Raw genomic sequence first — 72089 nt, forward strand, 5'->3', positions numbered from 1 at the left:
TAAACATTGTGTAAGTTTAAGGTGTACACCCTGCCTATTTGATACATGTATATATTGTGAAATGATGACCACAATAGGGTTAACACCTCTGTCACCTCACCTAACTACCATTTGTGTGTGTGTATGTGTGGTGAGAACATTTAAAATTTATTCTCTTAGTAACTTCCTTTTTTTTTTTTTTTTTTAAAGATTTTATTTATTTATTTGCCAGAAAGTGAGAGCACAAACAGAGGAAATGACAGCAGAGGGAGAGAAAGAAGCAGGCTCCCGTTGAGCAGAGAGCCCGATATGGGACTCGATCCCAGGACCCTGAGACCATGACCTGAGCTGAAAGCAGAGGCTCAACCCTCTGAGCCACCCAGGCACCCATGTATATGATACAGTGTTGTTAACTGTTGTCATCATGCTCTATATCAGAGCCCCAGAATTTATTCATCTTTCAGCTGGAAGTTTGTACCTTTTGATGAACATTTCCCTGTTTCCCCATCCTCAGCCTGGTAGCCACTATTCTGCTGTTTCTGAGAGTTTGGCTTTTTTAGATTCCACATATAAGTATTACCATACAGTATTTGTCTTTTACTGTCTGTCTTATTTCACTTAGTGTAATGCCCTCAAGGATCATCTGGGTTTTCGTAATAGTGATTGCCTTCTTTCTCAAGGCTGAGTGATAGCCTAGTGTATATGTATGTATGTATGTGAATACCATTACAATGACATTCATGTTACATATGTTACATATAAACATGCATGTTTCACACACATATTCTTATTATACACATACCCACATTATATGTATCTCACATCTTCTTTATCTTTTCCTCCATAGATGGATACTTAGGTTGTTTCCATATCTTAGCTATTGTGAATAATACTGCAGTGAACATGGGACTACAGATATCTCTTTGAGATCTTGATTTCATTTCATTTCATTTAGATATATACCAAGAAGTGGGATTACTGGATCATCTGGCAGCTCTATTTTTATTTTTTTGAGGACTCTGTATTATTACAGTGGCTCTACCAATTTCTATGAGTAGTGCCCAAGGATTCCCTTTTTTCCAAATCTTCGCCAACCCTTGTTAGCTCTTGTTCTTTTGACAGGTGTGAAGTGATAGGTCACTGTGGCTTCAGTTTGCATTTCCCTGGTAATTGGTGGTACTGAGCATCTTTTCGTGTACTAATTAGCCATTTGTATGTCTTTGGAAAATGTCTGTTCAGGTTCTCAGTCTAATTGGATTGCCTTTTTTTTTTTTTTGCTATTTATTAATGAGTTCCTTATATATTTGGTTGTTAACCCCTTATCAAATAGGTGGTTTGTAAATGTTTTCTCCCATTCGATCGGTTGTCTTTTCATTTTGTTGATTATTCCTTTGCCTCTACCTACAGGATTTATAGTTTGATGTAGTTCTACTTATTTATTTTGCTTTTGTTGCTGTGCTTTTGGTGTCATATCCAAAAAAATCATTTCTAAGATCAGTGTCAGGGAGACTTTACCCTATGTTTTCTTCCAGGAGTTTTATGGTTGCAGGTCTTACGTTTAAGTCTTTAAGCCATTTTGAATTAAATGGTTTCCATTTGCATGGAATAACTTTTTCCATTCCTTCACTCTGAACCTCTGTGTGTCCTTAAACCTGAGATGAGTCTCTTATAAGCAGCATATGATTAATTTTTTTTCTGTTCTTTGTCTTTTGATTGGAGACTTTATTTACACTTAGAGTAATTTTTGATAGGTAAGTATTTACTGATGCCATCTTACTGGTTTTTGGCTTTATTATGGTTCCCTTGTTCCTTTCTTCCTCTCTTGCTGTTTTCCTTTGCAAATTCATGATTTTCCAGAGTGGTATGCCTTGGTTCTTTATCTTTCATGTATACTGAGAGATTTTTGCTTTGTGGTTACTGGGAAGATTACATAAAATATCTTATAGATATAACAGTCTCTTTTACAGTGATAACAATGTACATTCAATAGCACACAAAAACTCTACTCCCTTTCTCCCCATCTTATATGATTTTGATGTCATAATTTGCCTCTTTTTATATTGTATATTCATTAACAAATTATTATAGCTGTAGTTATTTTTAATACTTTTGTCTTTAACCTTTTTAAAAAAAAACTAGAGTTAAGTGGTTAATATAACACCATTTCAGAGTATTATGAATTTGATTATATACTTACTTTTACCAGTGTGTTGTATATTTTTACATGTTTTCATGTTACTGATAGAGTCCTTTCATTTCAACTTCATTTCAACTTCAAGGACTCCTTTAGCATTTCTTATAAGGCAGATCCAGTGGTGATGAACTCCCTCAGCTTTTGTTTTTCTGGGGAAATTTTGATCTCTTCTTCATTTTTGAGGAAAAACTTAATGGGACAAAGTCAATTGGCGTTGTTTTCTTTCAGCACTCTGAATATATGATCCTATTTGCTCCTGGTCTGTAAGTTTTCTCTGGATAAATCTGCTGATAGACTTATGGGGATTCCCTTATAAATGATAAACTTCTTTCTTTTTGCTATTTTTTTGTTCTGTGTTTGTCTTTGATTTTTGCCAATTTTATTATAATGTGTTTTGGGGAATATCTTTAGAATTGAATTTATTTGGGAATCTATGAGCTTCATAAACTTGAATGGGCAAATCTCTCCCCATATTTGGGATGTTCTCAGGCATTGTTTTTTTAAATAAGCTTTCTGCCTCTTTCTCCCTTTTCTTTTCTGCTACTCCATAATTTGCAAGTTGCTTCCCTTGATGGTATCCCACAATTCACATTGGCTTTCTTCACTCTTTTCATTCATTAAAAAAATCTTTTTCCTCTGGATAGATGATTTCAAAGTTCCTGTCTTTATTTCATGGATTTTTTTCTTCTGCTTGGTGTGTTCTATTGATGCTCTCTATTGTATTTTTCGTTTGCTTTGTTGTTTTCTCCCACTCCAGAATTTCTTTTAGGTTTTGTTTTTATGATATCTATCTCTTTGTTAAACTTCTCATTTTGTTCATGTAGTGTTTTCCTGTTTTTTTTTTTTTTAAGGGGATTATCTTTCTGCATTTTATTGTAGCTCATTGAGCTTCCTTAAAATAGCTATTTTGAATTATCTGGTAAATTGCAGGTCTCCATGTCTTTGGGGTCAGTTATTGGAAAATAAAGTTACTAATAACTTTGGTACTGTTCTGTTTGATTTTTTCATGTTCCTCGAAATCTTATGTTGCTGTCTTCACATTTGAAGTAGCAATTACTTCCTCTAGTCTCTGTTGACCTTGGAGAAGAAATACCTTCTTTCTGTCTTGCTAGGGATTCTGAGGTTTTTTTTCAGACCTCCTATGGATTTGCCTGTTCCGCACTTCTTGCTCCCTCTAGTGGTAGAATTCTTAAGCTTGTACGCGTTGTCTTGATTTTGTGGGTTGAGCTGTGCCACCCTGCAGGAGAGGTGATGTGGGTAAAGGTAAAACTGTTCCTCTTACCCTCTCCAATGTGTCCTGACTGAAATGTGTTTGCTCCACTTATATGCTGGAACTTCTCCACTAGGTCCCTGGACTTCCACATAACAAATAACTTGGCAGGCTTTAATAATTTTGTTAAATTTTAGGATATTTAATTTTCTTGATTCTGGTAATTGGAAATGTAATAGGTATTTTATATATTTCTTTGAATATTGCTAAACAAACAAAAATTCATAGTAACAAACAACACAAAAGAAGCAAATTACTACACAAACTGACTTTCCTCAGTTGAAGTTAATACTTACTTTGATGTATGCAAATATTTTTTCAAATTATGTTGGATTTTGTTTTCTATTGTTCTTAATATTTGCATTTGAGAATCAGTGACATTTAGACTGTAAAAATTTGTTGATTTCCATTTGCATACAGGAAAATGTGCATACGCACATACGAATGTCACTTTGCTTCCCATGGTAGCAGGGCCTTGGGGAAGAACCACATTTGAGAGGAGCAGTTGTGCCACCCAAATACTTATCTCAAATAGAAACCACCTAACCCAGGTCTCTTTAAGATAAGTGTGCTTTGTCCCCAATACAAACAAAATGGAAATTAGTGGCTTACCTTGGTGAGCATTTATTATTTCAAATACTAACAAATATCTACAAGATAAGCAAGGCAGGCAAAGGGTATCAGAATTCTCATCCAAACTTTCTGATTTCTAGTCCCATAATTTTATATAACATAGCATTACTCTCCAAGGATTTCCACACAGGATGTCTAGAACTAATTGTCATGAGCATAGGCTTCTACTGTTATGTTTTTGCTTCAGTTCTTGAGAGCAGTTTATGGTTCAAGATGATTGCTTAGTATCAGTCAGCACAATTGTATTTCAGTCTGAAAGAAAGAGGGATGGAGAAGAAGGACCAAAGTATATATACCAGAGGTCTTTGAAGTTAGCTGCTTAGACTTTGCCACATGATGTTTGTTCTTCCAACTTACTGGCCAGAACAGTTCAAGAGCCATCTCATTTTGAAAGGGAAGTTTTGAATTTAAGATTTTGTTTGAGTGACTGTGTGCCAGTTCAGAATTAGGAGACCTATTACTATGGAAGAAGGAAGAATAGATTTTAGAGGACAACTGGAAGTTTTTAAAGTCAGGCAGTTTCTGGACCCCATTGTTTCTTATAGATGCTCAAATAAATGAGTGTTCAACTAAGATTGCTTACTGCTGCTGCTCTGTATTATATGTATCTTGGGAAACCAATATCAGTTTAATATCACCACATTTCACTGCAGATTTTTGGAATCAATCATATTCTATATTAACAGTAGGAGATTATAGTACTGAGAGAACCATGCGGTGGAATCAAGAAGAATCGTCTGTCCATGATCTTTTCCCATGCTCAGGAAAGCCCAACATCCATCCATTTGGAATGACCAAATTCATTTAAATTCTTTTATGAGAACAAGGTGCTGGAGGAGAGTCTGACAACAGAGAGAACTTGTATATTCTCAGTGATCTAAGTTTCCCTGGGATTAATTTTTTTTTAATCCAAAGAAAATCAGGCATAGATGTTTGCTTCAAATGAAAAACAGAAACTCTTGTCAATAAACCTAAAGTTTATTTAGCCAGGGAGCACTTACATAGTTATAGAAGATATACATTGTGTAGGATGTGGGGAGGGAACCTCTGATACAACATTTTAAAAGCAGTTTGGAGTCATAAGTCCACTGGAAACTCATTTATTTACATTAGTGAAAATAATCTGTGAGATGCTTCATTTCCTCATATAATGGAGATGTAGGTCTTAGCCACTAGACCAATGCTATTAAATAATAAATTTTCAAAATACTAAACAGTGTCTCTTGAGTTAAAACTAGAAAAGGAATGAGGATTTAGAAGATTTTCTTGGTGAAACATATTGTCAGGAATATTGTAAGAGATAGCTCAACTTGTAATTTGGGTACAAAATCCTTTTACTGATAAATAAGAAATGACAAGAGAAGAATTACAGCACTGACTACTCAAACTTTTCCATAAATAAAATGATGTTTTAGTTTTAAAATTTTAATATATGTTTCTTCACATATTTTTACAAGTCATATGAAGTCAAAGAAGCAAATACTCTGAGATATCATGCAAAAGATTTTAATTACCACAAAGAATGGTCTTATTAGGATTTTTTATTTTTAGCCACTCAAGTAATTTTTCTCCGATTGAGAAAAGAAATATTAAACTACATAATAACTGAAATAAAATGGTATATAAAACTTTTGTGTCTTTTATAATCTAAATAATGAATGAACACAGAAGATAGTCAACAGTTGAGATTATCTATTTTACCTCCTTCATTTATTTATTTATTAAATATATTTTTTTAAAGATTTTATTCATTTATTTGACAGAGAGAGATCACAAGTAGGCAGAGAGGCAGGCAGAGAGAGGAGGAAGCAGGCTCCCTGCCGAGCAGAGAGCCCGATGCAGGACTCCATCCCAGGACCCTGAGATCATGACTGGAGCCGAAGGCAGCGGCCCAACCCACTGAGCCACCCAGGTGCCCTACCTCCTCCATTTAAAGACCCACTGGAATTAGAACTATTTATGTAAATTTTAAGGTTAAAATTTCTCTTGGTCTTTTCTCAGTTGAGTAAGTGTGTGAATGAGTGAATAATTGCCATATGGTAAGTTTAATGGAATGAATTTACATTCCCATTTTCTGAGCCAGTTTTGAATATTAAATATTTAGGTATAGATATTATGTTTTATAATAAGAGGCAATATAATCTCATAAGTACCGTTTTGCCTTTTACTTTCTTGACTCTTGTCACCTTTCCCCCCATACCTGTAAAGCAATTTTGTTAGTTTATATTGGTTTCCTCTAGAAAATTTTGCACAGGAAACTTTTACCTACATCATAACTATCAGAAATATTCACCACATTGTAGATTTGATGGCATTCTTTCTTTTTAGGACCTCCTATAGGATTAATGAAGAATGTCCCAGATTATCTGTATACCTGTATACCTGTATATCAGGATCATGGAGGATCTTCAAAAACTTTGTTCAGTGTTATGAGAAGTCAGTTTATAGGAAGTCAATGAACTCTTTACTTGTCCCTTACGTTCTAGAATGTAGATACTGCTGTAGTCATATGATGAGGTATTGAAAAGTCATGGTGCTGGAGGCAGGATAGGGGAGATACTTTGTAACTCTCTCTTAAAACAATAGGACTATAAGCAATATAAAATTTGAAGTTACTCTGATTGTCCTTGCTCAACATGACTTTTTCTCTTACACTTGTACTACATTTCCAGACTTTATTTCCCATCCATTATGAGGGCAGGGCTCACATCTGACCAGACTGTCTTGGCTGTGTCAGTAACTACCAAGAAATGTTTTGGCAGGTAGTTTCCTTGGATTATGACAGGATAAATTAAACTATTTTGAATTTAATGTATGTCATGTTGAAGAGAACAATTAAGAGATTAATTGTTTGAAGCACTGAGATTCATCTCTATATGAACCACTTTATTTCCTGTTAGGACATCCTTTTGCTATTGCAAAGATATAAACAATGTCTCCTTCTATTAAAAAGAAATATATATGCAGGCAAAGTATGTCTTTGAATCAAAGATACTATTTCTTATTAACAGACCGCATGAGACACATTAATGCTTGATTATTAATGCTAATAGAGAAATGTAGAGAGTATATAAAAAACAGAAGATGCATTTTGGAATACAGTTTATTTTATTATATAAGTACATGAAATGATGAAGCCATATGGAAAATCTGATTCTGGAGAAACTTAAGGCTCTCATTTCTTTTCTGTGACCAACTGTATATCATGTTTTGAAATACTCAAAATATACTTCTTGCTGGGTTTGAACTTCATTTGGAGCAAAGAAAGGAAGTTGAAAGCTTTCACTTAAAGCTATATGTTAAGATGCTATTAAGAGTAAATAAAAGCAAAAAGAAATGACATAGGATTTAAGTGAGCAAGAGAGGAACCTATTCACATAATGTGGAACCTTATATTTCAGGATAATTGAAGATTGACTTTCTGGTAAAAGGCACAAAAAAGGATTAATTGGCTCATTCCAAACTGAAGCCACTTCTTTAGGAAGTATGCTTGAGGATATACTTGGCAATATATTTAACAGCTAGCAAGGTCTCTTTACAGGTTGGCTTTATCAGGGACTCTGGAAGGAGAAAACCAAATTTGCCTTTATCTCGGAGTTCAAAGGCAAATGTGTGTTTGATGCCCAGGTTGTAAGCCCAGTCTAAAGAAGAACCTGATGTCGGGTCTGTAAAACATAAGCAATAAATATTTAATTAGAAACAAATGCTAATGTTTTTCTTGAAATGGAAATTCACTAGTGTAAAATTAGCAGTAAAAAATAATTATGTGTACAGTTAATTGCAGTAATGGATAGCAGTAGTGTTCTACATAGTATTAAGTGTTAGAGTAAAATATAATCATGATTTTGGGATCCATCACACATTTTAAATATGTGCTGGATTTTCAAAATCACATTTTGCTTGGGTCAGTACTATAAACTGATTTTGTTTCCTGGGCACACAGTGTTGCAGATGGAGGTGGTCTGGGCAAGGGCAAGCAGCTGTGGAAACCAACTGAGGAGGGGCCTCTGGTCAGTGAAAACTCAGCATACAAGCTAGATAAAAGTATTCTTTCTAATCCTTCAGGTCTCTTTCTATTCATGTTGCTTGGATAAACAATTTTTATAGTTAAAAAACCAAGAAAGCTTAAATCAGTTATTTTAAGGATGTATTTAATCCCTTAACCGAACTTTTCAATGTCAATATTTATGAGATCTTACTAAGAATGTTATCTGCAAATCTAAACAGACATCTATAAATTATGTACATGTAAGGTTTATACAAGTGCCTATATATACTATAAATGCATTTATGTATATTTTGCTTTGCATAATAATGAAACTACTTTCTTGTACATAGAATCATTTATGTTCTAGCACGGATAAAGAGTTTAACTAATAGTAATGTTTTAGGTTTGAATGATAAAAATTCAAAGCTGTGATGAAGAAAAGAGGGAAGAAATATTTTGGTAGAAAGAAGGTTGGGTCTTAAACTATTCAACAAATATTTATTAAAGCTTTAATATGGGGGTGCCTGGGTGGCTCAGTGGATTAAGCCTCTGCCTTCTGCCAGGTCATGGTCTCAGGGTCCTGGGATCAAGCCCTGTATCAGGCTCTCTGCTCAGCAGGGGGCTGCTTCCCCTGCCCCCCCCACTATCTCCCCCCCCCTCCGGCCTCTCTGCATACTTTTGATCTCTCTGTCAAATAAATAAATAAAATCTTTAAAAAAAAGGTTTAATATGCACAGTGCACTTTACTTGGCACTGTTGGAGGGTGGCTGTGCGGGGTACAAAGATAAAGATGATATTGGTGTCTTTGGGAACTTACTGTTCAGGGGAGATAAGTCAAAGATGCAAATCAATAGAGATAGGGCAGAATATGTAAGTACCATAAGGAAGGTGCAATCTCTTATGGAGATTAAAAAAAAGTATGTATGTCTGATGAGGAGGATGATATTTTATGCTCAATGCCTGTTAAATACCGCCTTCATGATGGAGAGCCTTGGAAGGTATTTTTCTAGATGGAAATGGAAGAAGGGCATTCTGGTCAGTGAGCTACAAAGACAGAAAAGCATGGAGGCCTTTTCAGGGACCATTGGATCCAGCTGGACTGGAACAAATGGCGCAGTGAGAGTTTGTGGGCAAAGTTCAGAAAACCTGATAAATCAGGAAAGGTGTTTTGTTTGGGAGGCAATAACAGTTATTTTAGTGCTGCACTTAGGACAGGTAACTTGGACTGGAAAGAGTAGAGACCAGTGAGGAGGTATTGCGAAAGGAAAACGTGAACTTGTGTAGAGTCGCTACACCAGGAATAGTGCTGAGGGTTTTATGTCAAAAACTCTGGAATGGAAGAGTCACAAAATCTGATAAAAATGAAGGAGATTTCAGTCTGAGATGTCAGAATTAATACAAATAGGAACTCAGGATAGTGATGGGGAAAAGAGAGGATAAAGGAGGAAAGACAAAAGGTTGTTTAGCATCAACCACATTTAAGGAGGAGCTTGCAAAAATGAATTTTGCAGGTATTGGCAGAAATATTATAGGTGAAATTGGCTTGCGCACATTCAGGATCATTATGTTTTCTTGGTGGATTGATCCTTTTATCTTTATTAATGTCTCTCTTTGTTTCTAGAAAATTTCTTTGGTCTGAAATTTATTTAATATTTAAATATTAGATGAATATCATATTAATATGGCCACTTCTCCTTTGATTAACATTTGTATGGCATATCTCTTTTAGGCATTTCAATTTCAACCCGTCTATGTTATGTTTAAAATGAGTTTATCGTACACAGTGTATTGTTCAATTGCACTTTTTTAAATCCACCTGCCAATCTGTCTTTATTTAATATCTTTAGGTAAATTATTGCTATGACTTAAATCTGCCATCTTATTGTTTGATTTTTATTTGTTCCATATGTTTTTCATTCTTTTATTTTTCTTTTATTTACTTTTTCTGGATAAATGAACATTTTAAGGATTCCATTTTGATGTATTTATTTTTATTTTTTAGATTTTATTTATTTATTTGACACATGGAAAGAGAGAGCATAAGCAGGTGGAACTGCAGGGGGAACAGGAGAAGCAGGCTTCCCTACTCAGCAGGGAGCTGGACATGGGGCTCGATCTCTTGACCCTGGGATCATGACCTGAACCGACTGAGCCACCCAGGCGCCCCCATTTTGATGTATTTATAATAAAGTTTTTTAAGTCTATGACTTCATGTAGTTTTTAGTGGTTGCTCCAGGTATTACAATATACATATTTTACAATATACATGATTTACTAACATCTGCTGATATCTCTTTTACCACGTCAAGTGACATATAGAAATCTTACTTGCATTTAGGTTCTTTTTACTTCCTACTTTTTAAACGTAATCATCTTGAGTACTTCTGTACATGCACTAAGGATCACATCAAATGGAATTATATTTTGTGGTTCCACCATCATGAAGACATAGTTGTTCATTCACTCATTCATTCATTAATTCACTCTTGCTTCATTTCTACCACTTTTAAGGCTTTTTCTGTTACATTTCTTTGTTATTTGGGGAGTCTTCTTTAACCATTTTTAAAGGGTAGGTCTTTCGGTGATTAATTCTCTTAGTTTTCCTTTGTCTGAGAAGGTCTTCATTTCCTCTTTGCTTCTGAAGGATATTTTTTGCTGAATATAGAATTAAGGGTTGATAGTTCTTTTCTTTTAGCACTTGAAAAATATTGTCATTTCCTTTTGGTTTTCCATGGTTTCAATGGAAAAATCTATCCTTTGAATTCTTTTTTCCCCTTTAGATTGTTACTCTCTGGTTGCTTTCGAGAGTATTTTCTTTGTCTCTCGTTTTCAAAATTTTAATTATGAGGTACTCAGTGTGAATTTCTTTGAGTTTATTCTATTTTGCACTCACTTAGCTTTTTGGTATGTTGGTGTATGTTTTCAGTCTTTTATTTTTTTTTTCACATATTTTTTCCATTCTCACTCTCCTTCTCCTCTTCTGAGACTTTGATGATATGAATGTTGGCTCTTTTATTACTACATCTCACGTCCCTGAAGTTTTGCTTATCTTTTTTTTTTCCAATTTGTTTTCTCTCTTCAGTTTGCTTGAATTCTTATTCTGCCTTTAAGTTAATTGATTCTTCTCTCCATATACTCATTCTGCTATTGAGTCCTGCCAGTGAGTTTTTAAGAATTTAAGTTACTGTATTTTCTAGTTCTGTGATTTCCATTTGGTTCCTTTTATATCTTGCCTTTTTTCAGTGAGATTTTCTGTGACGTTTCAAGGCTATCTAATTACTTGTTGAAGCATTTTTATGATTGCGACTTCAAAATTCTTATCAGATAATTCTAACATGTAAATAACCTCAGTGTTAGCATCTTTTGGTTGTCTTTTCTCATTCATGCTGTGATCATCTTCATTTTTGCTGTGACAAGTAATTTTTCCTTGTATCCTGGACATTTTGTCCATTTTTAAAAATTTTAAATCTTAACTGAAAGCTATTTTAGCAGTCATCCTTCCTGTTTAGATTTAGCATGAGACCCTCATCTTCTTTTGAGCCTTGTTCCATTGTTCCAATGACAATATGGTGTTTAAAATCTCTGCATGGCAGGGCACCTGGGTGGCTCAGTGGGTTAAAGCTTCTGCCTTCAGCTCATGTCATGATCCCAGTATCCTGGAATAGAGCCCTGTGGGCTCTTTGCTCAGCGGGGAGCCTGCTTCCTCCTCTCTCTCTGCCTACTTGCGATCTCTGTATGTCAAATAAATAAAATCTTAAAAAAAAAAATCTCTGCATGGCTATTTTGGACTGATTGGTTCCCCTAGTGCAGCTGGTTTCCCATTGATTGCTGCAGGTACTACTACATGGGTGGAAGGTGATCCCCCTAGCTTGGCCACCTGGTGCCTCTAGGTGGCGAATGAGGGTTCTACCCTGAAGGGTAGAGAGCCCTTCCCTGATGAGGAAGAAGGAAGAAAGAGGAGGAGGGAACTGAAAAGAGAACCCTGTGTGGTATATGTGTAGTGTACCTGGTTTTGTGTTTTGTGGTTTTTTTGTTTTTGTTTTTGTTTTTTAAATGTCTACTTCTAGAGGTAGTCAGCAGAGAAAGAGTAGAAAAGAACGTGGTAGAGGCAATCCAAGAGAGTTTATTGGTTATTTTCTTAAAGATTTTATTTATTTATTTGACACAGAGACAGATCACAAGTAGGCAGAGAGGCAGGCAGTTGAGGGGGAGGGGAAGCAGGCTCCCTGCTGAGCAGAGAGCCCAGTGTGGGGTTTGATCCCAGGACCCTGAGACCATGACCTGGGCCAAAAGCAGAGGCTTAATCCACTGAGCCACCCAGGCAACCAAGAGAGTTCATTGTTTAAGGAAGGCAAAGGAATGTCAGGAAGAAGGGATATCACCAGGGTCCAGTGTTGTAGGGAGATTGTGGAATGTGTGAGCTAAGTGTATTAGTATTAGTGATCAGGAAGACTGTCATTTTTAGCTAGAATTGGGTTTACGTTCATTAGAAAAAAGCACATAAAAGTAAGAATTTGGTAGCAATAAAGGTTAAGGTATGTAGGAATTATATCTTATATGGTGATTTAGAGTCTACTAGGCATTTTAATAAACTTGGCCAATTTCTAGCTGTACTAGTTCCCCATTTGCAGTTAAGTAAACTATTGCGATTTAAAAGAGTTAAAGAGTATGGCTGTATCACTTTGACAGATTTGCTTTATGTGAAGCTTCTCGTTAAAATTAATAGTGGTTATTGAGAATATATGTAATTTGTGATTCTTCATAATTGTGTGATGTTATTGAGTGTAATACTTTTTTTTAAAGATTTTATTTATTTATTTGACAGAGAGAGACACAGTGAGAGAGCGAACAGAAGCAGAGGGAGTGGGAGAAGGAGAAGCAGGTTTCCTGGGAGCCCATTGCAGGGCTCCATCCCAGGACCCTGAGATCACAACCTGAGCCAAAGGCAGCCGCTTAATGACTGAGCCACCCAGGCGCCCCTACATTTTCTTTCTTGATACCACTTTTTGTATCTTCAAAACCTTAACTTTGCAAACAAAAACTATATAAGGCATAAAATAAATGCAAAACTGAAAGCTTTTTATTTGTAAGAATACATGTTTATAGAACTTTTTTGAACATGATACTTAGCTTTTTGTTTATCTACAGCTAAACCTACTAAAATATTTGTGTGTGTATATATATATATTTATTTAATTTTTTTAAAAAAATTATTTATTTATTTGACAGAGACCACAGGTAGGCAGAGAGGCAGGCAGAGAGAGAGGGGGGGGGAGGCAGGCTCCCTGCTGAGCAGAGAGCCTGATGCATGACTTGATCCCAGGATCCTGAGATCATGACCTGAGCCAAAGGCAGAGGCTTAACTCAGTGAGCCACCCAAGTGCCCCGTATATATTTATAAAATATAATAGCCACTTGCTAAATGCCAGGCACCCTTTTAGTGCTTCACGTGTGTTAACTCATTTAACAAATTCCTATCACAATCTTAGGATTTAAGTACCAGTTGCTCGGTTTTTTTTTGTTTGTTTTTTTTTTAAGATTTTATTTATTTATTTATTTGACCGACAGATCACAAGTAGGCAGAGAGGCAGGCAGAGAGAGAGAAGGAAGCAGGCTCCCTACGGAGCAGAGAGCCCGATGTGGGGCTCGATCCCAGGATCCTGGGATCATGGCCTGAGCCGAAGTCAGAGGCTTTAACCCACTGAGCCACCCAGGTGCCCCCCAGTTGCTTGTTTTACAGAAGAGGAAATTTAGGCCCACAGGGATTGAACAGTTTGCTCAAAAACATTAGCTAGTAAAGGTTGAGTCAGGAATCAAACCCAAGCTGCATGTCTTTAGGGTTTGTGCTATTAACCATTGTACTATACTACCTACTGTATGTCAGTCTATAGTCCTCCCAATAAAAACTCTTCTTTGATTTCTACAAGATAACTTTTTGTTGTTGACATTATTTTCTTAATATATTGTCATTGAAAAAAATTCTGTGCCTTTCAAGGCATGTTAGGTGCAAGGAACTTACTGTAATACAATCAAAACAAGTAAAAATAAAACTGAACCAAACTGGGAATCTGGCTTCAGTCCACAGGAATCTACATAACATAATGCTGGTGGCTTAACATTTGTTTTTCAAAAAAAGTGTTATTGACATGCATTAAACATAATAACCGGCACTTTTATGTCAATACTAAGTGAAATTTCTTTTTGAAGCAAGAGCTAAGCTAGAGGTATGTGGGCATAAATTGAAATATTTTCTTTGCATTTTTATGGCTCCTTAATATAATCTCAGCTTGAATGTCTTAGTAGATAGAGATTGGGTGTTGTGAGCTACAAATGTGAGGTCTTGATTTTTTCTTTTTCAAAATGTGGAAGTGGTACAGAGTGTGGAAAACAGTACGGGGTTGAGATATAGGAACAGATCTAGCAATTTGGTGTGTAGGGAAGGCAACAAGAAAGGCACATTGAAATTAAGTATTTAATTTATGATATGACACAAGGTGGATGATATTAATGATGCAAGCTATCTGTCCCTATCAATTCAGTGAACTGTTCTTTCTAAGTAGGTACTATGTTCTGTTATTTCTAAGATAATAAAGGATTGGATAGGTCACCAATATACAAATGTAAACATTTCACAACCTGTTACATCAGTTTTTGTGTCATCTAAATATTGTTGCTTTGTGGCAAAGTAGTTGGTATACCTTTTGACTTTGGTCTGGAATGCTAATCTTTGTTCCTATTTTTCCCCAAATTGATCAAATCCTTCTTTATCTTATTTTTATAGTCTATGAAAGAGGGATTAAGCTTAGACCACTGGTTCTCAATCCTAGTTTCATCTTTTTTTTTTTTTTTTTCTCTCACAGAGAGAGACAGTGAGAGAGGGAACACAGGCAGGGTAAGTGGGAGAGGGAGAAGCAGGCTTCCTGTGCGGCGCTTGATGTGGGGCTCGATGTGGGGCTTGATCCCAGGACCGCAGGATTATGACCTGATTAAAAGGCAGGTGCTTAATGACTAAGCCACCTGCGTGCCCTCAAACCTAGTTTCATCTTTGAATCACTTTGGGCATTTAAAAAAAAAATGCAGGTGACTGGCCCACACCACAAACTAATGAAATCAGAATTTCTGGGGGTGGGGTCAATCATCCACATATTTTAAAAGCTCAGATGATTCTGATGGTAAGTCAGGATTAAGAACCTTGAATTAGATCATCTCCTAGATTTCCTCCTGGTTTCAAATTTTATGATTTTTATTTATTGGTTATATTTGCTTCTTAGGTTCAAATTGCAAACTTATTTTTTCTGGAGGTGAGAGCTCTCTCCATAATTTGCGTTTAAAAATGTTTCTTAGCCCTTTTCTTTGGTTTCCATCAAATTAAAGAGAGAAAACCACTAGCAAATGCTATCAATGCTTTCCCTGAGTCCTAGGACTTTTTAAAGTGACAACCAGGGTGTTAGAATGACTAAATTTTAATTGTGGGGTGCCCTTATTTTCTGTTCTTACCAAGTTAACACTTTGTTACCCTCTGCTTCTCATGAATGGTTGATTAACTCAATCAGGTACTTTATTAAAGAAGTCACTCCTAAAAAAATTAAACAAGCTGCTCTAGCCCTATATGGAAGAGGCAATTTTTTCTAAATCTGCATTTCTTTAAAAAATCTTTTAATATAACTAAAAAAATTTAAGATCCGGTTACACAGTTGTACAGAATGTAATTCCTCTTCACCTTATCCTCCCATTTTGAAAGTGATATGTGATGACTTGGGGCCATGGTATTTTTGCCTGTCTTTCTCCTAGTTAGAATATAACTCCTTGAGAGCAGTTATTTTATCTTAATTCTTCTAACCTACCTCTCAAAGCTCCAAAGTTCTGGGCTGTGAAAGAGGCATCCCATAAATTCTTGCTCATTAAATTGACTGATACAATGCCATGCATAGCTTTAGTGTGCTCAAAATTTGCATATATATGTAAATGTACATTACATATATTTGTGTGGAAAGTGTAGGAGCAATAATCCTTTGATGTTCTAGTTGCCATTTGCAAAGTGTGCTCCTGTTTGGAACCCTTTGTTCTTTGCTGTCAAGAAAGAACATCTAGCTTGTCTGCTACTGCAATTCTCAATATCCACTAAGTAGGCGGCCATTTTAAACTGATGTTCTAATTTGTCCTATCATTCTTTGCCCACTTTTGGTCCACCTAACATAGCTGAGTATATCATCTTTTTTGAAATCCCATTTTCATCCACTCGTATGTATAATTAATTGCTAGCATGGCTATGTTGCAACAAGAGATTTGAATTGATATTGGTGAATGATTGTGTCACTGTACTTTCTCTTCAGCCTTTTAAAAATGAGTAGTTGATAGGTGATTGCTGATGAATGTTCTCTGGGAATGGGACTTGTCTGGTTTATTGATCATTTTTCTAATTCCACCAAAGGAGCTTCCAATATGATAGCATAGCAATTAGCCATTATTGAGGGTATAGACCTTAATTCCTAGATTATACTTTTAGCTTGGGTTGGGGAAGTATTTTATGAGGTGTGGCCAGGCCAGGTAGAATTACTGCAAAGAGTCCATGGATTCACACATACGTATTTCTTTTCTTCAATTCATGAATTTAAAAAGGGTAATGGAAATAAGTATATGTGTTTGGTGGTGGTGGGTTGCTCATGAAATGTTTAAAGGTTACACCTAGGTGTCTGTGTCAGTTAAGCGTCTGCCTTTGGCTCAAGTCATGATCCCAGAGTCCTGGGATCTAGCCCCAAGTCAGGTTCCCTGCTCAGCCGGGAGTCTGCTTCTCCCCCTGGCCCCACCCGACTCATACTCTCTTTCTCTCTCACACACTTTCTCTCTCTCAAATGAATAAATAAATAAATAAATAAATAAAACCTTTTAGAAATGTTTAAAGGTTAAACAGCAGTCTTCATACTAAAAATATTGGATGTCCTGGCTCTGAAGAGTGATGCAGGCTAAATCGAGTTCAGTCTTGTGGTTTCAATCCACATTCATTCTTTTTGGATCAGTCAGGGTGCTATTTTAATCGAGCAAGTTTATGGGAATTCTGCTATTGTTCCATGCCTTGCACTGTGCTACGTGTTTTGTGATCTGAGAAGAGATCTGAAGTGTAATCCTTGCTTTTGAGGAATTAAGTTCTGTTAGGAAGTTAAGGTTTTGTAAGCAGTTCTTTGGGAATTTTCCATTCTTCAGTTCTAAGAATTGAGACTGCAAAATGATTTGGAGAAAAGGCAATTTTTACTGAAGTGTTTGCAAACTAAGATCAGTGGGATCTTGCTATAAGAGAACAAATGATTTTATTTCCCAAGGCCTGAATTAATGGTCTTCGGTGAAAAATCAAATGAATTTCTTTTCATTTCTTAAAAATAGAAAAACCTGGTTATTTTAGCTAAAGAAACCAAATGAGAAAGTGTTATATGTAGTGGCCAAGATCATGGTTTTTGGTTTTGAAACCTAGGACTAAATCTCAATTTAGCCAGTTGTAAGTACAGCCTACCTCATAGGATGTTCTGATGATTAGTGAGATTGTGAAATCAAGGGTCAAGCACAGTGCCTGACTTGTCAGAAATCTGTCAGAAATTAAAAAAAATGCACAAAGACAAAGAAGTCTAAAAATAGTGAAGAGTAAGAAGTGGTACTTAGACACTAAAACAAAAGCAACAGCACTAGAATCTTTCTTAACCCACCATACACATTTCAGTTTAACACCATAGAAAGGGGCTGATGAGAAGGACAAGAAACTGGTTTTATATGATCAAAGTGGCTGAAACTTGCGGCCCATTTTCCTATCAGCAGCTGGGGAAGACTGTCCAGTTAAACAACAACAACAACGACAAAAATTATAGAGTGTGCTTCAACTAATTCTCATTAGTTCCTGTGAGGATAAATGTTGGTGGGGAACGGGAGGGTGGTTTAATTCTAAACCAAAACTTCATCTTGACTTAACCATTTCTACTGACCTTGTAACCTTGTATAATTTGTTTCAAGAAAAATCTTATCCCCGAAAAGGGCAAAATGTATCCCCTAGTTTCACATGTAATTCAGAATCATCCATTAAAACTGAAGTTTAAATGAACAATTCTAGATGTTCTAATCCTAATTTACAAATGCTAAAATTTCTTTAATATTTATAAAAAGAATTAGTGAAAATAACACAGTAAATAATAGGAAAAACTTACAGATTGTTGATGCTATTGGGCCATAGATGTAGCGGGTTTCATATCGAGTTGCTAGAACATCAGTGCCGATTTTTGCAACTTTGGCCTGGAGAAAAAGGAAGTTAGAGTTGGAATGATAGAAAACTATGTAAACAGTATTAATTTGTTTGGGAATAAAAAAAAAAGTAAATTTTACTGGTTATTTTGGCAACTGAAGATCAAAATAAAATCAACAGTTAAATTAGGAATTTATTTTTGGTAAGATATATTGTTATTGTGAAGAATTCTAAATGTGAAATCAATTATATATAGTAATGTCATATCTCATTTTAGATTTCTATCCTTTCTTTTCTCTCTTCTTTCTCCCTCCCTCATTGCCTCCCTCCCCCCCCCCCCCCCCCCCCCCCCCGCCTTCCCTGCTTTCTTCCTTTTGTCTTTCCTTCTAAAAGTAGAAAGAAGGATTCTTTCTACTTCTTCTCATATACTTTCTGGCTGCAGATACTTGTCTCTTCCAAAGTCAGTTTCTTCTGTTTCTGCTTCCTTTGTTTTTATGGGCGCCACATTGCCAATGGACATTTTCCACACTGAATTTTAGCATGCTGAGGGAGGAAATGTGGTTGACTCTTCTTTAAAGTAGTTGTTAAATTAGAGTTTCTCTTCCAACATGAATGCATTTCATGACCTTTAATATATATTAGTGTTTCATGCTATGAGAATGATTATTGGAATGAATTTTAATGGAATGTAGTCACTAACATATTACTACCCTCAATGAAGATTTTTACTTCGTATGTATAATATATATAACCAAAAGATAAGTTTTTTCTTAATTAATTTAGTTGCTGTTTAAGAACTCTTTACTCAGAATGGTTTGTTGTGTGTATTTGTATTTTTAATCCATAATACCATTTTCCTAAGGGCAGACTGAAATTGCATTGCTGTAGCTTTTCATGAACTAATGACTCATGGGTTCAGAATCTCAACTATATTGGCTAAATAAATGACTCTGGGCCGCATATTGCTTGTATATTTTCTTTGTTGTATATATACAGATGGTTTTAATGACTGGTTCAAATCTCCGCAGCAACTGAAATTAAATGCTGTTGTGCTGAATACAATGGATGGAAATCAAAATGACAATAGCGACTTCTTTTTATTTTTAAAAATATGAGGCAGTATTGGAGCCATAGCTTTTACTGAATGTTGTTCTATTTGTCAGCCCTGCATGGGATCTGGGACACTGAACTTTATCTGCTTTATTTCTTTTCTTTACAGCAAAAAATACCCCTTTTTATGGATATTCATACTACAGCTTCTTGTCATGCACTGGAACCCATATGCAGAGGTTTTATTTGTTTTAAGCCAACATGATCACATTAGTTTTCATACAAAGGGAAAGGATGCATAGTGGATCTTCGTTCCTGAAAGACAGTATGTTCTCAGTGAGGAAACTTCACAAACATTCATAATGTTCTTTCTTTGGGTAGTAACAGAATTAATATTATTTCCAAGTGGACTAGGAGGATAAAAATACAATGGATCTTCTTAAATATGGCATTTTAGGGACAGAAATAGATATCTTTGCTGTTCTATTAGACTTTTGGTGCTTGTGGTTTTAGAATTTGTCCATGGTAAGTGTTTATATAACAATCTGAGTAGTAATGGAATTCTGGTCTGGATGGCCTAGACATTTTTCTCCACTGGCTTAATCTGAGAATCCCATTGAAAGATTTTGTCTCTATCTTTTTATCACATGAAAGATTAATCTAGGAATTATGACTTTTAACTCTAAAGTAAACTTTAAGATAAACTCTATTAGTTTTTTCCTTTGGTATTAAAATGTGAAATTCTTTCAATTCATGCAGTTGTTCATAGAGAAGGGTTGTTTGTGAAAGTCAGTGGCAATGTCTGTCAGTGAGTAACTGTAGGTTTTTTATTTTTTTCTACATACCAGGTCCTTGTGGTTAGCTGGCAGTTTTGATGTATATCCATAGGGAAACAGTAGCATCTGGGAATAGGAGTGGAAGGTGATATAGGCCTTGATTGATTTCAGGTGACTTCGAATGAAATCAGTGACAGCCTTGGTCTCTTTCTCGGACTCTGGTTCTGGGCCTCCATAGGTATTCAAACATGGATTCTTGGTGTTCGGAAAAGCTGCAGTGGACATGGGTGGATGAGATCACAGTCTGCTTCCCCTCAGAAAAGCTCCTGCCTCTTCTGATATGGACACACAAAATGTTTTAGACATTTTTATCTCCCAGGTTTATAGGCTGCCTCAATGTCTCTGGTGTCATAGTCATTGCAGACCAACTTTGTACACACAACTCAGAATGTGACAGACTCAGTCCACTGGAGTATTCTTAGCCTTGTTTATTTTGCCTCTGTTTCCCAAGATTATAAGAATAGTACACTAGAAGCAGCCCAGAGCCTGGAGCCGGATAGAACCCAGTTCCAGTTCAGAACCCAGTTCCACTCCAACTTGTTAGGGACTGGTATGAATTACCTTTTTGGAGTTTTGAGTTTCTTCAACCCATTTCATCAGGCAGCTCTTGCTTAGGGATAGCTGCTATTATCATAATTACTGTGGTAGAATAAAATTAAAAGCTAAGGTGGTATTTTCAACCAAGTTAGGTAAAGGAAAAAATTTACGAATAGGGGTAGTGGTAATTTCTCCTTGAATGTATGTAATGATGAAGTCAGATTTTTGTAACAACTACAGTGTTATTTGATGTAGCAGGCTTCTGCTTATCATTGCATTTCTATTAAACCTTTCAGGTTCTTTGACCCAGCTGTTTCTTTTCACTAAACATCTGAAGAACTATCTGTCTGCTGGTTTTAACCACTGGTATTTCTCAGCTGTTATCAGACCAGAAGAGGAGGGACCTGAGACCTCTCTTCAGATTCTGAATTTTTGTGCATCTGGATTGTGCCCAAGTTTTAGCAAGCTAGATATATTAAGTAAGAGATGGTTTGATAAACACCACCCCCGCACTTCCTCCCATATGACAAAACATTCATAATATTTCTAAAGTAGGGATGATTATCTTTTATTTTTTAGATTATAAAATTAACACTCAGGGGATACATATTTTACTGAAATAAGTCAGTGGTTTAACTGAATTTGCTGTGTGAACACTTTTTTTTTTTTTTTTTAAAGATTTTATGTATTTATTTATTTGACAGATCACAGGTAGGCCAGAGAGGCAGGCGGAGAGAGAGGGAGGAAGCAGGCTCCCTGCCAAGCCGAGAGCCCTATGTGGAGCTCGATCCTGGGATCCTGGGATCATGATCTGAGCCAAGGCAAAGGCTTTAATCCACTGAGCCACCCAGGTGCCCCTGAACACTCTTTTATAGCTATTTTCCTTGAGATCAAGTGTACTACTTACAGTTCCATGAGACATTAAAATTCCTGTTGAGGTCAGTGCCGATGCATTTGGAGTTTTGGTTCTTGGAACGATTTTTTCTCCACATGCGGTTCTGCAGGATTGAATGCTTTAAGTGTTTATACTAGATCAGTTTACATTTTTCAATTTCATTTCATTTCAGAGGATCATTTCAGACCCTCTCTGCAGGTGTCCACAGCATTATTTGAAATCTGCCTAGTTAACCTGAGGCTCCTTTTTATGAAGAAAAATATATTGTTTTCCTGTAATTTGTAATATTTTCAGAAACATTGTTTTTTTAAATTACTGTTCTAAGGCCTTGATAAAATAATTTAATTAACTTCAAGAACTGTTGATTGGTTCTTGGTACTAGAAAGTGATGAATAATGTTCTGAAATTACCTGTAATTTAAATTTCAACTTCATTACATCCTTCACCATTTATAGATTTCGGGTATTAAACAGGCCAAATTGTGACTGTTGGAGCATAATTTTCAGAAAGAACTGAATGTGATAGTATCTGTCTGAATATTCAGTATTAATGTTATTTAGCAACAATAGGGCAGTAAGGGATCTAGTTAAAGGACAGGTAGATAACTGTGTCACTCTTTTATATATTTGTTTATTTTGATACATTTATTCCACATCAGATTCTGTTACAGATAGACTGGAATACAGTGCCTTTTGCTTTGAGATCAGTGTTCACAATGTCTTTAATTGACTTTTATTTTTTAGGTAGAATGTGCTTTTTTCCATATCATATAACATACATTTCTTTTATAATTATTGCTCTTTTTCTTTTTATTCATTACTAGCTTCAGCAGCAGAAATTTCATATTATTTCAAGGACACCTATGTAACCAGGAAATCATGCTTGCCTTAGTCTGAAATTGAGATTCTTTAAAATTACATTTTTCTGAATTAGAATTAACTGGTTATTGAAACCTTAAACTTAATGCATAACAAACTGTGCATTAAAGTCAGTAAATACTATATTGTCCAAATGCAAACAAGAGATTATGGTCTCTTACCTGTGTCCATGACCAAATATATCCATCAACATTGAATACAGGAAGAACATAAAAATTCATTCGGTCCAGGAGTTTGGTCATAATTTTATTTTTTCCATAAGTTTTGGCTGCCTATAAGAATAGGAAAAAATTAAGCTATTGGTGGAAAGTTCACCACCATGTGGAAAGCTGTGGCTATAATAGTAATAACTACCACCGCTTTGGCCATTTGCCCAGTGTTACGTGATTTCAAACATATTTCCTCCAAATAGCATAAAAATAAATGACCCATATAAAAGTTACTTATTCAGACTAGTGAAAATAATTGAACTGACCATTCTTTAAAGGATCATTTAATTGTCAAGACTGTAGCATTCCACGTATAGTATGCAAGATATGTTATATAGGAAGAACAGAGCCAAGTCAAAAATTAGACATACACCTTGATTTAAATAGATTGTACCCCTCACATCCTTTAGGTAAATAAAGATTGAGTTTGTAAGCATAGAAATATGTAAATATTGGAGATTATTTATAAATTAATTATAAATAGGATTAAAGAAAAATGCTTGATTAATAAAAAAAACTCAAGCATTTAGATTGACCAATCAACTCCTTTTCTCCCAACAGACTGATATTTCTGGAATTATCTGTACTTCCTATGGCTGCCTAAAATCTCTCTCATTCTTGGAAAATCTCTTCCAGGTACATTTGTTCCAGAGCCAGGGCATTTCTTGTAGCCCATGTATTTCTTTATAGGTTGAGTAAGGGGAACTCTTGGCCCTCAGCTGGAAGAGCTAAAACAACTGCAGGGATAAATCAGTTCTACTGGCAGATTCATTCCTAGTTAAAGCATCCATGCCCAGAGAGCCATTGTCATGCGTATCACATCAGCATGTTGTTTGCAAAAGCTGGCATGAAAGAGAAATTTAAAAGATGGTAAGAATCAGAATAGAACAGAATGAGAGGAACAACTCATAAGCTGGATTTACCTTTAAAAAGGATGAGTTGTTTTTCCCTTGGAGAGGGAATTAAGTATGAAAATTCCAAGTGTGTGATTGGCCAGTTAAAGATCTGAACAGGAACTCGAGGTCTCTGCTTTGAGCTCACCGAAGAAAGGCTAAGATTATAGGTTGTAATATGAAGGTAGCTTCAGATTGTCTGTACTTCAGTATAGGAGAAACCATATCATAACCTCAAAAAATTCTTTTAGTTTTGTAAACTGTCAGCTGAAATTCAAGAAGTTTGAAGGAAGGTGTCAATTTTATAAAAACCCCAACAATGAGTAAAATCCAGAGCATTTATTTCCTGACAGCACCAAATGTGAACCCTTCCAGTTAAGTGGAATTGCACTCATTTGGAAAGGGGTGTTGCCACACAGTGAACGGCTGGAGATTTGACAATCAAAGGAGAATTGGATGAGTGTTCCGATTCACTTACCTGATAGACAAACCACTGGCAGAATGCTGGGGAGATCCATTCTCGTGCATGAATGCCACAATCCATAAAGATAGCCTTTCTTCTTTCATCCCTTTTCCCAATCTATTTAAAAATAAACTTGAGATATTATTTTGTCACACATTGATCCTTTGTTGTCCAGTAACTCTTATGCTCAAAGCAATTCTTTTCCCTGTCTTCTGTTGAATAACTGCATATGCACATATTGTTCTCAGGGAGGACGATGGCACATATCCTTAAATGTCTATACATAATTCATAATCTATCACATAGTCTATTTTTTCAAAAAATTTTCCTAGTATCAGAATTGCTTTTAGGGTTTTTAAAAAATCGTAGTATATTGTTTTCTTATTTTATTGTTAACATCCTTCGGTCTGAGAAATAGATTATGTGTTGTTTCTGTTTCTGCCATTTCCTTTTATTTTTCTGGTTTCATAAATGGGACATTTAGCTTTGGGTGGAAAAGATTTTATAGTTGTGTTTGCAGTGGGGAGGAGGAACAGTGGCTGGATATTTGAAGAATTATCATTTTGAGGAGAATTTAGATTTGTTTTGTTTGGGTACTTAGAATAAGTGGATGGCAATTCAGGGTAAGGAAGGACTTCTCAGTTATTAAGGGCATGTTTCAGGGAAGAGTGTCTTTGGATGTAGAAAAATCCAGCAGCAGCTGAACAGTAATTGTCAGCTCCATTAGAGAAGGGAATTCCCTGTCAACATAGGGTTGAAATGGCTTAGATACTCTTCCAGGATCCTGTGATTCTGTGATACTTAAAATTCTCTTCTTCATGACATTTAATCACTAGCTTCACTCAATTTTAATGGATGGAAAACTTTTATCTATCAGGGACATCATAAACTCTTCTAATAAAGATATGGGATAAGAGATTTGTCTGAGTTTGTCCATTGTGTCCCACAAATGGTTTATTCAGGGACTTTATTGGTACTACCTAAAACCACCTATCACTTCTATATGTTCTTCAGAAAAATATAAATTTTTTATTGCCTCAGAATTCACTAGTTGGGTCACAAAGTAACTTTTAAGTTAATATTTTCCCAAAATAATAAGAATCAGTAGCTCTTGAATTATTTTTACCTTGAGAACATACAGTGGATTATCTTCAACAGTGGTTCCAATTTTAATACGAGAGACCATTTCAGGATGCTTATGCACCATTTTTTCAGTCCAAGCAATAATCTTGAGAACAAAACCAATTTTGAGGAATTAGAATAAAAAAAAAAACAACTAAAAAAAACTAAATGAGAACAAATGTTAAGGGTTATAGTTTTTTTGTTTTGTTTTGTTTTGTTTTTTGAAGTTTTTTTTTTTTTTTGAAGTATACTGTACCTTATTCCAGTTATTGTATTTTGCATAACTGTGCCTGCCTGGGATATCTTCTTTAACATCAAACTGTTTCTCAATCTCTTCTTGCAGATCATGAATCAAGATTCTGTTTGACAGGGGAATGATAAAATACACATTTATTGGAGGAAAAAAAACCCAGTTATCTCTCATTTACAGAAATTTTCTCTTCCTTCTTCTCTATCTTAGATCAAGTTTGCCCTGTTTCTTCATTATTCTCTAACCATCTCTTTTAGATATGTCATGTGTCTGGCTTCAGAACTTTCCATTTGGGGCTCCTGGGTGGCTCAGTCGTTGAGTGTCTGCCTTTAGCTCAGGTCATGATCCCACGGTCCTGGGATTGAGCCCCTCCCCGCAGAGCAAGGAGCCTGCTTTTCTCTCTCCCACTCCCTCTGCTGTGTTCCCTGTCTCGCTCTGTCTCTCTCTGTCAAATAAATAAATAAAATATATATATATTTTTAAACTTCCCATTTATCTAGAGCTGAGTTGTTCAGTGTGGTAGTCTAACCACACATTGCTATGGAGCATTTAGAATAGGGGTTGTCCAAAAAAGAGGTTGCTGTTATGTCAGATGTATACTACATTATGAAGACTTTTTATAAAAAATTATGTAAAACATCTCACTAATGAGTTTTATATTCATTATGTGTTGAAATAATATTTTGAAGTAATAATATTGGGTTATACTATATTGCTAAAAGTAATTTGCCTATTGCTTTTTAACTTTTTTAATGTGGCTACTAGAATGTTTAAAATTGCACATAGGGCTTGCATTATACTACTGTTGGTCAGCATTGATCTATAGTCATTCTCCAGCATTCTTCAAACATACACACATTCACATACACGCAACACAGGTAATAGTGGATATTCTTAGGTACAAATTTACTGACCATCCCATATCACTTGATGCTTTGAGAGGTGGGAGAAACTTGAATAACTGTCATAGTAAGTACTTACTTACCATGTCCCAGTCATTGCTCTAAACCTTATGTATATTATGTACATTATGTACATTAACTCTTCAATCGTCACATGAAATTATTATCCTCATTTTATAGATGACAAAACTGAGACACAAAGTGTTTAAATAACTTGTCCAAAGTTACAGAGCTAGAAAATAGTTTGATTTGGAGAGAGTGAGATAAGAGACAGGAAGAATTGTTGGAGGCTAATTGGGGACCCAGAACTCTCATACCTCTACCCTCTTCTCTATTTTTATCTCTATTCCTGAGTTATCTTATCTCATTTCATTGAATTCCATGGCTGTAATGGTTGCCAACATTTGTATTTCCAGTTCTGGACTCTCTCCTGAACCTCCCATGCTTCTAGCTCTTCTCCCATGCCTTGTTCATCCAGCTGCCTACCTGACATTTTCACTTGAACATCCATTGTTTCTTATGGGTCAGGTCCTGCTTCACATACATTGTTTTGTTTTTATCTTATTAATATTAGCACCATTTTACAGATGGGGACATTGTTGCTTAGAAAACGTAAATACCCATAATTTGTGTATGTTGGGGTTGGGAGTTTGAATGCAACTTTGCTTGACTTTAAGATTTATGGTTCAGAAATGCCATTGTCATCTCATATGTACTCAAATATTTTTGTATGTTTTGTCTGTTTGGGGATTTTCTGTTGTGCTCCACTGGCCTGTTTTCCTACTGTTACATAAGAACCAAACCATATTTAATTATAGTTTTAATATTGAATTTTAATGTTTAATGTAGTGTCTCTCTCCTTATTCTTGTTTCCAAGTTTTCCTGTTATTAATAATTAATAATTTCCTGTTATTAATAAATATTTGGTCAGAATCATTTTAGAAGTGATTAGAATTATTAGAAAAATATAGGCTTTTCATTAGAACTGTATTAAATTAGGAATAAATTTGAGAAGAACCTTATTTTTTTTGAGAAGATCCTTATTAATTATGGACCATAATAAAACTGTCTTCTTGATTCTTCAGTAAAATTTTGTATATTTTGTTTATTCATATATTTTTATTAGTCTTATGAGTGGCTTTTTTTCTTACTAACCATTTGAACTAGCTATTCATATTATTAAAAAAACATTGCTTTAGTTACACTTATCTGTTAGCCACCTTATTAGTTAAAAATGATCTTTTCACTTCTGAGAATTTTTTAGCTATGGCTTTAGGGTTTTTTTTGTAGGGTTTTGGGGTAGTTATTTCTTCATTTTTATTAATTATTTTTATTAACATATAATTTATTTTTTGCCCCAGGGGTACAGGTCTGTGAATCATCAGGCTTACAACTTCACAGCACTCACCCTAGCACTTACCCTCCCCAATATCCATAACCCAACCACCCTCTCCTGCCTCCCCTCCCTGGCAACCCTCATTTTGTTTTGTAAGATTAAAAGTCTCTTATGGTTTGTCTCCCTCCTGATCACATCTTGTTTTATTTTTTCCTTCACTACCCTCCAAATCTCCCACCCTGCCTCTCAAATTTCTTATATCAGGGAGATCATATGATAATCGTCTTTCTCTGATTAACTTATTTTGCTCAGCACAATGCCCTCTAATTCCATCCACATCGTTGCAAATGGCAAGATTTCATTTCTTTTGATGGCTGCATAGTATTCCATTGTGTATGTATATATATCTATATATCTATATATTACATCTTCTTTATCCATTCATTTGTTGAGGTAGTTATTTCTTTTATAAAAAATAATACTTTCTACTTTTTTTTTATTCCAATAACCATTTTTTTCCCCTTGCTTTATTGCATTGGTTAAACCTCCTGAACAATGGAAAGTAGTAATGGTGAAAGAGGGCATTCTATTTTTTTCCTGCTTTTAACAAGAAAACCAGTCTTTCACCACTACATATAATGTTGATTGCCTTTTGAGATTAATATAGTGGTATTTTTCCATATGATCAAATTATTATTGTCTGTTGGTATCTAGTTGCATTGAATTTTAGTTTTAGATTCCTTAGTATGTTATATGTAATGTTGTAATCATCAGAGATTAATAAACACCCTCACAAAAAGCTTCATTCATCTTATTTTAGATGTAATTATAGAAAGCTTATTTGATCTATAAGGAATACATTGGGCATAGGTAAAATAACTTGTAGAAAGCAGCATGCTATCATTAGGAGATAGCTAATAGCAAAAAGAGGAAAATAAACTATATCAACAGAAGGATTTTGCAAACATAGGTATCACTTGGTGTAAATCCAAATGACCTAGCATATTTTAATAATGTGAATAGCTCTTAAGGATGTCATTCTTTTAAAGCACAGTGTGAAAATTTCTGTTAGTAATGGTAATTCCTCAACCAAATTAAACTGTAGTATTTACTGTACCTTGTTTTTCAGGATAGAGTGATGGCTTATAATAGAAATATTTCATGAAATATTTAAAATCAAGAATTGTTTTAAGTTGTACTTGAATAGTTTCCTTATTTGGATTATCATAGTTCCAAATGATTTCTTATAAAAAAAGGTGTTACTATTGTTTATGAAATGCATATGTATTTTCCTTCTGTTAGCAGTAAGTCCTATGTAGGAAGATACTGTCTATTTTTAAACATGCATTCTAATAAATTAGGACAGTATCATGCACTTTTTCACCTCCATGAGCCCAACCATAAAAGGAAGTAGTGACCTGGTGAAAAGAGGCTCTGTGGTCATTCTTGGATTCCAACCCCATTTTGGCTTAATACTTTATGTGATCTTCGGTGGGTTAACCCTCTCTCTCAGCCTCAGTTTACTCGCTTTTACAATGGAACCAAACATATCAGCCAGGAGTGTGGTGAGGATGAAATGATTTGAAATGTGGGAAGTGATTAGCAAGCCACAGGTACCCAATGAAGCTGAAGTGAAGTTGAGTCACAAAATTGACAACCACTTCACAGACTTAACATGTCTTTAACCAGGCTTTGGTGGTATGTAGTTGTTTGACTCTGATATCTTCAGTTTCTTAACGATAATGAACTGTGACACCGTAGCATCCACTCTACTTGTCGGTTTTTTCTTGCTGATTGACTGATCTGAGTTTGGAGACAGACGATAAATGAGGTATACTTCTAATTAGAGTTTATTTAGCACATGACACCAAGTACTACTCATGAATATTGATTCCTATTAACATTACTGACAAACACATTATTATGCACATTATATCTAATTCACTGTATGCTTGGCTTTTTGACTTATGATGAACCTGGGATTTCTCAGAAGAAAAATTATGACACCAGATTTAGAATCAACTGTGACATGTTGCCCTAAAACTCATGAAGCCTGAGAGGGTTAGAAATTATATTTTGGGTGGTCACTATAGACATAATGAATTCCTTTAATTAATTGTTCTAAGTTCTAAAAAGGGTATGAGGCTTTTGCTCTACCTGCATTTATAGAAGAGGAACCAAGCAAAAGAGAAATTTTATGGTCCCAGAGGTTGATTCATAACATAAAGCAGTATTAATTAGTCACAGGAAGCTCATATCTAAGAATATTTTAGACTTACGTATATCAATTTAGCTCTTGTGGTAACAGCAGCAAAAGAAAATCATGTGAGCTAAAATACGACCTTTCCATAAAGCAGCTGCATGAGGACATCAGAATGGTGCCAGATTGTTGCTGATAAGGACTGGAAATTAAGCCTAAGGCTGGAAATTAAAAACTAGGGCCAGATGTTATTTTCATGAGCCCCTCCACTAAACAGCAGTTAGGCTTAAGCAGATGAAACCAAATTACTTTTTCCCAAATATTATTTTAGCGTTCCAAGATTTGCTTAATTTGTTAAAGAAATTCCTAAATGTAGATGGAAGGATAGATAATTATCATTGAGGATTTAATGATATAAATGACTAATGTTTGTTGAACCTTTCTTATTGCCAGGCATTCAGCACAGCCTGGTATTTATTATTTGATCTTCACATCATCTTTATTATTTGATTTGATCTTTACATCACCACTATGATGTGATGATTTTATTATTTGATCTTCACATTGTCACTATTAATTGGGTACCATTATCACCCCCAAAGGTTAGGGAGAGGTTTCCAAAGTTGACACAACTGTTAAAATACAGATGTTGGGATTTGAACTTAGAGGGGTCTGATTTCAGTATTCCAGCTGTGAGCCATTTACAATGATGCTCCCAATGACAAGGAGTGAAATCTCTGGGAATTGCCCTCAGACCTGTAGTCTTCTTAGACTACTGAGTATTGTGCAAAGTTCTCCCCGTTGACCAGCTTCTCTCCTAGAAGACTGTGTCACAAGTTCAGGAAGTAGATAAGAAGCTCAGAGAAGAGGCAAGATGAGTTCTTTTTTTTGACAATTTCAGGGCTCCTTCTGTTGCTTTTTAAAGAGTAACAAAGAAATGGAGAATGGTAGACCAATGTATGTGACAGCCATAGGCTGTGTGTGTGTGTGTGTGAGAGAGAGAGAGAGAGAGAGAGAGATAGGGAAGCATGTTTTAGGGATGCGAAGTCCTTTTTATGGTGTCTTATAATCTAGAGGTCTGGATTGCCTCCCCTCTTATATGGCCACATTCCAGCAGGATAGGGGCTACTCAAAAAGTGTGAGTTCAGGTTTCCACAAGATCCCATTTGTCCGAAATTACTCCCTAACTGGGTTACCATGTATTCAACTTGGCATTAACTGATATGGATTTCCCAACATTTGAGGCACACCTCTGTGTTGGATAATAAACTTTAAGGCACTAATTTACTCACTAGGAGGGAAAGGGAGCATCTAGTGATAGCCCCTAGTTATCCTCTGTTGTAGAGTGTGTATGTGTGAATGTATGTGTGTGCACTCATATAAATACATGTATAAGTGGTCTTTCCCTCACTTGCATTAGTAAAGGAGAGGAACCAGGCAAAGGATGATTTTATTGTCCCAGCCAATCTTCATGAAACCTCTATTTTAGAGATGAAGAAAATGAGGTGAAGAGAAGTTAAGTAAATTATCGTTGTTTAAATAACTAACATGTAGTTTAGATGGGACTGGACCCAGGCAGCCTCACTGAGAATCCACATTCTTATTTACTGCTTATTTACTTTACTTTACTTTAATTTAATTTTATTTTAATTTTCTTATTTACTTTACTGCTTTCCACCATGACCAACATTTCTTTGCAGTTTGTAGCAGGTATCAACATACATGTTTCATTCTTGGGCAAGTGATATATAAAAATGTAGAACAAAAGGAAAAATGGGACAAGACATTAGGATGATTTATTTGAAATACTTATCTGATAGGACTGTGTATACATTTGGAGTATTAAATTGTGTCTGATCTTTATTAGGTAATTGGATATTAATATGAAGTGTCAGTAAGTCAGTTTGATATAGATTGGTCAGTTTGATATAGATTTCTTTTGCATTTCCCACATAATCTTATGTGCATCTTAATAAGATTTCACTTAATTTTTTAAAAAAGATTTTATTTATTTATTTGACAGAGATCACAAGTAGGCAGAAAGGCAGACAGAAAGAGATGGGGGGATGGGGGAAGCAGGCTCCCTGCTGAGCAGAGAGCCCGATGTAGGGCTTGATTCCAGGACCCTGGGATCTTGATTTGAGTGAAGGCAGAGGTTTTAACCCACTGCTTTATTTGTGTTGTACCATTTATATTAGTAGTTGCTTTCTGAATTACCTTTCATTAATAATTCCTTATTTTCTAATTTTAACTTTTGATCAAAGAAAAGATAATCTAAAATGTGTAAAAGAATTGGTAAAAGCACTGGGGTTTTTAACTACTGAATCTAAATATGGTGTCTGCTCCTATAGAATCACTCCAATAGATCTACTTTTCTTTCTTTCTTTCTTTCTTTCTTTCTTTCTTTCTTTTTCTTTCTTTCTTTCCCCTTCCTTCCTTCCTTCCTTCCTTCCTTCCTTCCTTCTCTCTTTCTTTCTTGATTTTATTTGTTTATTTGACAGAGAGAGTACAAGCAGGGGAAATGGCAGGGAGAGGAAGAAGCAGACTCCCCACAGAGCAAGGGGAGCCCGATGTGGGACTCAATGCCAGGACCCCAGGATCATGACCTGAGTCGAAGGCAGTCACTTAACTAACTGAGCCACCCAGATGCCCCTTAGGTGTGCTTTTTTTAGAAGTCTATTTACAAGTCTGTTCAGGTTTGTTGGTATATAGGTATTATTTGTTTTATTTGGTCTTTTATGATTTTGTAAAATTGTAAATAAAAATGGAGCAAACATGCTATATATATATCTATATTTTTAAAGATTATATTTATTTGACAGAGGGACACAGTGACAGAGGAAACACCAGCAGGGGGAGTGGGAGAGGGAGAAGCAGGCTTCAGGCCCAAGCAGGGAGTCCTATGCAGGGCTCGATCCCAAGACCCTGGGATCATGACCTGAGCCAAAGGCAGACACCCAATGACTGAGCCACCCAGATGCCCCTCAAACATGCTACTTTAAAATTAAATCTGGGGCACCTAGGTGGCTCAGTGGGTTAAGCCTCTGCCTTCAGCTCAGTTCATGATCTCAGGATCCTGGGATTGAGCCCTGCATTGGGCTCTCTGCTCAGAGGGGAGCCTGCTTCCTCTCTCTCTGCCTGCCTCTCTGCCTGCTTATGATCTCTCTCTCTCTCTGTCAAATAAATAAATAAAACAAATGAAATAAGATCTGTCTTGGTAATTTAATTTTCTAAAACTTAAAAAAAATCACACACAGATACTTTAAATAATGGTTTATATGTGCTGTCTAATGAAGGATATCTAAGTAAATTGTTGTGTCAAACCAGCTTCTTAATGTGGTTTTTTTCAGACTGGTGCCTGGGTCCACCAGATGTTTCTGTTCTTAGAACACTTTTCTGTTACTGACTGACACCAAGTAACACATATAATTAATATGCAAATAAAATTATCTATATAATTAGTACTTGGAGAGAAGATTTAAATAGTCCTTATCTGCACAGATCACTTTACATATTTATATTTCTGAGGAAGGTAACTATCTAATTATATGGCTTTCCCACAACTGTGGCTAATTTGGACCAATTTCTGGAAATCATGTCCTAATTAGATAACACTAATTTTTATTGGTAGCTTAACACTTTGGTTCTTGATGTAGGTAGCAAGGAAGTATTTTGGCATAAGACAAAGTGAAAAACACACTGTATTTGTGAGAATCTGGATTTAGACCTCTGCTTGAGTCAGAATTGTTTCAGCCTAAGGGAAACCTAGAGGTCCAAAGAGGAGAGAGAAGTGCTGCCTGCCTAGATATCTTCTGTCACCGCGATCTGTTCTATTGTCCAAACTCATGCCAAGCAACTAGCTTTTTGTCTATATTACTAGTATATTACAGAGAACTTAATACTTTATTTTTCTGTTGCTCTTCAAATCAAATTAAACAAAAGTGACCTGCTAAAATTAATAAATAAATAAGTTAATTAATTAAAATTTATTTTAGCTTGGGCTGGATACCTTTTAAGAATTGGTTGATCACAGGAATTTGGGTCAGGTCTATGCTAATGAAGTAAAATAAAGTGTATAATAATTGAGGCACACATTTAAGAAGACTGGCTATGAAGTGAATCAAGAGACACAGGCACTGGAGAATATACGGGGGGGGAGGAATGATTTCATTTAGATGAAAGAATCAAGACCATCTGAACCTTAGTGTAAGTAGAGAGTCTCTAATATACTACTAGTTTCTGAGATCTTCTAATATACTACTAGACTCTAATATACTACTAGTTTCTGAGGTACGTTTATATAGTGTCTTTCTAATTCTAATTTTAATGGTACAATTTATAAGAACATAGAAAAACACATATTGATATATTAGTTAGAAAGGGTTATTAAATGCTGATAGAAATTAATTCTGAATATGTGCTCCTCAATTATTAATTTCTACATTTGTTTCACTACCCTCTTGAAACAAAGACAGTTGTTAACAAAAATCACAAATAAAGCCTGCTACTTTTTAAGCCATTAAGCCATGAACAAGAATTTTTTTACTTGTCTTATATTTGTCTTTCCTTAATTTCAAAAGAGCTTATATTTATTAAGGATATTGTGGCAATAAGAACACAAGCAAGCTGTGGTAAGCAGCAGTAAATCCTGCTATGCCAAATAACATATTTTTCAGCCAGAATAAGAAGGCTTCTTTAGTTACAGCTCCATGTTGGGTAGCAGAGGCATGAAATAGCAAGTCAAAAAGAAAGAGATAGTGCTTAGTGATTTGAATGGCGAGGGTCTCAGTTAAGGGAATTACTGGGATGACAAGGGCTGGTAGAGTTAAAACCAGACCCCTCAGCCCATCAAACACATTTTGTTTTCTATGTATATGTGAATTTGTGAAATTCATCACTGGGCTCCCTTGTTCAGTGCCCCAGGGCCCAGACTGTGCATGGCCAATGGTTGGTGGGCAATGAATTCTAATTTTCCCTCATTTCTCTATGGGAGCACAATGACTCATTTCTGCATCTTTAGTCACTTAGAATTCACTCCTGTTGGATTTAAATCTTACTCTGTTGCATTGCTTTTGCTTTCTCTGAGGTAGAATTTCTTTCATAAAGAATTATTTATTATATATCTTATATTCCTATATCTCTGACTCAGTTATTTGGGTCTCTTTTTATGTAGCAGGAGAATTAAAATTCTCAAGAATTGGTGCTGGTGGTCACCAGTAGTGCTTGAGCTCTGTGTTGATTACCTTTCAGAGGCAATGAGTGTAGCTAAGCCATTCATGCCTGCACAGATGCACAATGTCCTTAGTAGGAGCTGAATTTTGGAGAGGGCAGACATAGATAATTGCCCTGCTTGCAGATCAAAGCAAAAAAAGATGGAAGTTGAGTGGTCATGTTTGATCTCATCACCTCTGTAAGCAGGCCTCAATAGTATGTTCAGAAGTAACTGTAAATTTTTATCTCACAGAGCTTTCATTTTTTTGTCCCAATTAAAAAAATAGTACTTCCTTCTTAATTTCAAGATACTCCAAACTTTGAGTGTCTAACGCATTTGAATATTTCATAGGACTTACTCATAGTGCATTTTATTTTGATCCAAGGCAGACTGGATGGAGTGGAATTCCTTTTCACTAACTCGGAAGTCTATTGTCATGTTAGCAGCTATGTGGTGGATAGCATCTGGATACCAGAAGTCAAGCTGTAGAGAAGAGTTCCAACGTTAGTCACAGTAATTTGTTCACCCAACACATATTTTTTAAGTAATGCATGTGTCATACACTACAAAAGGAATCTGGACAAAGGTATGGGCCCTTCTCTTAGTAAGCTTAAGAGAGTGTGCAAATACACTATTGAATATCAGGGAGTGGGAGAGATTGTACTGATCATTTGCACTGATTACTTTTTCAGGATATAGATAGTATCTATAAATGCAAAAAAAAAGAGAGTAGTTTTTTCTTAATCTGTTTGCTTCTACCATCTTGGGGTTGAGTGGGGTTGTTTCACAGTTTATTTAACCATAGAATCTGTCTCTAAGTGGGAATATAGATTAAAATATGGCTTCTTCAACCCTGCCCCTGAGTCAGGCCTCAAAACCAGTTGCCCCTGTAAACTCTGGAATTCCTGCAAGTTTTGTGTCCAACAGAAGGCATATTAATCTCCAGCTCTGTTATATCCATATGCCCTTGGGCAATACTAAAACTCCTTGAGTTTCAGTCCTTTTCTGTAAAGGAATAGGGTTAAGAGAACTCCATTTGGAGTCCTCTGTAAAGATTATGAAATGTATGTGAATTCTGGGACCTGCAAACATTTAACAGCTGCTGATTCCCTTTTCTTTTTCTTCCTCTAGCTAAGAATTTCAGAAATTTGGTGAATTGGTCCAAAAGGATAGCATTCAGGTTAAAATAACTTTTCGAAGATTCCAATTCTTGTTGTTCTTCAAAATCCTACTCCATCATGAAATCAACTGAAGTACAATTCCCCAACTTGGGAAGTGTGAAGGAAATGCTCAATTTTTACCCACCATTCCAAGCTTGTAGACATGTCTAAGTCCACCTGAGTATTTTGTAGTTGAATCCCACTCTACCTCTAGGTCAGTCTGTTATACCCTAATATGAGGCTGCTATGAACCAACAAGTATTTATTAGCTTATTTTGATGAGAAACCTGCAGCATAAATTGGACTCATGAGAGATGTAGTATGATTGAAAGGAGTTTGGGTGCTCATGGAGCTTGAACAGTGAGAAAGAGGGTGGAGGAGTGGGAGACCGTAGAGATCTGCAGTTTGGCAGATCATGAAGGATTTCAAATGTCACACCAGTACCAATAGAAAGTGCTTCTATAGTGCTTATTATGACCAGGCATCCTTCTTAGCATCACCAGATTATTAGCTTACTTAGTCTTTATAACAACCTTAAGAAGTAGGTATGATTATTATCCTTACTTTACAGAGGTGGAAATAGATAGAGAGAAGTTAATTAAGTAACTCTCCTAAGGCCACAGAACTTGTGTAGAGCTAGTACTTGAAATTTTGAAGACTGTGCTCTTTTCATACCAGGCTGCCTCTCACTAAAAATCTTCAAATGGAGGAATACAATGATCAAGCTTTAGAGCAGTCAGGCTGGAGTGCAGACGTGGCTTTTTAGGAGGCAGTACTAGAACCTGAACCCTGGATAAGGGGCTATTGAAATAGTCCAGTTAAAAGGTGGGGCAGACAGGGATGCCTGGGTGGCTCAGTTGGTTGGACGACTGCCTTCGGCTCAGGTCATGATCCCGGAGTCCTGGGATCGAGTCCCACATGGGGATCCCAACTCCATGCGGAGTCTGCTTCTCCCTCTGACCTTCTCCTGGCTCATGCTCTCTCTCACTGTCTCTCTCTCAAATAAATAAATAAAATCTTAAAAAAAAAAAAAAGGTGGGGCAGACATAAATTTGTCAGTGACAGGGAGGGAATGAAAAGGAAAGTATGGATTTGAAAAACATTTGGGAAATTAGAAGAGCAGAACTTTTGATTAGTTTGATGTGATGAGGGGGCTGTGACTAGAATAAATCTCAGATTTAGTTCTGGATTTAAGTCTGCCGTGTCATCTTGGTCATTTAATTTACTGTCTTTGAATTTCACTTCTTTTGTTTTAAGTGGGTTTAATTATGCCACTGACCCAAAATCTGTTGGAGAGTTTGAAATCATACATAGAAGGTGACTTGCGCTGTGTGCTTTGTATATGGGAGCCTCTGAATAAATGAGAAAATGGTTATGTTAGCTCACTGGATTTTAAAAGAATGATCAAACTCTTTAAGAGTTTCCTTTTAATATGGGTCTACATTTGGGAACGGTCACATCTTGGTATTATAAACCATTACTTTGATGTTACCAGTTAACCAGTACCTTGATGTTACATAGTTTTAAGAGAAACTATGGCACTGGTGGATATCAGAGTGGGAGAGAGGAGAATGGAGCAAGGGACTAGCAGGGAGGGGGAAAGAGGCCCCCAGAAAGATGTCAAGAATGCCTGCTTCCTTATTTCACAGTTTCACCTAGAAAAAGCTGTTGTTTGCCAAAGCTTTTGGGAGGGAAAAACAGGAGTGGTAATTTGGGGGAAAAAATAAACAAAAACAAGGGAAGCACTATAGTGGTGATTGGCTGAATTATCTAAGTACCTTCTGCCACTTTCCCCTTCTTTGCCTTTGGAAGCTCTGTGTGCATTAAAAATAAAATACAAAAGAGGCAGCTTTTAGAAAACAAGAAGAAAAGATAAAACAACCCTCTAAATGCTTTACCTGGTTGGTTTTGGCCAAGTCCTTTATGATATTTGCTTGTTTTTCATCCTGGGGCTTCACGCGGAGCACCTTCTCCCTTTAAGAATGTAAAAAGATGAAACATGTGAACTGTAAAGAAGCATTCCTTTATCCTCTTCCTGCATAGAGACTGGAATGCAGGGCAGTTAGGTTTACCTGTCAAAGCGGACAGGAGCAATTGCTAGGGTGGTAGCGATCAAACCCAAAGGCAGGATGAACCGCATGGTTCTTCTTTGACCGCCCCAAGATCCTCTACCAGTTTTATGTCTCGGGTCTTATCTGGAGGAGCAGCTGATTTCCTCTGAGGGTTCTGGTGGATGAAATGTTTTTCTAATTGGGGAGGGAGGGATAGGATGGCAACACGAACACCAAATGCCCATTTGGTGGCAGATGCAACGTCACGCTACCCTTTTGGGATTGGGAATTACCCGTATTACAGGTGGAAGGCAAATTCATTTTTTAGGAAATAACTTGTCCAAAATAGCAGAGCTAGTATGTTCACAGAGTTGAGATTTGAGCCCAGTTCTTTGTTCTGACATACAGCTTTTCCGTGATGGAAAACATCACTTCAAATTTGCACTTGGAACCTGAGATGAATTTGGGTATCTGGCTTCAGAACCTTGGTGGGTGGTCCTTAATAACATAAAATATGTTTTTGAAGCTACATTGTAACTTGGTAAGTTATAAAATATTTTGAGTATACTAAAAATACTATAATCTCAAAAATGTTGATGTGTTCACTTTCTGTATTTTGTGCTCTTGCCGTATTTTCTCCGTACCTCTCTGTGAAGAAGTAACGGTTACAGAAAGAGCTAAAGGAATCACATCCCCACTCCTTTCTCCTTCTCCTCCCTCTGTTCTCAGAGATAATCCCTGTATCTAAAGAACTTGAGGACTCCTAGAAGGCACCATTATATGGTTGCTCAAGTGTTTGTTCCTTGGCTGCTTTCTTTAGGGTCTGGATGCAGGGTACAATAAATGCTTTCAGAAAATTGAATTAATGAAAGTCATTTATAGACCATTCTAAATAGTCTCTTGAGGGATCTTTAACTTTGAACATGGGTTATTTGGGAGAAGTCATCACCTCTGCTCAGTAGAATTAAGGTAACCTAACGGAGTGAGTAAACTTAGCTAATTAGATAACTTACTAGACTTTCTTTTTTAAAAGCCACTTCTTCACATTGACAAATGTATATAGCTCGTCCTATAGGAAACTTCTCAGAGTCATGGTTATATAGTTTTATTATCAAAATAATAGTATTGGGGAGATGCCCGTGTTGCATGTACCACAGCAATAGCTTCATTCCCCTCTCTCTAATAGGTGTGGATTAGAACATATCCCCAGGGGGCTCTTCTTGCCCCAACCTTGAAGGTAAGGGAGAGGTGGGTTTTACAAACACCTTCACGTTTTTGACACTGGACAAGCTCATCAACACTAGAAATACCCAAAGCAAATATTTGCTCCATTGCTTCTGAGGATGTATTTGGTAGGGTTAGAGAAGAAAAGGAAGAGGTTGACGTTACAGTGAGAAACACATAACCATAGAGTGGCTCCTTCACCCTGAGCGAGCTGCTTAGTCATCTTTGTTTCCTCATCTGTAAAATGGAGATGCAAATTGGACTCTGTCAAGTGGTGTGAGCAGTAAATGAGATAGCATATGTGAAGGACTTGGTGAATGGTAGGTGCTAAAACATATGCTTGTGCCCTCTAAGCACTTGTTAAGGTTGCTAAGTTCTGTGAACAGACTTATAGTTGACCACTGTCAGCTGGGTTATCAGCATGTATCATGTGGTAGATTAAAGCCGTGGCTACAGTGGTGCCTGGGTGTCTTAGTAGGTTAAATGTCTGCCTTCGACTCACGTCATGATCCCAGAGTCCTGGGATCGAATACAGCATCCCACTCCCTGCATAGTGTGAAGTCTGCTTCTCCCTCTTGGAGAAGTAGTGTAGTTAGATGTAGCTCTTCCCCACTCATGCACCCATTCTTTCTCTATTTGTCTGATGAAGAAATAAATAAAGTGGTGGCTGTTTCCTTTAGGGGTGAAATATCTTTCTGTATTTGTTTTAATGTGGACTACTTCAGGAAAAATTTTTTGTTAGGGCTTTTCTTTTTGGAGTTTTATTTTCTGATTCCTCAAGTAATGAATGCCTACTAGAAATAATTTAGCAGAAACAGAAAATTTGAAAGAAGAAAATAGAAATCACTTTTGATTCTAACATTCTTTTAAGTTTTCTTAAAGCCTTTTTTCTGTACGACTAGTATTAAAACTGGAGAAGGCTTGTATATCTGTTTTTCAGGTCAAGTATGAAGGACACTTCTGTTTTATTTGGGAATCTATGTAAATGTGTGAAGGATTCTAGTATCTCTTAGGATAAGACTCTGATTATAAATAATCTTGGACTTAATATCTGTACGTATTTCAGTTCCCTGTTTCTATAACAGGATATTGGCATGTGATGCTTTTAAGACTTCCCACTATTCCCCAGTTTACTTAGCCTTTGAAGAACAGATACAATAGATAGATTTCAAGAGTATTCTGAAGCTTTTCCTCAGAACAAGTGATTTCTTGGTAGTTATAATTCTGAATAATCTTATATTATTGCATCAAAATTTATAAAAGATCTTGGCATTATGTATAGAATAAGATAATAGCTATTGGACAGCATATTTTAGGATTGACTTTGTAAGGTGGTATGATGTTTCATAGGTCAAATTAAAAGGAAATTTAAAGTTGAATGGCTCACTCAACAGTAATTTTTCATCCTTCTGGATCTCTATACTCCCAGGATATCTAGCCATAGTTTAAAAACTTGTTTTAGGGGCATCTGGGCGGCTCAGCTGGTTGTGTGTCTGCCTTTGACTAAGGTCATGATCTCAGGGTCCTGGGATCAAGCACCACATTGTGTTCCCTGCTCTCTGTGGAGCCTGCTTCTCTTTCCCTCTGCCCCTCCCCTTCTGCTCATGCTGTCTCTCTCTCTCTCACTTTCTCTCTCTCAAATAAATAAAATCTTAAGAAAAATAAGATACTGCTTTATTTTTGAAGCTATATTTTTATGCATATTTTCAAACGTTATCACTATAAAAGAGATATCCTAGAAAATGAAAATTCTCTTGTGATTTTACTAGACTCTTTCAGATACTTCTCCATCTTCAAATCAAATCCAATAAGCTTCTGAAATACCTTTAGATATCTCAGAAAGGGTATGTTGAAAGAAAAAATTGTTGCCTTTAGTTGTGGATATTGGATTCTTAACATGGAAATGAAGCTGCCCTGCAAAATCCTGCAGGAAACTTGTCTTCATTATTTGAAGGAAAGGTAGCATTTCTAGACAGAGTTGTGGGTGTGTAGTTCAGGCAGTGTCAGAGCTGGCTAGAGTGGGGAGAAGTGACTATCTGCTCAAATGAGATGACCTAAGAGGATCATCAAGACCCCATTTGGCCCCCAAATAACCTCATTAGCTGTCATGGTTCCTTCTGTTTTTCCTCTGTGCCTGAAATTTTCTTTGAGCAATTCATATAGGTTAGCTAGCAAAAACAGGTGAATACATGGGATGTTATTCTAAATGTGAAGAATCTACTCCCATATTCCAGACTGGAAAATCAGTCTTGCTATGTTATAGCAACACTGTTTGACATAGGAAAAATTCAGGGAGCCATTTCTGTGCTGTTGGCTAATTACCATTTGGGGAGATAAGGGCTTGGGACTGAGGAAAGGCTCAGAGCCTGTCCTGGGATCTCAATGTGGGGGTAATTTAAAGGAGGGAGTTAAAGGGAGGTGCTCTTACAGTCAGAGGCTCTTGGGTGGGCAGGGCTGGGTAGGAACTCTTTGCAGTCCCTGGTCCACTTGTAGGAGGTCATATGGTATTACTGCACTGGGAAGGACTAAAGCAGACATGTCTTTTTGTTTTAGCTCAGTTTAGCTCAGGCAAGTGGCACTCCTAACCAGCTTGCTGTTGACTTTCAGTCGGCCAGAGATACAGCAAAAGTTTTTCTGGTGTAAGAAATCTTGGATACAAGGGATTTTAAATGAGAATATTTCCATACTTACTTTCCTGGTCCTTACCTTTAAAAAAAATTCCTTGGAATTTTTGAACATTTCTAATCTCTAATTTAAAGTGCTCAATTTAGAGACGTAGTTCTTTATGGTTGACACACACGACTTTTGAACTTTGGATCACACACAACATTTCTTAGAAGTCAGTGTTATCTGCTAGAGGTAGAATATGGGAGTGTCTTGTGGAACTATCTATGGATTGAATGATATACATCCAGCAAGATAACTTCACTCAGGTAATTCTGGTTGAGTTAGCTCTCCAATTCCCAACATGGATATAAATTTAAATAACACAGGAAAAGATAATTTAACTAAATTACATCTGTTTTTTCTGTTGTGATCAGTACTGCTTGAGAATTCATGGGAGTTTCTTTTTTTTTCACCTAAGTGTCTCTGTATCTATTTAAATGTACTAAATTTTGTCAATTTGTTTGACAAAGTGTGGCAGCTGCACTGCTACCATCTAGTGGACAATTAATGCAATTAATCATTCTTTGGCTTGACAGCTTCTGAACTACTGTGGCTTCAAAGGATTCTTCTTTTGTTGTTGTTGTTGTTGTGTTTCATTTCATTTCATTGTTTTAATCACAAAGTATTCTTCTTTTGAATAGGACACAATCATAGATATTTTAACATGTTTTGCTCGATATGGAATCCTGTTTTCCTTGGATCCACATAGAAAACAACGAGTTCGTATTTTAAAGTAAATAGAATAGTAAAGTAGATTTTAAGTTAAGAGATGCTCCTGAACTGCAACTAAATACCTATTATTATATTTTAAAATTTGAACTTTGCATAATACTCTCTGACATTAGCATGTTCAATTCTAATTCTGGGAAACTTCAAGTCATGGAGTAATTTTTACCTCTTTTGTTTAAGACCAAACACCCTCTTGTTTTACCTCCCATCTGCTTCGTATCACTCTCCTTAACAAATCTCCTTGTTAACACCCTTCTGACACCCTCTTGTTTTACTTCAGTCTGCTTTCCACCTTAGCTGGTTGACGTTTTAAAAACTCTGATCATGTCATTTGCAACTGAATGTTTTCCATGGCTTCCCATTATTCTTAGACCAATGTTCCAAACCCTTAAGCTCTAAGCTCTATTTAATAATCCCTCCCTCCCTCCTCAGCCCCAGTACATGCCCTTCTTCCCTCTGGCTTTCTTCCTAAGGTTTCTGCATCTTCACAGGGCTTGGAAGGGGCACTCTCTTCATCCAGATCATTGTGATTCTTTCTTCAGGTTCCAGCATTCTCTGAGAGAGCCTTCTCTTCCACATCAGGGAGGTAGACTGAGTATATGTTCTTTTTACGTAATTTGTCTAGCACTTACTTGCTTAATGTAAATTAAATCACGAATTACTAAATAATTTGTGAAATATCTAATTATTTATTTCATGTCTGTCTTCCCAAATGTTCATTGAAGGCAAGAATGGTCTTTCTTTTTCATTGTTCTGTCTCTAATTGCTTAACAAAGTGTTTGACATGTAGTCGACAGTTCATAAAATAAATGAGCTGAGAAGAGAGCTAAAGCAAGATGGGAAGATGCGGTCTTTCCCCTGAATTTCCCTGTATATATCTTCTTCCTCATAAGCCCCCATTATAACCGTACATCTCTAGACTCTGCCAGTGTTGGCAAATACCCTGAGGACTTTAACTCCTATATAGTTGATCCGCATCATTACCTGTGGATGGCTTGCTTAGTCACTGGTTCACATCATTTTTCCCCCCAAAGAAGTAGACAGTCTGTCAGGTTTCTAATTATAATGAATCCTTTTTATTATGATCAGTATTGAAAGATCCGAGTAGTTTAATAGACTAGAGGCTTAAAAGAAAGATTGGGATCTAGAAAATATGCAGGCAGACAAAAATAAGAATTCAGGATAGGAAAGAGACAAAGAGTGAGCACTTTGAAATAAGGCTGTCAGCATTCTCTGCTAGTACAGATGTCCCAGGACATATCTGGCAAGGTACTTGATGGCCAGCATCGTCTCCTCACAGGTTGGCCGAATCTGGGATTCAGGGAGGGCAAAGCCGTATCTGCCTTTGTCCCGGAGTTCAAAGGTAAAGGAATATTTGATACCTTGGTCATAAGCCCAGTCATCAGAGCCCCCAGCAGCAGGATCTGAAATATGCAAAGAGCAGAAAAAAACAAACAAACCCCCCAAAACTTTAAATCCAGGAAGGAAACTTAAAAAAAAAAAAAAGAAGAAGAAAACCAGCCAGCTTTCTTTTATAGTTAACAACTGTTTCACTGGGCAAAATATTATAGGTAGGCCAATTTTCCGGAAAACTGGATTATAATAGATATGGGGGCTGTTTTAAAAAATCAGTCCAATCTTAACCTCTAAGCCTCATTAGTGGGAATGATGTATTTCATACCCAGGAAGTATGTAATTTATAATAAAATATAAACCTCTCACTGTGCTTGTATGCTGTGGTAAACTATATCATATGTAATTTGTTTACAAAATAGAGATAATTTCTTAGGAAAGAATGTTTGTTTCCTAGGAAAATATGGAGAGCCACATGATGACTGATGATAGGAGAGAGCTCCAAACCCCAAGGAAACACTGCTGACTGATGAAATCAGAGCATCTTGAGGGCAAGGCTGGGACTTTGTTTGTGTTTCCTCAGGGCCTAGCAGATGGTCTGGCCGAGGTTAGGCATTTGTTCAGTTCTTCATTTGGTAGCAGTTACCAAGTCACTGCCTTGTAGATTTTGTATCTCTTCAGTCACTAGGTCATTTGTTTGTTCATTCATTAATTCATTCTTTCATCTATTTGTTCAGCCAACAGCCATACAGCCCTCACTGAGCAGTAGGCCATGGTCTCTCCTCTGGAGATGCCAGAATAAAGGAAAGATGTGACTTAATGCCCTTCAAGGGTTTACAGTATGAGAAAAGAACCCTCACTGAACTACTCTGCATAAAACATATAAGAAGTTCACAGTATATGAATAGATGGGCTACTTCTGTTAGAACCCCCTTTGGAAAACACTGTACCCCGTACGATTCAGAGCAGGTTAAAAAAGGATAAAACTATAGAAAACTGTATTTTACATAAAACTAAACAAAACAGAACTCAGGACTGGAGCCTCTCCAGCTGCATGGAGGGCCCTGTGATGACAGGACTGGGTCTTTTCCCTTGTATTTCTAGTCCTTTCAGATCTGGGGCAAAAAGAAATCATGCAAAGGCAAAGGAAAATATAAGTAGAAATTTAAAATGGGGCCTGCAGGATGTGCCTTCCCAGTGAAATTTAAACTCCGCAGCATCTAAGTGAAATCTGGGGTCTAGCCCCTATCTAACTCTCTTGCCACTTGCTCCAACACACTGAGTGACTGGTCAGAGGGGCTGACATCTACCACTGGAAAGTAGCTTGAGCCTGAATCAGCCCTTGCTTGCGTCTGCAATCTGTTTAGTCAGGAAAACACTCCTTCTTATACTTTCTTCAGCGATTGTCCTTCCAGGTAAAGCGGCTATGTCATTATCCTGGGCAGTCATCCCTGATGCTGTGGGATGGGCTCTGTTGGTGCTGGAGTATGTTCTTTCCTTGTGCATCTTTTGTCATAACATCCAGCACCCTATATTTAGTTTTCCTCTGCCCTTTTTGAAGACTGTACTAGTTCCCCAACGTCCATTTCTCCTTTTCTCTTGCCTTCCCTCCATCCTCCTTTCCTTTCTTTCCTAGCACCTACTGAGGACCTGGAACATAGCAGTGGCTGCTCAATGGTTATTTACCAGGCGCAAGTGTTTTCTTGGTTTGGAGGGGATACTTTTTCTGAACAGAAAACTGATGACATATATAAAAAATTCACTGTGGCAAAAATTCATGTGGCAAAAGCCACATGCTTTACATGATCTGAAAGGAAAGGGTCTGGGAACCATTTGTTGCCTTTTTAGGCATGTGGTCTCTTTGCACAGTTCTGAAGCCAAGACTCACAGATTGTTGTAGCTCCTGGGCCATATGTGTACTTGGTGCCATGTAGGGTGGCAAGTTCTTTTATGGTGGCTTTAGCCAGGGCATTCTGCAAAAGAACCAGCAGCAGTTCGTGAGTAAATAAATAAAAGCACACACTGACAAACAGACAAACAACTGTACATTATTTTTAAGACATTGAAGAGGTATAAGACACAATTTGAGTTAGTTTTACTCCTGCTCAGTGTCCATCCAATTTTTCTCGCTAACCTGATTATATGATCCAAGTAATTCTTGTGAAAATATGTCTTCCCTAATGCCTTCTCCAGGCACTCACTCTGAACTTCCCTCTGAATGTGTGTCATATTGTGGCAATACCATTTACTGGCCTCTGAGTTTTCAGTGACTTTTTCTGTCTTTTATCTCCATGTCTTCAGAGCCCTGGTCAAGGCTTACCACTTGGTGGTTGTCCAGGAACTATTTGTTGGAACTCTGAAGATCATTAGCATATTACCCCCTTATCTGAGCATTAGGTCTTTAAATTCATTGTAAATAATTGTTGCAGTAAAGTATGGGTCCTAGCAGTAACTTCTGTTTTAGTCAGAGGACAGTCTTTTACTTTCTTTCTTTTTTTTTTTTTAAGATTTTATTTATTTATTTGACAGACATCCCAAGCAGGCAGAGAGGCAGGCAGAGAGAGAGGAAGGGAAGCAGCCTCCCTGCTGAGCCAAGAGCCCAGTGCGGGGGGGGGGGGGGGGGGGGGAGGTGGGCGGGGGCTGGATCCCAGAACCCTGGCATTATGACCTGAGCTGAAGGCAGAGGCTTTAACCCACTGAGCCACCCAGGTGCCCCGACTTTCTTTTCTTTTTTATTTACATAGAACTTAGTGTGTCTTTTTTTCCCAGGTATTCTTCCTTAGGCTTGTTAAACATTTTTTTTTTTAAACCTTAGTTTAGGCTAGAGAAATGAGACTATAGCAATCTGTAACTGTCCCAGATATCACATTCATTGATTTAGTAAAATGTCAGTGTTAATAATATTAAGAATTAGTTTATGTGTAAGGATTAGTTTGGCAAATCTATATTGTGTCTGGAGCTTGTAAGAGAAAAGCAGGAGACAAGAAAGTCTTTGTGTTTGTACAAAGAGGTTGTCTACCTAATACAGGTAAACAAAAATCAAACGCATACAAAGTAAACCCCAACAAAACAAAACATAAAATACCTGGAAATGTGGCAAATTATAAAGCCAGGACAGGATAGAATTATATGAGCTGGGGCAAGAGCATTAAAAATTACACATATGAATGATGGGATACTTAATACAGTGTTCACTGCCAACATAGAAATACTTAGGAATTGGCAGTTCCAGGAATTAGGGTGGTTCCATCTTGGAAGATTTTTAGACTGAAGAATTAGACAACATCTACTCTTTTCAAAATGAAGAACATTTGAATTCCAGAATTAAAAAAAAAAAGCAGCAAGTATTAGCTTATGTGTATTTTTTTTTTTTTAAAGAAGTGGCTTCATTTTCTCAAAAGACCCATTGCTTTTCTGCCTCAATGCCCCCCAACTCTTCAAGGGCAAGGGCTCTGTGGCCCCAGCCTCCCTATGCTGTAAACTTCCCAGCATCCACTGACATACTGCATATTTAAATGAAATCACTCAAAAAGTAAGGCCTGACTTGGCTGTCTTGGGAATACAGATTTGAAAATCTGATTGTTTACTACAGGAGAATTAGCCATAATTCATTCTGGTTATGAAACTAGCTATATTTCATATTTTGGCATCATAATTATGTCTTGTACATATGCTTGGAAAGCAGTGAGATTGGTGATGAAATCAAAATACTCCTTGTTTTACAAAGTAGCAGCTTCCCTTAGACCTTGTTATAATATGAAAACCAGTTTAGTAGTGTCCTATGTCAGATTGACAAGGGCATGTCTATAAAATTTCAAAGTTCCACCTCCCTAATTGTTAGTGCTGCACCAACTGAGTGATAAATTAGAAAATTTAAAAAGAGTTATAAAACACAATTCATGATTTTCTGGTCTGGTCTGCTGAAATGGTATAATCTGTTTCTTGCAACTAATTTATTCTCAGAGCTTTGAAACACTAACTTGAAAATTTTAGGGTTTTACTTCCCTTTTTTCCAATCTGGTAAACTAATACATGCTTTCTATTACTGCGTAGGATCTTTACTATTGTGATCTAAATGTATAGTTCCTGTTGTTTAATCTTGTTCTAACCAACACACTAGAGCTAAGTCTTCTCTTTACCCTTTAGTATAGGGCCTATTGCAGATTGAAATGAGAATAATTAACAGTTGCACAGTGCTCAGAATAGATATAAAATCATCATGTAGAAATGTGAAATGTGGTGAGGTGCTAATATTTTTGGTAAGTAAATAGTACATTTTCTATTGTTCTACAATTTCTTTAACTTGCCATTCATCTGAGGACACCTGTAGTTATTTTTCTGTAAGGCAGAACCTCTAATTCTAAAGAACTCTGATTCCTTTGCTAGTTACCATTCTGAGGCTTTTCTTCAGTTCTGGTTTCCCCTCTCCCCATTTAAGTCTTGAATTATTACTTCTAGTTAGAAATACAGTTCTATTAAGTTCCGGGGACCTAAGGTAAAGCGTTATGACTATGATTAGCAGTACTGTACTATATACTTAAAGGTTGCTTTGAGAGTAGAGCTTTAATGTTGTCACCATTACAAAACAACAAAATAGCAACAACAACAAAATGATAGTTATGTGAGGTAAAGGACATGTTACTAATGTGGTGAACATTTCCCTATATCTATGTGCATCAAATCATCACATTGTACCTCTTAAACTCACACAGTGTTATAAGTCAATTATAGCTCAATAAAGCTGAGAAAAAAGTAGTGTGATTCTGTAGGATTAGTTCTAAACATGAAGTTACGAAGACTAGAGAAGACTTAAAATAAGAAGATCATTGAAGTTATCCATTAACTTCAAGTTTCAACTTCAAAAACTTCAAGTCTCTTAATATGTTTATTGATATGATGTAATATATGAGTTATCTGACAAAACTGAAGGGGTCTACTTATGATCTGTTACCTCATTTGACTTACCAATTTATCATTTTAGTCATAACTACTGTTAGGACCACACAAAAATGTTCAGTTTGCCTTTCCTCAAAGTGAGAATTATGTGTTTTCTAAGACTTCCTTAGGCATCTTCTGAAGAAGTTGTTCTGCCTTTGGTGCTGACCGAAATATTTAAGATTGATATCAGTTTAAAAAGGATATTAACATGTTGCTGTCATGGTGCACATTGCAGGAGCATTTAATTTGTGTCCGCCTTTGCTTTCCTTGTTCTCAGTTGCTCTGTCCTCTTGATGTCTACCTCATCACTCATCTTCTGAGTGTCATTTCATCACCACATCTTTCAGTGGCTTTCTCACCTTCTCTTGAAGTCCCAACTTCCTTCCTTAGTCTAAAGGGTGTGAGGTAGCCCCTTCTTTCTCTTTCAGTCTGCGTCACTTGCTGTGCACTCCGTGTTCCTTTGGAGCTAGGTTTCCCTGAACTTCTTCCCCATACACCTCTTCCTGACTCTCCTTACCTCCTCACTTTGGATATCCTTCTCCCTTTGTTGGAATCCTCTTCTCATCTTTGTTCACTTGGAGAACTACTGTTGTTTGTCCACATTCAGTTTTAGTGTCATTTTGTTAGTGAAGCTGCCCCTGAATCTCTTAGGGAGCAACGATTCCCCCTCCTTTGTGAAGGCTAATACCACTATCAGAGTTCCTGTCACTGTGTTGTATAATGAGTTGTTTTTGCATCTGTTTTGCATCACCTCCCAGGTAAGCTTCTTATAGGAACGGGTTCTTGGCTATTTATTTTTTATTCTCAACAGATTGTATAGCATCTAGCACATGGTTGGGTGATTGAGTCTTATATTAGGGCTGGGGCATTACAGATGAGCCCGGTTTGGGTGTGTGTGCAGGACACCAAGCCCTGTAAAGGCTGTGACATAATGTGAGGGCATAGTACCATGTAGTGATGGTTGATGGGTTGCCACATTTACACAATGACTTCTGCTATGCATTTTACTTATTTCCATTAATTAAAAAAAAAACGAAGTCTGTGGACCCTTTCTCTCTGCCCCTCTGGGGCCAAGAGACCAAAAAAAAAAAAAAAAAAATCAGAACAGACATTAATTGACCAAAATATCATATTTTAAATTCCAATGATCTTAACAAAAATCCCTGGAATCAATGTGGGTCTTTTCTTTTGAAGAGTTCAAATACTTTCACAAATGTTACTCATTTATCTTTCTAACACTATCTGTCCACATTTCATCAGCATAGAATTTTCTTGCAGAATGGAATGCCACGTGGGGCAGCATGCTCAGTGGGAATGTTCCAACCAAGCTGGGTGACTGACCCCAGCCAGGAATGGTAAAAGAGAGATAATTCCTGTATTTGCTAAAACGTTAGAGTGGTAACTCCTTTCCCTTCTGCATTTCTGTAAAAAGGGACTAAGACAGCTGACGAAAGATCCGCAGAAGCAATAGCACATCAGAAAGTGTGATCCACATCTTGAAACTCCAATTAAAGACACTTTCTTTACAACCTGTCATTTGAGGGACATCTTACATCCTTGCTCAATGGGTTCAAAATAAGAACTAACATTTACATAAAACCTTAGACTTTACAAAGAGCTCTTGATAAGAGCTAGATATTTTTATCCCCATTTTACGGATAAAAGAACTGAAACTCAGAGAGGATAAAAGAACTTTCCCAAGGGCATGTAGCCCCATAAGTGGCTGACTTGAGCTAGGTTCTTCTTGCTTTAAATTCTGTGCTCTTTTTCACTTCTCCTTGTGGCCTTGGAATACTTCAAAAGAAGTGTTGCTGGAGCTGGTTTTACCAATTGTAAAGAACAGAAGGAAGCTAAATATAAATCAGCCTCAGAGAAAACTTTGCTTTCAGTCAAGGCCAAACATGGCCAGCCTTTATTAATCCTTAGATATGAGTTTCCTACCATGTCTTATGCATGTTCTCTTTTGTCACCTGTTTTCTTAAAAAGAGGCCTTGGTCATAGAGCAAAAGACAGAGAGAGTCTAAAATGTCACATCTAACTCAAAGCCCAAGAGACAAAAGACCAACTAGTGTAATGTTTCCCAGGCTCTGAGCTCCAGGAGGCTGGTAAGATGAATAAGGCGAAGGTGTTCTTTTCCACTGACCTGCCTTCCCAGGTAACATGTGATCAGGAAGCCCCTGTCTCATGGCTGTGCTCATGGTCCTCATTGCAAGCCAGTGTCATGGGAGGTGGGGGCTGCCTCTTCTAATCTTCCACTGGTCCGTTATTACAGTACAAGAAAACAAAAGTTCCAAACTGACTATGGGCATAAACCAGTTGGAAGGAAATTTTCCCCAGAACTTTGTTTCTAACTTGAAGTTCTGAGTTTAATTATTCCTCTGGGTGAATACATGTGAAAATGAAAGCATCAAAATAATCTTTAACTGCGGTTTCCTTCCTTCTGTCCTATGATAACGGGTAACGTATACCAAGGGACCAATGAGGAATTTAACTTTTATAATTTTGATGCTAGAGGAGAAACCCGCAAGGCCTTCAAGGAAGCGCTGAGGAGAAAGCCTTCGGGATTTGAAAAAACAAATATGTTTCTGAGAAAAACAGGAGGGTAAACAAGCGCAGGCTCTGGTTGCAAAGCCTGAGATTAGAGAAAGGCAAGGAGTTAGCGAAAGGTTTGGCTCGGGAGAGCAGGGCCTGCCCATCTTGGCAGAGCCCCTGGCGGGTGTGGGAATGCTTTCACTGATGTAAAGCAATTTTTTCCTTTGGCTGATCTGCCTGCATATTTTTAAGCTCTTTAAAATTCAAGGAAAATGTGAAATGTGAGTCAGCTGAAGTTGCAAAGTCTAGAGCATGTTTGTGTGTGTGTGTGTGTGTTTGTGTAGGTGAGCCGTGTAGGTGAGCACCTACCACTGTAAGTGGTACTTCTTCCAAATAAATATTAAATAATACATGTTGTATAATGGGAACGTACTGGGTCTCTGGCACTTCAGATTTGCAGAACACTGTAAGCTGTTTGCGAGGAGGGTGAAAGCCAGGGGACTTTAGCCAGGAATGTGACTCTGTTCTTATCTTAGCATAAAGCAGGGTTTCTCAACCTTGGCGTTCCTGACATGTGTGCTGGAGAATTCTTTGTTGTGGGGGCTGTCCTGTGCATTGTAGAATGTTTATCAGCATCCTCTGGCTTCTACCCACTAGATGCCTATAGTACTCTCACAGTTACAACAACCAAAAATGTCTCCCCAGCATTGCCAAATATCTCCTAGGAGGTAGGGGAGAGGACAGAATTAGCTTGAAAGAAATCAGACAAAAGACATAATTCTGGTAAACATGAATGTATTTTGGAGAAAGAATTAAAAAGAAAGACAACTTGTTTTGAAGGTGCTCTGAATGCCTGTCTTTTTTGCTGATGATAGTACAGGTGTCTCTTAAATACTGCTGCTAGCTCAGTGCTGCTAAAATATCCCTCTACTAGCAGGGTTGCCAATCTTGGCCAAAAATACAGCATACCCAGTTAAATGTAAATTTCAGATCGACAGTGAATACTTTTTCAGTATAAATCTGTAATATTTGGACAATACTTACACTATTATTCACATCTAACTGGGAGCCCTGTATTTGACTCGGCAATCCTATTTACCAAGTTACTGGCTCTAGAGCCTGCTGTGACACAGGACTCATTATGACATTTAAGTCTCCTGGGTAATGTCATTATCTCACTTTCCTCTTCCTTCACAAGAACACTGGAAACAGGTTGATCTTTCTTCTCTCCCCATTTTTCAAACTTATTGCTGGCCATTTGTTGGCTCTTTTCTCTGCCTAAAATGCACTCTTCTGTCTTTTGTTGCCCAAATCCTGCCCATCCTTCAAGGCCCAGAATAAATGGGGTTTTTCTCCTCTCCATAACTTTCACTGACCAGCCTCATTACGTATTACCATTTTCTTGCCCTAAATTCCTATTACCATGCTTAGTTTGAAACTCCAAATTTTGTACGTCTCTTATATGGTTTTTGATATATGAGTCTTACAATTTCAGTAAGATCCTACATTCTTAATAGCAAAAACCATGTTTTATGCTAAGTACTTAATAGGTACTCAGTGAAATTTCTGATAATTGTCTGATGAACTCTGTTCTGACCAGGCCTCTGTAGGAATATCTTAATAAGCCAAGAAGTCTTTTAAAATGTATAGTGATAAATCAACAACAGTTTCTCTAATTAAATAAATTCTGCAGTTGTCAGATGTGGATATTTTGTGCCTCAGATTCTGTCTTCCTTAGGTTCTGGTAGCCTGCTTGACGGAGGGGTTATGGACTTGTTATTGTTATTAGGCAGGGCCATGGGGACAGCTGTGATAGGGTGTGCACATGGCCCTGCAATTATCCACCTTCTAATCACAACATTTGTTCTCTCTGATTTTTATGTTTATCTCTAATCATGGTCTTGCTTTATGCTCGGTACTTGGGTGGAACAGTAGATATCTATCTTGGTGGCTCATTAACTCACATTTTAATTAAGAGGGAGGTGCCACTGTACTGGAAGGTGTTAGAGTTTAGAAGTGGATTCTTATATTTTGGTCAAGTTTAATAATTTTTCAGAAAGATTGTCATTTTTCTCCTGGTTAGTGAATATATGCCCTTGAAAGCATAGGACCAAAATCATAAAGACTGAGTCCTGGGAATTTAGGTGTCCCAGCTGACCACTGCAAATCCTTAGCAATGTCCAGGGACAGAGGTAATAAGGTATTTGTGGGATGAAAGACTATTTGATGGATGTTCTGTAAAACAGCTACATGGGGTACCCATGGCCATACAAATATGTGTGGGTATCTTTGAAAATTGGGTCAGTCTAGGAAATTCTTCAGAATTCAATAAGTCTAGGCCCAAGGCTGCCTATTTTACTGTATTGGCTTAGCCAAGCCTTCATTGCTTCAGCTGGAAAATGAGAAAGCAGAACCAGAGAAATTCAAAGATTTCCAGCTGTAAAGTTCTGTGCTTTTAATGAAGACATGTGGTGTCAGCTGTATGCCCTGGATCAGCACCTTTGTGGAGTGCATATCAACTTCCAGTTTGGTCAGTCTGGGGAATGGGTCAAGATACTTGGTTGACCAGTTATTATTTTACATTCCTGCTTTTGGACTTAGAAATGGTATTATGATAAATAGTAATAATAAGTAACAGTGACACATGTGCCTTTTTGGGGTGGGTAGGCAGACCAAAGATTTGGAGCTTCTTCTATGCTCAATAAATGCAAAGATATGGATAGGTTTGGGAACATTTTCAGTTAAGTCTTCTTAATAAAAAGAGAACTACTCTCACAATAAAGAGGTCATACAATTCAATATTTCATTATCCTTCAGAATTTTGAAAATGTAAAGTATATTATTCTCGTGGATCTTAAAGCTTCCTTTAAAGATAGTGATAGCTTCCTATTGAAGAAGTTAACACTGAGGAACTGGAAGGTGTATGAAGCCATTGGAAACTCACAGTATACTTTGTATTTTTTCTTTAAATAATATAGTATGTGTAAAAACAGTTAGCAAACTGAAAAGAATTATATATGTAAGGTATTTTTATGATCTCTCATTCTTTTTACTGATCTGCTGTAAAGATATTTTTGGTAGCTTTCTTTGTAATCCATGCTGTCACTTCTATTCTTTTACCTCATTGGTCTTTTGCATTCTCATCTCTGCCTTTCTTCCCTCTGAAGGTTGTCTCATGATGTGAATAATCAGGCAATCTACATATAAGATCTTTCAGAAATGAAGCCACATACATTTTTATCATGACTCAGATATCAGAGATTTCTGTGTATATCCTAAATTTGGGCTGAGAATGTTACTAGAAGTAAAGAATTATTTCCTTTTGTTGGGAGTCATAGTCTCCTTGAAGCATTTTTTTTTGCTACAGATATAATCTTACAAATTTTGTAAGTGTAAAGATAAATAAGAATCATATCTATATCTATACACTGAATTCTAGGTAAGAAAATACTTTAAGAAATTCTGAGTTATCCATAATGTGATGTGCCAAGAAGGCATCTTATAAATCTTTTCCTACCTTTAGTTTTCTACAGCAGGGTCACATTTTTTTAGCTGAAAATTCATACAGAAGCATTAGATTTGGATGGAACATTTATCATGCCTAGATCAAGACTTTTACCTTTTTCCTTAATATTCTCATTGCAAATAAAAACCATGAAAAAGCTAATATTTTTCCTTATGAGAGATTCAGATTCTCATTTGGCTATATATATATTATATATATACATATATATACATAATACATATATTATATACATATATATATACATATAATATATATATACACACACACATATATTTATACTCATCAACACTATAGTTATGAGTTTTGCCATATGTGCTTAGGAAGTAAATGAATTGGAATTATGCAAAATAAGAAAAAGATTGAAAGGATCTCTAGTTTTTCAAAAGATTTAAGTTGCTTTGGGGGTGCTGAACTAAATTCAGATTCCCAATGAATTTACTAATCAAATTAACATTCATTTAAATATTTCTTCTAAGATGCGAGGCAAAAGATTAATCATAGAAAAAAATATTAGAAATTAAAATAACTTTAAAATCAATTTATGTGATATAAGTGCAATTAAATTTTATAGTTTAGCCACCTCTCTTATCATGCTTAGAAAGTATAAGAAGTAGCATGTACTTCTTGAATTTATTAGTTTTGTGAATACATAATTAAACTTCCAAGATAAGATTATTTTATGGTTTGTGCTTTTGTTGAGAATAGATTATGAATATTTTATTGTGATATAATTCTGTTTATTCCACTTCTTTGTTAATTAGAATTAACTTATTCCCCAAATAGGAAAAGGTATTGAAACTTTGTGAAACAGCTCATTTCCAGAGAACACTTTGTTTTTCTGTAAGCATTTGTCTTTTAGAATTTGTGTTTAAAACTAGCTATATTAAGCAAAACTGGATATATTATTGTTACACTTAATATGGTTTATAATTTTAGTTTTAATATTTTACTTATTAACTCATTAGTGCTTAGTTATTATGGCTTTGTCTTTTTCTTTTCTGATGTGGTACAATTTAAATATTCACTTGAATAAAGCAAACAACATAGCTCCACCTTCTCTCCTCTGGGACTGAAATCTGGGATTGAAATGAGGAGCTGACCACACCCATCTCTGGGATAGCAGGACTGTGAGCACCCACTGGGAACATTTAACAGATGGAGCATAACTGGAAAACTGAAATAGTTAAAGGTTCCAACTAATGATGTTTTCCTTCCTTTTTTTTTTTTTTTTTTTTGGCTCTGGATAAGGAAAATGGGAAGCTTTATGAAAATAACATTATTATTATTATTATCATTTTTAACCCAGTGAGCCACCCAGGTGCCCCTATTATTGTCATTTTTAATGAGGAGGACCTGGCCAACTATTAGCTATCAATTTTCTAAGAGGCTAAGTTATTTTCTGTTTTACTCTTAACAAAATATTTATAGCATTACATGTTTTATTTGGTTTCTGAAGGACTAAAAGTACAAAACAACAGTTTCCAATTTTTAAGTTACTGGGTCTTCAAATTTATGCATTTAGGTAAGCCAAATATCTATGTCATTGTCTAAGTGGAGCACTTTCTTTCTTTTTTTTTTTTTTTTTTTTCTGGCATAACTCAAATGCTTTAAATCTTACACTTATTCTTTTAGATCACTGGTCCCAACTTCTGGCAGCCAGATGTTTTATAAGTTAGAAAAAAAATATTGTGCAAAGGGTTCAAAACTTCTGGTTTAAAAAAATTATGCATTGATATGTGATATTTGTTAATGGGAATGTTATAAAACTCTTATTTAACTTTTCATGTGGTTATATCATGATTCTGTAACAAGATTGCTAGTTTTTTGAGTCATGGCTACTTAAATTTTTTTACATTGCTTCCTGTATCTAGTAAGGATCCAGTCATACCATTTGTTCATTGATTGCTTTATTTCTGTGTCTCGCCTAATCAAATAGTGAAATAATTTTAGGATCTTATCAACCAAATGTGCCAGGTTCCTAATTACATCTGCCATGCTTCTGCCTATGTCAAATCCAGCTCAAGGCAACTTAACAAAATTGACTTTCTAATTGTGTGTGAGACAGAACTACTTTGTTGATTATCCCAGATGCATCTGAAATCATCATGTGAGTTAGTATTGTGGTGAAGCCAGGGTAAGTGACCTATTGTCATTTTGAAGACTAAACCAGTTTAATATGTTGGGAACTGTTTCCTGGATCAAAATCCTATCTCTTTTAGCTAATTTTCTAGCCAATTCTGGATTCCTTGTAAATCTGTAGTAATTTTTTTTTTTTTGCTCCTGCTATCAGTAATTAATAATGGAATCTTTAAAAATTGTTCTTAGAATTTTTTCTCAGGAATAGGATTTAAGAAAATCTTAACTGTGAAATACCATATTTACTACCATGACTACTTACCAACTCAGCGTTGTTCTCTGTGAGTTTATAATCGTAGGAGTAAGGGTAGAGCATCATTTGGGAGTATGAATGGATTGTCAGATATGCTTTGATGGAAGAGAGGTTGCTGCGGATGAAATTAGCCAGGGCCTTGGTCTCTTTTTCAGACTCTGCAGCAGGTCCACAGTAAGTTTCATCACAGGGGCTTCGAGAAGCTCCGATTTCTAGAAAAACAGGTTGTTAATGGAATGGTCATCTATGGAAGTTACCACAAGGCATATTTCAAACTTTCAAATTAGAAAGTTAAAAATAAGCTATTTTTACCTGGATCCTTATGATAATGTATGTATATATGTATATAATAAAGCATGCATGCATTACTCACAAGATTAGGGGTGGTATGTTTTTAAGCTTATGGGGTAAAAGTTGCATGTGAAATCACCAGTGTGTCCCTGTGTAATAATATACAATGAGATCAATATAGTGTAAAAAAATTAATAATTAGGGGACAAACTAATATCCATGAGAAATTTCCTTATTACTCTAATCATTCTCTGAGAGTTGAATCACAAAATTAGAATTATATCACAATTTTATTTAAACAATTATTTAATGACTGTGTCCTTTAGATTATATATCTCGAAGTAGTAGGATTACGTCTGGATTCTCAGTCTTGTGTTTCCAGCTTCTAACATAGCTGGGAATGCAGTAGAGCACACAATATGTTTTTTTGAATAAATAAATAAACCATTTATTGTCTGTGACTTTCAGAAAGTTAGAATTCTAAAATATAAAATTTTATATTTTTTCTTATTTTAGACACTGTTGTGTTTTCTTGTATTATTTTTTCTTCTGTGCTTTTTCAACAGATGCTTGCAAAATGGTGATCCTGATACTTACTGCACCAACCAGCATCAAAATTTCTGTTGGGGTCTGTGCCAATGCAGGTAGTTCCAGCCTGGGTGGAACGAGTCTTTCTCCACATTCGGTTCTGAAAGTGGATTATGTGGTTAGGCCAAGTATAATAGAAAGTGGGTTGGTTTTAATTTCATCATCCCCTTTCAGTATTGGCTCATATACCTTGGTCCAGGTGTAGACGTAGCCGTCGATATTGACCACAGGCAAGACATAAAAGTCTAACTTGTCGAGAAGTTCTGTCATGTGGATTTCTTGTCCATAGGTGCGGATAGCCTAAGTATCAATTAGGAAGAGAATTTCATGGAAAAATAGAATACGTGATGCTACTAAAATTTACATAGACTGGGTGAATATTGACTTTTGTAATGGAAGCCATGTCTCTTTGAGGTAGACATTATTAATATTTAAAAGGCAGTTAGTAAAATATTACCTATAATTTTGGTTAAAATAGTTGTTTTTAATTCTTTGTTTCCAGGATATTCTTTTATATCCATATATAACTCACATAATTATTTCACTTTTTACTTTAAAGATGAACAAAAGATTTAATAACATTATAGACTTTTAAGAAACATACATGTGTTTACTTATTTTGCAATAATTTTTTTTTCAGAGTGAGTAGGATGTGAGGGTAAGACCTATACTTAGTAAAGAATGTCTATGGATGGCTGTGCATGTGTCTAATATCATCTAGAAGTTTATTTAAAGTTGTGAAACCTCCTGTAGATGGTTGCACTAGAGAGTGTGTCCAATAAGGAAGAAGAATGAAGAAGGCCTCCCATTATGAAGTGAGCTCACACTGATGGATTTTGGGTGGTTCTCACCAAGGCTCCAGGCTGAATAATGATGAAAGTATCCTTCTTACTCCTCTACACTGAGTAAGAGTTAAGAGACTAGTTCTCCTTGCTAAGTGATGATTTCTAAGTGATCTCTCTATGAATGAAGGACTTCTTTATGAATGAAGGACTTCATGCTCATTTATTATGTTCTCTTAGTCATAGTTCCCCAGCCCCAGGATCATATTAAACTTAAATTCAACTCTTTCCCAGGCTTTCTTGAATAGACTTTAAAATATTTAAGGCTTCTGTGTATTAATAGTTATTATATATTTTTGTGACTCTATACATTGTATTTATTATAATAGCACATGATAAAATAAGTGATTTTTAGGCTGGAGGAGTTATAGAACCACATTCTTTTAGTGAACAACATTCTTTTAATCTTGTAGATAACCAAAGTAGTGATAAAATTTCTTCATTCTAGAGGGCATATGGTGAGATATCCATTGAAGTTAAATGGTTCTAATTGGACACATAACATGTCTAGAAACCAAGACCGTGACAAATAGATACAGAAATATTTCACACAAAAGACAGTATATTGTATATAGTAATATTCTTTTTTTTGTATATAGTAATATTCTTAATTTTAAAAGTACTTCAATATTTTAAACTTCTAATTTTGAAGTAATTTTAGACTTAGAGAAGAGTCAGAAATAGTTCCCATATACCCATCACTCAGCTTCCTCTAATGTTTTCATCTTACTTAACCATGGTACAATGATCAAAGTGAAGGAATTAACACTAATACAGTAATAAAGTTAAACTATAGGTTTTATTTAGAGTTAACCAATTTTTTATTTTTTAATTATTTTTTTAGTATGTTGTTAGTCAACATATAGTAGTACGTCATTAGTTTTTGATGTTGTATTCCAAGATTCATTGTTTACATATAACACCAATTTTTCCACTCTTGCCCTTTTTCTTTTTCTTTTTTTAAATTTTATTTATTTATTTGACAGAGAGATAGCTAGTTACACAGGGAACACAAGCCAGGGGAGAGGGAGAAGAAGGAGAAGCAGGCTTCTCACCAAGCAGGGAGTCCAATGTGGGACTCGATCCCAGGACCCTGGGATCAATGAGCTGAGCCAAAGGCAGATGCCCAACGACTGAGCCACCCAGGCATCCCTATTATCCGTTTTATGGTCTAGGATCCAATATACAAACAATCCCACATTGCACTGGTTATCATGTCTCCTCAGTTTCCTCTTATCTATGAGTTCTCAGTCTTTACTTGTCTCTTATGTCTTTGACACAGTTGAAGAGTACTGGTCCGGTTACTTTGAAGAAGGTCCCTCAATTTAGGTTTGTCTGTCTCTCTCTCTCTCTCTCTCTCTCTCTCTATATATATATATATATATATATATTTATGATTAGAGGAAGGTTATGAATTTTGAGGAAGAATACCATACAGATGATGTGTCTTTTCAGTACATAATATCAGGGGGTACATGATACTGATTTTGTCTTAATGCTGGTGATATTACTGGTGATATTAACCTTGATCAATTGGTTAAATAATTTCTGCTAAGTTTCTCTACTGTAAACTATGCCTTTGTAATGTAATACAAAGGGATACTTTGAGATAGGAATTATCCTATTTGTCTTTAAACATTTACTCACTGGGTCGCCTGGGTGGCTCAGTGGTTTAAATTAAACCACTGCCTTCGGCTCAGGTCATGATCTCAGGATCCTGGGATCAAGCCCCGCATCAGACTCTCTGCTCAGCAGGGAGCCTGCTTCCTCCTCTCTTGCTGCCTGCCTCTCTGCCTGCTTGTGATCTCTCTGTTAAATAAATAAATAAAATCTTTAAAAAAAAATTTGCTCACTAATTTACATATGTACATAGGTTTTTGTGAAATGGTTATTACTGTGGTGTTCTAATGATAGTTTTCTATTTTGTTCATTCTTTGTGCACCCATTAGTTATAATTCTTCTTTAAGAAGGAGTTGTTCCTTCTCTTCTCTTTATTTATTGAACAAATTATCTATATTAGAATGGGCTCATAGATGTTTAAAAACTTTAGTTAAAGGTTTTTCACATATATCTTATCATTAGAATTATGAGGAATGAGAAACAGTATCATTTACAGTGGGATTGCCATTGAAGTATATAATGATTATTGTTCAGAAGATAATAATAAACTTAGTGGCTTATCCACAATCTTTAATTTTTAAATGGCCTATGTATTATACTACTGGTTTGTCTCTCCACCAAAGGTGGGTGAGAAAGTTCAGATGAGTCAAATATAAATAAATACAATTTAACAGCTGTTTTAAAATCTTACCTTATAAAGATTTCTTGGTGAAAGCTAAAACTACTACCCAGAAATGGGAACTTGGAATTACAAAGTTTTTCTGTTATTATTCTCTCTTATTATAGGTAGATTATAAGAAATTGATTTAAATAAACGAAATACTTTCTACTTCCCTCCACCAAAAATGATTCTACATACTGACCTCTCTCACAAACCATTGGCAAAATGCAGGAGAAATCCATTCCCTGGCATGGAAACCACAGTCCATGAAAATGGCAGGCTTATTTGGTCCAGCTTTGCCAACCTATTGCAAACAAAAAAAGGGAAATTGTGATTCATCACAGTCAGGGGTTAACATTCACTACCTGTCTGGGCTTTGGATTCAACAGGTGAAACTTGACAGCAGCAAGAGATATATCCCATGATTAAATTAAAACACAATACTAGCACAGTATGTTCTTGCCTCTAGATACAATGTTTGAGCTTACATGGCTGTTTATTATTTTTATTAAGCTTGACAAGCTCATGTTTTCAGAAGATGCTGATTACCCTGCTTAATTGTACTCACGTGGAGGTTATTTTCAGCTGCTATTATTAGGTGACATGACCAAGACAACTGGATGAGTAATTAGAAGTAATGATGATTGTTGCTAATCTTGTAAGAGTTTTCCTTCTCTCCTACTTACTCCTTGTCTTTTTATTTTCTTCATTAGAATTACATGACAAAAATGGCATTAGAGAATGACAGAAGCAAATCGTTGATATGCTCTGTAATGTTGTCTGATAGACGTGAAGTTTATGAATCTCTTTAACAAATGGATTTGCAAACAACATCTGGGAGAGAAGAATTTCTTCAAGGTAGGTAATCATTTACATTGCTTACAGGAATGTGGTTAAATTTATAGGACTTCTTGTATTTTATTGCATTTTCCTTTTGAATAAATCAAAATAATGATTTAAAAATTCACATATGATAAAAGAAGCTGGGGAATCTGTTTGACTCCCTGGGGCATATAGGCAGGGAAAGAGTTATAGCAATGTTTGGGATGAGCATGTCTGTGAAACAGATGTTAATGTGTTAGAATTCATTGATTTAAAGCCCTCAGATATGGGAAGGTCAAGGGTAAAAATGATTACCTTGAGGAGGTACATAGTGCGTCCTTCAAATGTGGTTCCAATGGCTCTGCGAGAGATGAGGCCTGGATTCTCACTGGTGACTTGTTGAGTCCAAGCCTCTATCTACCAATGCAACCATTTGTAGATTAATGTGCCATTCTTAGTTCAGTTCCCATAACAATGTCTGTCTAAATCATGTGCACATCATACCGTTTCCCATTTGTTGTACTTCTCATAACTGTGTCCAGTTGAACGGACCTGGCTGTCAAATTGACCTTCCAGCACAGATCTCAGGTTGCTTATCAATACCCTGCAATAAACCAAAGGATGTGCTCCTGTGAACAAAGAGTATTTCCCAGTGAACATGCAAAAAAGCAGAGTTGCTGCCTTAGTAAATTGTGCAGTACATTCTCCATGGAGTTACTTGTGTCCTCTGAGTGTTCTTGATACCCTTCAACCTGAGCTGCTCATCACAAAAAGTGAATATATCACTGAAGACTGCAAGCAAGGCAGACCCTTTCTCAGCCCAAACTTGACATATTTAAGTGTCCTTGGACTGTGAATTCAGAAAATGGTTTCATCTGGAACCTGGAGCATTCTGGAACAGCCTTGGGTTGCCACCCAAAAATATGCAATTGAGTCCTATCTGTGGACTTTTTTCCTAGGGACTTTCCTAGTGTTAGCACTAAAAGTCCAATGTCCCAGGAACAAGTACATCCCAGGTAAACTGGGACAGTTGGTCACTTGAGGGCCTTTCTCTAGATTTTTTTGTTTGTTTGTTTGTTTGTTTGTTTTTAAAGATTTTATCTATTTATTTGACAGAGAGAGATCACAAGTAGGCAGAGAGGCAGGCAGAGAGAGAGGAGGAAGCAGGCTCCCTGCTGAGCAGAGAGCCCTGTGCAGGACTCGATCCCAAGACCCTGAGATCAGGACCCGAGCCGAAGGCAGTGGCTCAACCCACTGAGCCACCCAGGCGCCCCCTTTCTCTAGGTTTTGAGAAAAATATATTGAAAGGTAGAAATTTAGAAATATTAATAAGCTAAATATTTATTAGGCAAAAAATGCTGGGTTAAAGAACTAGTTTTTGCTTGTTTTTCTTTTGGCTGGTTTAAAGTAACCAAAGAATGGTTCTAAAGCAAGGTAGTATGAAAATTGGTGACAGAACTTTGAGGCCTGTGTATTTCTATAAGGGATTGTTTAGGTGAAAGTTTCTATTATAAAAGGCAGGCTGGAATGTGTGGATGTGTGTGACTTCATTTGTCTTTGCTACTGCTGAAAGTATGTTCTGAAAGGACAAAATTTTGTGACCATTAATGTTCTTGATCACAACATTGTGAATATTATGGACAGAAGCTAGTTTGCAGAAGCTTCTATTATCCACAGTCAAGCCTTGAAATGTTTTTATCTGACACAGAGAGAATTGCAGCCACACATCAAAAAGTGTACTTCTCCTGTGGCTGCCCCAAGGGCATTCTGATGAAGTATGTCAGGGACGTCCTCTGAACCTTCCTCCTGGTCTCTTCTTCATTTGGTTAACTTGGGAATGAACTTGTGTCTGTTTGTGGAAAATGCAGTAAATTAATACTAAATGATATTTTCTTCCTAGCAAGTGGCAAATACTGTCTTAAGGTCTTAACTATCTTAAAGTGGTATTACCAAAAAAATAAAAAAAAGGGAAAAGGAGTGGATTTTAAGATTTAGCTTGTGGAAAGAAAATTTCTCCTTGAGCAGCCATTAATACTCTGTTAGTGTATTAGTTTTTATGGCTGCTATAAATTACCACAAATACGGTGATGTAAAACAACATGAATTTATGATTTTGCAGTTCTGTAGGTTAGAAGTCCAACACAGGTCTCAGTGGGCTAAAATCAAAGTGTCAGCAGTGGTGTGCTTTTACCTAAAAGTTCTAGGGAAGAATCTGATTCCCTGCCCTTTCCAGCTTCTAGAAGCTGCCCACATTCCTTGGTTCTTTGCCCTTCTCTTTTAACTTTGAACCCAGCAATGACAGCTCAAGTCTTTTGGATGTCACATCACTCTGACCCCATCTTCTGCCTCCCTCTACCACTTGTAAGAACCCTGTGATCATGTTGGACCTTTCTGGACAATGTAGAATAATCTGCCTATTTTAAGTTCAGCTGCTCAACAACCCTAGTTCCATCTACAAACCTAACTCCTCTTTGGCATGGAACGTGACACATTCAGGTGTTCTGGGGATTAGGATATAGACATTTGGGGCAGGAACACCATTCTGCCTGCTTCAGTTAGGCATTGTTACTATAACAATGATTATAGTAAGTGCTATAATTATATTCAATACCCAAGTTGGATTGTTAGGATAGAATAGAAGTAGAAGGAATCCAGAATTAGAATCAAAAGGTCAGGGGTCATGGTTTTGCCTAACTTATAAATTGGCTTCAGAAAAATCATTTAATCTCTGGGCCTTACTTTTATAATTTTTAGAATGGGGCATTTGATTGGCTGACATTAAATGTCCTTTTCTTTTCTAAAATGCAGTGACTTGACTCAAATCTATAGGCCTTGGTCATAGTTGTCTTTCAAGGTTTATGAAAAAAAATTTAAACTGAAATTTCTGGTTACCATAAACTTCAAAAACTCCAGGAAACACCTAAAATAGATAGTTTAGGAAAATGATTTTCAAATACAACATTTATAAAAACTAAAAAAAAACAAAACCAAAGCAAAACAAGCAAAACAAAAACCTTTGAAACAAAAAAATCGACTGGCCAAAATCTTAAAGAAAACAACTATATACCGAAATCATCAGTTTGAAAGAACAAATGCAGTATAACAAGGTTGAACTTTTCTGGCTGAATGGCAAAACTAAAACTCCAAGAGGCAATGGTAAATGACATCTACTTGAACAATCACTTGAACAAGATTTTTCATTGTCAATGAGTGAGTACAATATCATCTAGGACATTTTGATTGTTAGTGGTGCCCAGAGAAAAGAAATAATCACTTAAATGCTCCCAGGCATTCCACAGCCTCAATTGGATCTAAGACCATAACCATAGGAAGCTCTGCTCTATCAGGAACCACCTGAGTAGAGGGAACAATAGACCTTTCACAAAATATTGCTATCCTTTCTCTGCACCTAATCCTCAAATTCACATTATCTAGGAGAATCAGTGACTATGTAGGGATTAGTGTTTTGTTTGGTAGTTAGATGAGGCATTCTGTTAGAGTCATTACTATGTTAACTATTAAATCTTTACATTAATAATTAGGGCAAAGAAGCATTAAAAAAAAAACAGGCAAACTTCCTGTTAAATTTAAGATGACACCCAGGAGTATAACTACCCTCTAGTAAGTTGCAAAAGAGCATCAAAATGAGGTAGAAGTGTGGTGCTTACTTTTACCTGAAGGCAGAGGATTGACCTCAAATGATCCTTTCCAGCCTTGTGATTATTTGATTTTATTAGATTTAAGACAAAGCACTACTTAAGCTATATTACAAATATTATTATTAAATAATGAGCTTCTATTCTAGGAGATTAAAACAATGCCTCTTAATGTAATAAAGACTGCATTACAGCTCCAAAATAGAGGCGTGTACACTGTTTATACTTTCATATGTTCCTTTTATAGTGCTATCCAACTTCTTTTCTATAAACATGCAGGCTAATTAGATAACAGGGACTCCCCAAAAAACAAGGAACAGAATATCTGAGAAAAGGAGGCATGACTCACTTTTTTCCCCCTTATACATTCTTGAAAAATGAGTATTTGGTTAGTTCCTCTACTACATGCCCATTGCTAGTGACGAACATTGTTATGTACCCATTGCTATCCAAGGACATATTCCTGTCTTAATCTGAAATACACAGAAAAATAATGTTATAGGAAGTTATATTACTAACAATCTCTCCCGGGATTGGATGGGGGCAAAGGCAACATTCCTGTAATTTGTAGGAAGGTATTCTGTGAAAGCCTGCCCACCAAAAAGTCTGTTAACGGCTTCAAAACAATAAGTTGGAGATTTGCACCATCCATTTCCTAGTCTTTCTGTATCTAAGGGTGCAGCATAAACATAAAGATACAGTTATTATTCTTGGTGCACACTTTCTGAATTTTTTCCCATGGCAACTCAGAAATTGGTTAAAGCTTCCAAAGTGATAACAAGTCTTGGTGAAGAGGGATGCAACCATGGAAAAATCTGCAAAGTTATTTTGGTGGAACTTGTGCAGTAGTAGATGGTTCCTGTTGGATATAAACATGATTACAAACTCTTGCCAGCAAGAACCTGTCTAAATACAAATTAGTTACCATATGAGATAATAATGGGATGCACTGCTTACAGTCCCAGCTAGGATATTGCTGGTGTGCTCCTCCAGCAATAAAGTCTCTAGGGACTTATAATTATTTAATATTTAGAAAATTGTATGCTACATGTGTGCTAAGCAGTGAACAGAGAAGCAAAAATTAACAAGAGTTTAGCTCTTGGGGAATTTCCAATGTTCTACATGAGATAACATTCATATCCAATTCCCAAGAAGTTTATCCACTAAAAAAGGATATAAATTTTCCATCTGATAAAGGGAGATTGATATGCAATTAGAAGCCATATTGCTACTTTGTGATATAGGTAGAATTGGGATGTCATTTAGGTAGCTAGGGTTAGCTTATGGTGTCTGATCTTCCTTTTGTTTTTCTCAAAGAATTATAAAGAAACTGTCGTTAAAAAAATATTTTAAAAAAATTACCAAAGGCTCCTAAAGGCTAGGATTTTAAAAGTTCTTCCTAGTGTAATAAGAAGAGCAAAAAGTCACAGACATGAGTCTTAATCAAATTTTGAAACTTAACTGTGTTATATCTTTGTTTTAAAAAGACAGTCCATTCATCTGTTGATGGACATCTAGGTTCTTTCCATAGTTTGTCCATCAACAGATGAATGGATCAAGAAGATGTGGTATATATACACAATGGAATACTATGCAGCCGTCAAAAGAAATGAAATCTTGCCATTTGCGACAACGTGGATGGAACTAGAGCATATCATGCTTAGCGAAATAAGTCAAGCAGAGAAAGACAACTATCATATGATCTCCCTGATATGAGGAAGTGGTGATGCAACATGGGGGCTTAAGTGGGTAGGAGAAGAATCAATGAAACAAGGTGGGATTGGGAGGGAGACAAACCATAAGTGACTCTTAATCTCACAAAACAAACTGAGGGTTGCTGGGGGGAGGGGGTTTGGGAGAAGGGGGTGGGATTATGGACATTGGGGAGGGTATGTGCTTTGGTGAGTGCTGTGAAGTGTGTAAACCTGGTGATTCACAGACCTGTACCCCGGGGATAAAAATATATGTTTATAAAAAATAAAAAATTAAAAACAGAAGAAAAAAAAATAAAAAAAATAAAAAGACAGTCCATTCTTGTGGTCACATTTTGACACTTCCCTTAGGTAGAAGCAGGTAGCTAAGCTATATGAAGCCTGATAATGGGGTTAAGCAAAACAGTTTCTCTTGACCTTTAAGAAATATTTCATTTCTCTCTTAGTATAATAATAAACCATAACAATAGTAATGCCAGTAGCAATTTATTTACATATTGTTTTAGTTCATCTTCACAGTCCTTTGAAAGAGGTATTATATCTTCATATTATGGATAAGGAAATGGAAGTTCAGAAAAATTAAGTAAATTATCTGGGGCGCCTGGGTGGCTCAGTGGTTTAAGCCGCTGCCTTCGGCTCAGGTCATGATCTCAGGGTCCTAGGATCAGGTCCCGCATCGGGCTCTCTGCTCGGCGGAGAGCCTGCTTCCCTCTCTCTCTCTCTCTGCCTGTCTCTCCATCTACTTGTGATTTCTCTCTGTCAAATAAATAAATAAAATCTTTAAAAAAAAAAAAAAAGGGATGCCTGGGTGGCTCAGTTGGACGACTGCCTTCGGCTCAGGTCATGATCCTGGAGTCCCGGGATCGAGTCCCGCATCGGGCTCCCAGCTCCATGGGGAGTCTGCTTCTCTCTCTGACCTTCTCCTCGTTCATGCTCTCTCTCACTGTCTCTCTCAAGTAAATAAATAAAATCTTTAAAAAAAAAAGAAAAATTAAGTAAATTATCTAAGGTTACACATTCAGGAAGTTGCAGAGTTAGGACTTGAATTTGGTTTTTTTGTTTTGTTTTGTTTTTTCCTAGAGCATTTATTTGTTATGTTATATTGTACCACTTCTCCTGAAGAGATACAGACTTTATAGGTAATAATTCTGACATCTTCACTAGCATAAATACTATTTAATATTTTTAAAATGTGAAAAACAAGAGAAAATTTCCGTTAAAAAATTTTAAGTTACATTTACTCAAAATTAATGAAGACTTGAGCTTGTGGTGGGGTACTGTTGGATAAACATTTGAGTGTTCAGGACTGGAGCTTGATACTGCCTGTTTGCTTCTTACTGATCCACTCCTTGGAGGAAGAACTGTTTTGAACAAAATACCTCATTTCTTTCTTCTCTCTAGTGCAGATACCTCCAGGTTAGCGTGATCTCTCCAAGTTCTAAGCTTACCATATTGTCAGTTCTCTGCCTAGAGTATAATTTTTTCCTTTTCTTTGGCTAACTTTGGCTCATTTCAGTTCTCAGGTGAAGACTCATTTCCTCTTGTGGCCTTTGATTCCCAGAGCTGCTCAATTCCCCTATATCTCTAGCACTTCATTCTTCTTAACATCTGTTACACAATTCTGAAATTCTTTGTTTAAAGTTAAATTCTCTGTTTTCCTCTGAAGGGGTTGGGACCATATCTATCCTTTATGGTGCTTGGTACAGGTAGGCACTTACTGTCTGTTTTTTGATCAACAATGGACAACTGCTTCTACTTAGGAAGACACTTTCATCTAAAAAGGGTTACATGGCCCAGTGTGGTATTTGGGGAGAGGAGACATGTGATGATCAGCTTAGCTAACTCTGTTCTAGGCCTCTGGGGAATCACTTTCTTTTTTCTTTTTCTTTTTTTTTTTTCATATTTTCTCTATGACTTCTATCATTAGAAATAGTGGTGAGGGCTGTGGAGGATAAAAGGACAGAGAACCATTCAGTCTGACCCTAATCTTGTCCTTAATCTAAAGGAGTATTAGGAAGAAAAACAAAACTGGAGGTATCACATTTCCGGATTTCAAGTTATATTACAAAGCAGTAGTAATTAAAACAGTATAGTACTGGCATAAAAATAGACACATAGATCAATGGATTACAACAGACAACCTAGAAATAAACCCACAATTATATGGTCAGTAATATTTACAAAAGAGGAATGGATATACAATGGGGAAAAGTCTGTTCAACAAATGATATTGGGAAAACAGGACAGCTAATGCAAAAGAATGAAACTGGCTCACTTTCTTTCACCATCCACAAGAATAAACTCAAAGTGGATTAAAGATCTAGTGTGACAATCAAAAGCATAAAAACTCTAGAAGAGAGAGTATAGGCAGTAGTCTCTCTGACATCAGATGTAGCAACATTTTTCTAGCTATGTCTCCTGAGGCAGGGGAAATAAAGACAAAAATAAACTATTGGGACTATATCAAAATCAAAAGTTTCTGCACAGTGAAGGAAATAATTAACAAAACTAAAAGGCAGCCTATGAAATCAGAGAAAATATTTGAAAATAACATATCTGATAAATGGTTAGTATCCAAATATATAAAGAGCTCTGATACAACCGAATATTGAAAAAAGCAAATAATCCAATTTTAGATGAGCAAAAGAAATGAACAGACATTTCTCCAAAGAAAATATGTAGAGGGACAACAGACATATGAAAAAATGCTCAACATCACTCATCAGGGAAATGCAATCAAAACTACAATGAGATATCACATCACATCTATGAGAATGGTGAAAATCAAACACACAAGAAACAATAAGTGTTGGTGAGGATGTGGAGAAAAAGGAACCCACTTGCACCATTGGTAGGAATGCAAATTGGTGCAGCCATTGTGGAAAAAGTATAGAGGTTCCTCAAAAAATTAAAAATAGAACTACTCTGTGATCCAGGAAGTATATTTACCCCCCAAATGCAAAAACACTAGTTCAAAGGGATACATGTACGTCTACTTTTATTGTGACATTATTTAAAGTAGTCAGCTTATGGAAGCACCCCAAGTGTCTTTCAATAGGTGAATGGATATAGAAGATGTGGCATATATACACAATGGAATATTAGTCTTAAAAAAGAATGGAATTTTGCCATTTCCAACAACATGGATAGAGCTTGAGAATATAATGCTAAGCGAAGTAAGTCAGAGAAGACAAATACTATATGTGGAATTTAAGAAACAAAACAAACAAAGGAAAAACAAAGAGTAGATAGACAAACCAAAAAACAGACTCTTAATTATAGAGAATAAACTGATGGTTACCAGAGGGAGGATAGGTCGGGGAGTGGAGGAAATAGAAGATGGAGATTAAAGAGTATACTTATTATGATGAAAAAACAATCAAATGATAAGAAAATATATGAATGGTTAAGTTGAAATAAATATTGATTGAGTCTGGTATGCATACACAAAAAGTAAGAAGCCTGAGGAGTCCTTAAAGCTCCTAATAGGTCTGGTTGCTCAGTTGGAAGGAAGACTTGATATTATTTGGGACTAAAACTGTGTCTAGCTGATAACAGTGTTCATTGGTTTGGCCTATAGTCTATCTATAACCATTTAGCAGGTCAGATATCTTGCTGAATTGGGGTTCAGGAGTCAAAACCATTTTTTTTTTAAATTGGAATAAGAACTAAACAAAATATCTACCAGGCTTAAAGTCTTACAATTTGGAATCTAGGACCAGTTTTGCCATCAGCTATTTGTGGGGTCTCAGGGAAGCCATGGTCTTGGTCTTACTTTTACTTTCCCAGGGTTATTCAGAGGCTCAGATGAAAGCATACATAGGAGAGAATTTTAATAGCTATAAAACATAAACTTACTCATATTGTAGTTCATTCTGCTCCAGAAAATCTTCCACAGTGAAAATATCTTCTGCTTTTACACGGAAGTCAACTGTACTGTGAGGTTTGATTTGTGTGACAGAATCCGGTTTCCAGAAGTCAATCTGAATAAGGAGAAAAATATATTATGTTTGACACCTATAATTCAGTGATAGTGAATTCAATGATAGTGAGTTATCATCAGCAAGCACACTCTTACTCTACTTCACTGAGTTATTTTCAAACTCAAATTATCCATGAAATCTCTTAAAAATATCTCCTTGAGTGAACAAGAGTTGGGACCAAGCAGTATGTCAATAAAAATGTTTATATATATATATACATATATATACTGATTATCATCAAGCATGAAGAACATATAATTATTTCCCATAATGCTA

The 72089-nt window shown here is 36.3% G+C and overlaps 2 protein-coding genes across 3 annotated transcripts in view; both read right to left on the reverse strand.

Annotated features, from left to right (window-relative positions):
• Positions 1–7161: 7161 nt before the first annotated feature.
• On the reverse strand, positions 7162–38439 carry CPA3 (carboxypeptidase A3). 2 transcript variants are annotated; one of them, XM_059163829.1, is made up of 11 exons: positions 38302–38439; positions 38128–38203; positions 35428–35552; positions 25426–25528; positions 25174–25275; positions 24063–24164; positions 22644–22754; positions 21617–21707; positions 20182–20384; positions 18252–18336; positions 7162–7741 (listed from the first exon to the last, which is right to left on the reverse strand). In XM_059163829.1, the coding sequence occupies exons 1-11, from the start codon at positions 38367–38369 to the stop codon at positions 7554–7556; spliced, it is 1254 nt and encodes a 417-aa protein (XP_059019812.1). In that variant the 5' UTR covers positions 38370–38439; the 3' UTR covers positions 7162–7553. The 2 variants fall into 2 exon arrangements, with proteins under 2 accessions (XP_059019812.1, XP_059019813.1); XM_059163830.1 differs by lacking the exon at positions 25174–25275.
• A 5520-nt stretch (positions 38440–43959) lies between these two features.
• The window catches only part of CPB1 (carboxypeptidase B1), a 35385-nt gene continuing 7255 nt past the window's right edge, over positions 43960–72089 (reverse strand). Inside the window, exons 3-11 of the mRNA XM_059165242.1 lie at positions 71689–71813; positions 62967–63066; positions 62778–62879; positions 61843–61944; positions 58707–58817; positions 58527–58617; positions 57648–57850; positions 46142–46226; positions 43960–44324 (exon numbers count right to left, since the gene is read on the reverse strand). Of these exons, the coding sequence (XP_059021225.1) occupies positions 44137–44324; positions 46142–46226; positions 57648–57850; positions 58527–58617; positions 58707–58817; positions 61843–61944; positions 62778–62879; positions 62967–63066; positions 71689–71813 (1107 nt within the window). The 3' untranslated portion in view covers positions 43960–44136. The remainder of the gene's footprint in view (positions 44325–46141; positions 46227–57647; positions 57851–58526; positions 58618–58706; positions 58818–61842; positions 61945–62777; positions 62880–62966; positions 63067–71688; positions 71814–72089) is intronic.

This window comes from Mustela lutreola, chromosome 2 (genome assembly GCF_030435805.1).
Source record: "Mustela lutreola isolate mMusLut2 chromosome 2, mMusLut2.pri, whole genome shotgun sequence".
Classification (NCBI taxonomy): Eukaryota; Metazoa; Chordata; class Mammalia; order Carnivora; family Mustelidae; genus Mustela; species Mustela lutreola.

Bases quoted from the DNA above. Each gene is read 5' to 3' on its own strand.
- CPA3 (XM_059163829.1), bottom strand. From the start codon at position 38,369: ATGCGGTTCATCCTGCCTTTGGGTTTGATCGCTACCACCCTAGCAATT. The intron at 35,553-38,127 runs GTAAAGCATTTA...TCTTCTCTACAG, and splicing joins ACTTGGCCAAAACCAACCAG to CTTGACTTCTGGTATCCAGA. The intron at 24,165-25,173 runs GTAAAAATAATT...ATTTTTAAATAG, and splicing joins ATCCACTGTATGTTCTCAAG to ATTGGGAAAAGGGATGAAAG.